The sequence below is a fragment of the Mus caroli genome, unplaced genomic scaffold, assembly GCF_978045245.1.
Source record: "Mus caroli unplaced genomic scaffold, Mus_caroli_1 scaffold_22, whole genome shotgun sequence".
Classification (NCBI taxonomy): Eukaryota; Metazoa; Chordata; class Mammalia; order Rodentia; family Muridae; genus Mus; species Mus caroli.
In genome coordinates, this window is record NW_028227277.1 from 6838583 (window position 1) to 6910671 (window position 72089).

At 36.5% G+C, this 72089-nt stretch overlaps 2 protein-coding genes across 8 annotated transcripts; both read right to left on the minus strand.

Moving 5' to 3' along the window:
* Positions 1 to 8252: 8252 nt before the first annotated feature.
* Positions 8253 to 16806, minus strand: LOC147000020 (vomeronasal type-2 receptor 116-like). 7 transcript variants are annotated; one of them, XM_085834343.1, is made up of 6 exons: positions 16601 to 16806; positions 15037 to 15319; positions 13822 to 14625; positions 12741 to 12964; positions 11507 to 11637; positions 8253 to 10369 (listed from the first exon to the last, which is right to left on the minus strand). In XM_085834343.1, the coding sequence occupies exons 1-6, from the start codon at positions 16804 to 16806 to the stop codon at positions 9465 to 9467; spliced, it is 2553 nt and encodes an 850-aa protein (XP_085690469.1). In that variant the 3' UTR covers positions 8253 to 9464. The 7 variants fall into 7 exon arrangements, with proteins under 7 accessions (XP_085690469.1, XP_085690471.1, XP_085690470.1 ...); XM_085834345.1 differs by having other exon boundaries at positions 11507 to 11630; positions 12740 to 12964; XM_085834344.1 differs by having other exon boundaries at positions 8253 to 10372; positions 11507 to 11630; positions 12740 to 12964.
* A 22687-nt stretch (positions 16807 to 39493) lies between these two features.
* LOC147000021 (vomeronasal type-2 receptor 116-like) lies at positions 39494 to 48978 on the minus strand. The gene is made up of 6 exons (XM_085834354.1): positions 48699 to 48978; positions 45775 to 46057; positions 44594 to 45397; positions 43515 to 43738; positions 42286 to 42416; positions 39494 to 41149 (listed from the first exon to the last, which is right to left on the minus strand). Exons 1-6 carry the CDS (start codon positions 48902 to 48904, stop codon positions 40245 to 40247), a joined length of 2553 nt encoding a protein of 850 aa, XP_085690480.1. The 5' UTR covers positions 48905 to 48978; the 3' UTR covers positions 39494 to 40244.
* Between the last annotated feature and the right edge of the window lie 23111 nt (positions 48979 to 72089).

Consider the following 72089-nt stretch of genomic DNA (forward strand, 5'->3'; position numbering starts at 1 on the left):
TGATCTATTTGCTTTCCTCTACCTGTAGACATCCAGTTTGTCCAGCATCATTTATTGAGGATGCTTTCTCTTTTGCACAGTTTAGTTTTGGCTTCTTCTTCAAAAGTCAAATGTCATTAGGTTAGATGGTTTGCTTTTCAGTTTTCAGTTTGACTCCAAAATTCCAACTGTCCATTATCATGTAAAATCATGTAGTACTTAGTACTACTGGCCTGTATGACAGCTTGAAATCAGTGTTCATTATACCTTCAGAATTTCCTTTTTTATTTACTACTTTATTTCTTTGATACATAAGAGTTTTAATATCCTGGGATTTTTTTTCATATGAAATTGAGTATTACTCTTTCAGGAATAGAAAGGATAATGCTAGAATTTTTTTTTGGATTTGCATTGAATCTGTAAATTACCTTCGGGAAGATGGCCATTTTTTTACTATGTTAATGTACCAGGAACATTGGGGATTTTCCAACTTCTGATACCTTCCTCAATATCTTTCTCCCGAGAATTATCAGTTCTTTATACATACCTTTCACTTCCTTGTTTAGAGTAATACCAATAAATCTGATATTATTGAGTAAGCAATTTGTATTGTAAAAACATTTTATCTAACTTCTACAAACATTTTATATTTGGGAAAAGGAAGGCCAGTGGTTTTTTGAAGATGATTTTATACACAGCATCTTTAATGAAGATGTTTTTCAGCTAAAGGAGTTCTCTGTTAGACATTTGGAATCACTCATGTATACAATCATACAATTTATTTTCAGGTACAATGAAATTGGTAATGGTAGCATATATGTTTCTCTCCATGTGTGTTTGTGTGTGTGCTTCCCTTTTTTTTGATTCTACAAAACAAAAACTAAAATGGAAATTTGAAGAATCATACTAAAATTCAAACATAAAAATGTTACGTTTATTGACCAAGCAACATTGCAAAAGAAGGAAAATGTGTGGACATTATAATAGTTATGATTCATTATACCAGTTAATGAAAGCTCTAGGACCATAGTTGTAGAGAACCACATTGTTGCCACTACAGTATGCAAAAATTTCAGTGAAGTAGTAAATGTAAAATTTGATTTTGCAGCCATATCCAACCAAGTGTCCATGTAAGTCTCATAAACAGCCAAAAACTATATGCAGCTGCTTACCAAATGTTTTTGTTTACCGTACCTAAAAAACTATAATCTCAATTATATAAAGAATAAACAAAACTGAATATAAAGAAACAATTTAGCTTGATTTTCAAAGGATACAAGACTTGCTAGTCTCACAAGTTGAAATTTAAACGACTGAACAACAAAACATGAGGAAGGTAAACATTAGCCACAAAGGAACAGAAAATTAAAACCAGTTTGAGGATGAACTGGAAAGAGGGGCAGAGACAAGGGGAAAAGGAGGAAATGTCTGTAGAAAGAGCTAAAATTAAAGTTCACTTATTGGATATTGTTTTTTCCTTTTTCCCCTTTTTTATTGGATATTTTCTTTATTTACATTTCAAATGTTTTCCCCTCTGAAAGCCCCCCCATCCCCTTCCACCTCTCACTACCCACCAGCCCACCTACTCCTGCTTCCTCACCCCAATATTGCCTATACTGGGGCATAGAGCCTTCACAGGACCAAGGGCATTTCCTCCCAATGATGACTGACTAAGCCATCCTCTGCTACCTATACAGCTGGAGCCATGGGTCCCACCCTGTGTACACTTTGGTTGGTGATTTAGTCCTTCGGAGCTCTGGGGGTACTGGTTAGTTCGTATTATTGTTCCTCCTATCGGACTGCAAACTCCTTCAGCTCCTTGGTTCCTTTCTCTAGCATTAGGGATCCTATGATCACATCAATGGATGGCTGTGAGCATCTGCTGCTGTATTTGTCAGGCACTGGTAGAGTCTCTCAGAGGACTGCAATATCAGTCTCTTGTCAGCAAGCACTTGTTGTCATCCACAGTATTATCTGGCTTTGGTGACAGTATGCGTGATGGATCCTCAGTTGTGGCCATCTCTGGATGATCAGTCTTTCAGTGTCTTCCCCACACTTTGTCTCTGTAGCTCCTTCTATGGTTATATTGTTCTCCTTTCTTTGAAGGATCAACCAATGTATCCATACTTTGGTCTTCCCTCTTGAACTTCATTTGGCCTGTGAATTGTATCTTGGGTATTCTGAGCTTCTGGGCAAGTATCCACTTATCAACGAGTGTATACCATGTGTGTACTTTTGTGATTGGGTTACCTCACTCATGATGATATTTTCTAGTTCCATCCATTTGCCTAAGCATTACATGGATTCATCACTTTTAATAGCTGAGTAGTACTCCATTGTTTAACTGTAACACATTTTCTGTATCCATTCCTCTGTTGAAGGACATGTGGGTTCTTTCCAGTTTCTAACTATTACAAATAAGGCTGCCGTGAACATAGTGGAGCATGTGTCCTTATTGCATGTTGGAACATCTTCGGGGTTTATGCCCAGGAGTGGTATTTCCGGGTCCTCAGTTAGTACTATGTCCAATTTTCTGAGGAACCGCCAAATTGATTTCCAGAGTAGTTGTACCAGCTTGCAATCCCACCAGCAATGGAGGAGTGTTCCTATTTATCTACATTATCACTAGTATGTGCTGTACCCTGAATGTTTGATCTTAGCCATTCTGACTGGTGTGAGTGGAATCACAGGGTTGTAATGATTTGCATTTCCCTGATGACTAAGGATGTTGAACTATGCCTTAGGTGCTTCTCTGCCATTCTCTATTCCTCAGTTGAGAATTTTTGTTTAGCGTTGTACCCAAATCTAAGCTCATCTTTCATTCAGATTTCAAGAAGAAAACCAGTGATAGAAAAGAAGGAACACATATTAATGTGAGAACATTTCCTTTCACAAACTTATTGACAATACTATATATAATACCTGCAGAGAAAGTTATTATCCATGAAAACTAGAAGTGGTGTCAGGTGGTTTTGTTGGTTCATGTTTTATCCAAGCACTTTAGAGGCAGAGGCCTGAACATTTCTGTCTGTTTTTTTCCCAGGCAGCCCTATATTGTGAGTACAAACCAGCCATGGGTGATATAGATAGCCTACCTTAAAATAAATTAACATAAATTAGAAAAGTATGCCAATTTCCCTTCATCGAACTCAAAATAGTCTTTAAATTATTACAAAGTGTTAACATATTTAAAAAAAATGATGGGGGAAATAAGGAGAAAATGAATTCTGACCTTCACTGGAAACATTAATCTACTGATACTTCCTAGTAAGACCTTGTTTCAAAAAAAAAAATGTAGGAATAATACTCCAAATCTTCAATTAACGTTAAACAATTTAATTTTATCCAGCTTTTCCCCTGTATTTGCAGCCATTGCAGAACATTTGACCTCAGGAACCACTCTATATTCAAGGTCACTATATATCTATTTATCCTTTCCAACAATATTACACCAGTGCCTGCATATTCTGTTGTTTCTTTTATAAACGGTTTCTCATTCTATGCAATGCTAATTTATACAAGATTATATTTGTTATCTGATACTTAAGGACATATTTTTTTTCCTATTTCAAATTTCTTCAAATATTAACTTGCTTCTCTGTTGCTTTGATTGAACTTTTATCATAAACAAAGTGAGGAGGAAGGGGTGAATCGATGTATGGCTTATAGTCATAGAAAGACAACTATGGATATCTGGAGCCTTGAACTAACATATAGATCTGAAAAGAACACTTATTCCTGGTTCTAGTGTCCACAGTGAGACAGGGGCTCCTCTATTACTGGTTTATTAATGGTTCATCTCCTGAATGCAGGTATTAAAAATGTAGACCAATATACCTGGACTTAAATTTTTCTCAGCTTGGAACTTGCTCAATATGAGGCTAACCTCAAACTCATAGATCAGCTTGTCTTTGTCTCCTGGGATAAAGTTGTGTACCACCATGTTTGAACATAAGATTAGCTGGGTGGGATCTTGGCAAGGCACCACTCCCTTATTCTGTTTATCTCCTTGAACACAGGATTTAGCTCCATTTTATTTCCTACTGCCCCTTTTTTATTTAAACCAACATTTTACATTTTTCCTTTCTCAGCTTTATTCTTTTCATTAATGTGCTCTTCCTGTAATAGTGAACTTTAGTAACCACAAGAGAATTTATATCAGCCTGTGTTGTGACTTGGGGCAACTTTCAAAGAATAACTGTATGGCTTCTATGACTGTACTCCAACCCACATCCTATGTTGAACACATATCAGGCACCTGTACATAATGAGGCAGGTCATCTTTCCTCCTCTGAATTCATCCTGGTGTTTGCACTCAGAACTATTTAATTACTTTTGTTGATGAATGGGGGCATTTTGAGGAAGGGATGAGCCATTCCTTGGCAGGCTTTGGAAAGTGAAGACTCAGTTCCCCATCTTGTAAGAGATCAAGTGTTTAAATTCAAGCCAAGAGAATTATATGGCTTTGGTAGGAGGGGATTCTCAAGGGCTATGTCCCTGGAGAGTATCTCGGAAAGTACCCTTCAAATTCTCATAAACACAGCAAGAACAATAACAGAGAGTTAAAGGCCATTCCCAATGAGATCAGACGTACCTCCTCAGTAGATACTCTTATGTCCTGGAGAGCCATTAGCATCTTCTGTTATGTCAACAGTGTTATAGCTATAACAACAGCTCTTAGGATTTTCAAACAGTGCCTACTGGATACATTTATATACATACTGGAAAAACTGATGAGTCAAATTACTAGAAAGGATTTTAAGTGTAGAGAGGTAATAGTGAGTCAGAAGTGAGCTTGCATCCATTGAGAATCTATAAATGGGCTCTTCCGGCCGGACCAGCACTAGGGTAGCTAGAGCGCAGGGTCGGCTGACACCCGCCAGCTACCCACGACCCCCGCCACAGGATTTTGAGACTCTGGTGAGTGGAACACAGCTTCTGCTCCAGTCCAGTCACGCGGGACCTGAGACTGCTCTGGTTGGGGAGGCAGAAATCCGCCCTCAGTAGGGCCACAAGCCTCTTCAGGTCAGAAAAGCACCAGGGTAGCTAGGGCGCAGGGTCGGCTGACACTCGCCAGCTACCCACAACACCCACCACAGGATCTTAAGACTTCTGGTGAGTGGAACACAGCTCCTGCTCCAATCCAATTGCGCGCGGGACCTGAGACTGCATTAGTTAGGGAAGCAGAAACCGGCCTGAGTAGGGCCATAGGCCTCATCCGGCCGGAACAGCACAGGTGTAGCTAGAGCGCAGGCCTCGAACTCAGAAATCCGCCTGCCTCTGCCTCCTGAGTGCTGGGATTAAAGGCGTGCGCCACCACGCCCGGCTCTGTTCTCTTCTTCTTGTTGTAGTTGTTGCTGTTTTATTTTCAGTTTAGAAGAGGACATCTTGTTATTTTGTTGTTATGTTAGTCATCTACTGGCATTATAAACCAACAACCCACTGCTTAAATGTTTCACATTTCCTACTCTTTTTGAAATCAGAACGTATGCATATCTTTTTTTCCTATTGTTTCAAAGACAAACCACTATGTAATTTTATATTACAAATGTGTTCATTTTAACCAATATTCACATTAATGTATATATTAGGTGCAAAACTGCTTCCCGTGGTATGTTGTTTTCCACCTGATGACAGTTTCATTCGAAATCATTTGGAAGATCATTTCTTACTAATGTGTCTTAAAAAGATATACCTTGTAGCTGAGGGTATATGACTGAATATCTCCAATAAAATAAATACCTTCTATAGCATTTCTGTCTACTGAACTAAGTACCAGTTATTATAAAATAATATCTGAAGCAATGAACAAGTATGCGAAATTGTTTTTAGGTTGCAATCCCTAAAAATAGCCAGAAACAAAGGAAAGCCTAGTCATTAATCAAATCTATACACATCAAATGAACATTTTGTGTTTTGTGGGTATATTTATAGAAGACTTGGCAGTTTGAATGTCCAATCATTATGTCTTAATTGGGGATAGTAAACTATGCTTAGTGTGTGTGCGTGTGTGTGTGTGTGAACTAAATGACATCATGCTTTAGTGTTTAGATTATCATCACATCTACCTGTCTGTCTATACATCATCTATGTATATGAGTATGTATGAATGAATGAATGAATGTATTTATGTAGTTATGTATGCAGCTATTTCTCTATTATCTATCTATCCCCCCTCTCTCCCATTGTTTCTCTGTTTATCTTTCATCTATGAATATATGATTGCATGTAGATAGGCAGTATTAGGAGGTGTAGCCCTGTTGGAATAAGCCTTTCCTTGTTGGAAGAAGGGTGTCACTGGAGGAGGTGGGTTTTGAGGCCTCATACATGCACAAACCATACCCAATAGACATCTGTCTGTCTGCTGTCTGTCTGTCCAAGACTAGCTGCGACAGTGGGTTCAGTGATCCAAGAAGGGGATGTGGGTTTGGTGGCATATAAAGCAGGCAGGACACATTTACACACATGGTGGAAGAAGCAAACTTTAAGAAGCTCAAACAATTATATATATATATATATATATATATATATATATATATATATATATATATATATATATATATATATATATATATATATATACACATACACACATTTGGTGGATGGAGCACAGCCCCAACTTTATTTTTTTCTTGCACTGTTTACTTATCCCTGCAAAATCTTTTAAGCAGTATAAAAATTACACTGTGGTTAGTTTGTATTTTCTTCTAGTGAATAATTTTGAGAATATGCAAGGAAAAACATCTCCCCCAATATCCTCCCATCATCAACCATTTAGAAATTACAGATAAAAATAAAAACAAATTATCCCCAAGAATCCACACACATTTCTTTTCTTTTAATTAGGAATTTTCTTCATTTACATTTCCAATGCTATCCCAAAAGTCCCCCATGCCCTCCCCCCAATCCCCACCCACCTCCCACTTCTTGGCCCTGGCATTCCCCTGTACTGGGGCATATAAAGTTTACAAGACCAATGGGCCTCTCTTCCAATGATGGCCGACTAGGCCATCTTCTGATACATATGCAGCTAGAGACATTGCTGGCAGCCCCAGGTGAAAGGGAGGAGGAGAGAGAGAGACTTAGAGACAGAGACAGAGAGGCAGAGAGCACCTCTGTCCCTGCACTTCTACAGGTATAACAGGAGCTGGGGGAGCAGATCTGATCAGCTGCCCTCCTGGGGACACAGCCTGCTAGATTTCCCCTCTGAACACTCCCATTCCACCCGCTCACCTGCCTTCATGAAGGTGCCCCGCCACACATCCACCCACTCCACATTTTTTATTAGAAAACACTACATCCTGATTGTATTGGCTTTAGGATCGGTCATCTAATTTTTCTTTAAAATTGCCATCTCTGTGAGAACTGCACTTTAGTGACGATGATATTGGTAAATTACCATGTCAAGAAGAACGAACAACAAGCAAGCAAGAATGGTCAAACAGAATGTATGTGTTCAGCCATCTTACCCTATCCATTAGGTATAATCCCCACTGTAACAAGTGTAAGAAATGTTCCAAAAGACCCAGGAAGCAGCTGAAAGAGTCAGATGCAGATATTTGCACCCAACCAATAGAATGAAGCAGATGACCCATGTTGTTGAATTAGGGAAGTCTGAAAGAAGCTGAAGAGGAGGGTAGCCCAGTAGGAGGTCTCAATTAATCTGGACCCCTTAGATGTCTGAAACATTGAACCACCAAACAGTCAGCAAACCCCAGCTGATATGAGGCCCCCAACAAACATACAGTAGAGGACTGCTGCATCTGTATTCAACCTGAGAGGATTCTAACTCTCAAGAGAATGGAGGCCCAGGGAGTTTAAATGTCAGGTGGGTTGGAGGTGAGGGGTGGGGACATCTTTGTGGAGACAGCGAGGTGAGAGGAGGTATGGGATGTGGAGCGATTGGACGTTGTGTGTGGTGTGGAATAAAATCTGGAATGTAAAACACTAAAAGATGTTGCAATTGCACCGAATCATGGAATATTTGCAGAGAGTGATGTTGTGCTTCCAGGGTTTTATTTCCTTTTCTCTATAAAGATGCAGTGTTGGAAAGTAAGTATTGCTTAAGATATTTAAGTGGCTGGGAATTATGTGTCAACTGTGCAGAAAATTTCTTCTCCATGCTGAATATCTGAGTTCTGCTCCTCTACCCATGTCAGCTTTTCCACAGCTGTCTGTGTGTCTAACTCCAGGGTCACTGGATGCCTCTTTCTTGCAGATCCATTGTATACACATACAAGCACTTGTGTACCTGCTGCACATACACACACAAAGGCAACTACTAAAAATATTTTTTGTTAATGTTTTCTGTATTCTGTCTCCTCAGTTGCTATGGCCCTGCTACTATGGTCACTCTCACCCCGCCCCTCAGTTGCTGCTGCCCAGCTTTCCCTGTCACTCTCTTCCTACCCCGCCCTGCAGCAGCAAAGAGTACTTTGAGAGAACAATGACACTGACCATCAACACCTGATATAAAGAAGTAATAATGTGTATGTGTTTATATGTGCATGTTTGTGTGTGCAACATTAAACTTAAATAACTTATTACTCCTATTATGATAAAATTGATGCTGAAACACTTGATATAGAGTTACTTATATGTTTATCGAATTCACTGATCAAAATGTGGTGAAGGTCTACTGTGGGACATTTCCATTAGTGATTTACACACTTAATGAACTACAGTCAATTCATAGTAAAATTGTGTCATTTCACATAAAATCAGAGGCTTATATCGCAGGCATAATCAGAACCTCATCATCCTTTTAACAAAATGTACATTTCTTTATTTGTTATCTGATGTTCTTAACATCTACCCAGTACATTTTAAACATATTCCAAAGTTCAGTGCTTCTGCACTGTCATCTGCACAATGTCACAGTGATTCACACTCGGCTAACATTCACTCTTGTGTCTCTTTTCAAATCAGTGTCTTTTATCACATCAGGAATCTATGATCTTCCAAATCCCAACAGAGGCAGTTCATCATTTAGGCAATTTCTTAGATTTTGTTGCTGGAAAAAAAAATGCCATGACCAAAATAAACATGTGAGAAAAGTATTTACTTATTTATCTACCTTTTCATAGTACATTGAATGAAGTCAAAGCATGAAATTGGATGCAAGAACTCCATGAAAACAGGTGGAAAAATGTTAATTACTGGCTTCATGTTCATGTTTTATGCAGTACCCTTTCTTATAACTCAAGGACAGTGTGCCTAGACCTGGTGCTGTTCACAGACAGCAGGGTAACCTTATATTAATCATTAATTAAGTACATGGCTTAACGACACAACCATAGGTCAAAATGATGGTACCCATTCCTCAATTGAGATTCCCAGTTCTCAGCATATTCATGTTTGCTGTCCTGTTGGTAAGTACACATCCGTATATAACTAAATTTTTTTATATGATGAAGTACTAGTTTTGTTAAGATGAAGAGTAAGATAAATTGAATATCATCTAACATTTTCATACCATGAAAGTTTCAATAAAGCAATTTACCTTTGCGGTTCAGTATAAAATTTGAATCTGGTCTAATTAAAATAACATAACACTTTGGGACAAAGATACACATTAGCAACCCTGCACTAGAAGCCAAGATTGAGAAAACCTCCACAACCACCATGACCCTCCCCCTGGTGCTGTGGTAGACAGGGAGGAAGGTGATCCAGACACTGCAGAACACCAGCATGCTGAAAGTTAGGAACTTGGCTTCATTGAATGTGTCAGGAAGATTCCTAGCCAAGAAAGCCAAAGTGAAGCTCCCCAGAGCCAAGGAGCCCAAGTATCCCAGGACAATGTGGAAGGCAAGGGCAGAGCCTTTATTGCAAAGAATGACAATCTTCCCATGTTCAGATTTTATATCTCTGTCAATAAAGGGAGGAGATGTTACCAACCAGATTCCACAGAGAACAAGTTGGATTAGGGTACAAATGGGAATGACCAACTTAGGCGCCCCTGTTACCAACATCCCTCTCATTCTTCTTCCTGGAGTAGTGAGCTTGAAAGCCATGAGCACAGTTATTGTTTTGGCCAACACTGCAGAAACAGCCACAGTGAAAAATATTCCAAATGTGGTTTGCTGCAGGATGCAGGTGACCTGGTCGGGATGTCCAATGAAGAGCAGGGAGCAGAGAAAGCAAAAGACTAGAGAGATGAGCAGGATGTAGCTGAGAATGCGGTTATTGGCCTTCTCAATGGGAGTATCATTATACTTCACAAATGTGACGAGGACTAGAATTGTGATGGCCGAGAAGGACAGTGCCATGCAGCCTAGAGCCATCCCCAACGGATCTTCATAAGCCAGAAATGATACAGATCTTGAGAGGCAGTAGGTTTGCTCTATGTTGGCATACTTATCATCTGGACACCTCACACACTGTTCCATATCTGCTGGTAAATGGACATAAACCCTTATAAGATATCATAATTACATAGGTAATAATTTTATATTTGTATTATTCATAGGAAATATTAATAAACATTTTGGTGTTGAGCATCTATTCCATTCCTATTTGCTATAGAACCACTAACTTAAGATTGCTCTGTACTAACCTATGTTTGTCATCAAACAAAACAGCAACAGAGGAAGCACAACAGAAAAAAATACTTATTAAATAAAAATAAAAAAAATGGTGAATAATAGTAATGATCTCAGAGTATTTAATTCCTCCAAACATAAATACATTATTCACAGACAAAGGTAGTGTGCAGACATCAGTACTGGTGTCAGTTGATGAAATGCATCATGTGCTTTGTTTGCTCTGTGGTTTGTGCCTTTGTCTTTGTCTTCACATAGGAACCAGAACATACAATTCCTCATTTAAACACTATTTGCAAAAAGGAATATTTTCATTCTTGAAGCTGTAGACCTCATAGACCTATGCAAGTCCCTCTCATTGTTTTACAATCTCTTACTCCCCAAATATGCATTTCAAGCGACATGGCATGAAGTTCATGGATGTTAACATTCCTCCCTCTATTCTTAGCTAAGAACTAGCCCATCTCTTGTTCCATTATTGAAACCTGCACTCTTGTTCTAATCCTTTGACAGGAAATACTTAATCATTTGTCCATTAAACCTATTAAAATATATTTCATTAAACAACAACTGTTACCCTGCGCATCTGATCTTTTTCACAGAGTAAGCTTGGTGATGGAGGGAAAGATTGTGGACACATCAGGTGATCAAATATCTACGTACAATGAATCAAAGAAGAATAAACATATGCATAGATTACATCTAAAATGTTTCTTTAAAAAATTGTTGTACCGGTAGGTCCCCCTAAACACTTTCTATATAATATAAAATCAGTAACCATCATATTGTGAGAGAAATGCCTTGACTGAGGAAGATATTGGAAGTTATTTGCTGAGTCCAGAAGAAGTTGACATTATATAACTGATTACGTTCTGAATCATGGAGAGTTTAGGCCTTCAGTTTGCATCTAGGCCATTTCATGTTTCTAGTTTGGAAACAGAAGGTATTCAAATTCAGCATTTTTTCTTCTGCATGCAAGCATGTACCTGTTTCATTGGAAATCTCATTTTCTGTGCAATGAACACAATCAAAGCAGCAGTCTGATGTTTCTTTCTGTTGAATTTTCCTGAATCCAGCAGAACACATCACACTACACACAGAGGAGGGAACCTGAGGCAGTGCATAAATGTTATATAATATGCATGTGAGTGTGTATTTCATGTATTTGTCATATGAATAATGACCTATAAATTGATATATGGGACACTAACAGAAGTGCTATACATATTCCTCTGATACCCAGTATCACTTAACAGTATCAGGCATATTTTTATTTATATTACCCTGCAACACACTGAATGTCACACAAAAATTACTGTATCATGTAATATTTTATATGTAACATTCAGGTTGTAGCAATTATAAAATTTTCCTTCCTAAACTGATCAATCCAAAAAGAATGTTTAGGTGGCACAAGTATTTCTTTCATGATTTATAAATTACAAAATAGAATACTGTGGTGTATGGAGGAAGAAGGAAGTGTAAATCAAGAAAGAGTAGTTTTATGACTACGAACAAAATATGTTATAGAAGACTCCCATAAAATTAATGAAGTATTCCTAAGTGTAAAAGAAAACCTTGAACACACTATCCCTTTCTCTCTTTTCTCTGCATCTATGAGGGAGCTCCCCACCCACCGACTCCTGCCTCACCACTCTAGCATTCCCCTGTGCTGGGGCATCAAACCTTCACAGGCCAAAGCGATTCCTCTCCCACTGATGCCAGATAAGGCTATACTCCATGGAGGAGGGGAAATCACGAAGGGGGATAACACTTGAAATGTAAATAAATAAATAAATAAAAAACATACAAAATATATAAATTAAAAAGCTAAAACCTTGAATCTGGAGAAACATTTATGTTCACGACTGCGTGATATACTTAATTAGGCTATAGATATGTTTGCACAGAACCAAAAAAAAAATCCCATGGATGATATACAGTTACAAACTTTTCATTAATCATATCTACATATACATTATACTTTAAAATCATTAAATATATCCCTTCATTGTAGGTGAACAGGTATTTGGGTACTATTGAACATGGATTCCAGAGGCCAGTGATCCATCTACTACCAGATTTACATGAAATTGAGCATTATCAAATTTTGTATATTGCAATTTAGGATGGTCTTTTGCAAGAGTAGCAATTGGTCTTAACCACAGAGTGTTATATTTTAAAATACACATAACCTGAAAAAATTATGGTATACCCACTGCTGTTCCTCCCATGGCCCATTCCAAATCATCAGATATATGAAGTTGTTGACTCTTTGGAAAACAAGGTAAATAGCTTCCTATTTTCACTTTTAATCCAAGGCCTTGTGGAAAATTCCAAATGATGAAAATGTCATACTCTGGACACTGATTTTCCCTATGCTTCATGTTCACCAGTTCTCCAACAGGGTTCGTAAATACCCTGGTTTTCATCAAGGAGGACACCTAGAAGAGATGCATGCTTACAATATCAATAAAGCATATCAATAAAGGTAATTCAAAATTAAGAATTCCCCAATTTCTTAATGACTTTCAGAAGAGACAGCTGTATTGAAATAAATGTGTGTAGAAAAATATAGTATACCTCATTGATAACTGAAAACTTATATACTTAATATTAATGATAAAGATAAAATGTGCTAGAAAAAATGATTACTAGATAACAAGTAACTGTGTGTGTGTGTGTCTGTGTATGTCTGTGTGTTTGCGTGTGTGTGTGTCTGTGTGAACATTCTTGTCAAAATAAAATTCATTTAAGTGAATCCATGTATGAGAGAATGAAGGGGAAGTCTGAATATCTGGAAATTGTGAAAATAAACAAATTATTTTCATGTACATACAGTATACTCATATAAAATTAACATAAATTTAATAAAATGTGCAGTCTTAGTAATTTATGTTTTTGTATATTGTTAATTTAAATGGCTAAATAATAACCACAGCACATACATGTATCAATTACTGAAAAACTTTTCTTCAGCAAAAAATTCTAGTCTAGTCATCACTTAAGGCTTTTATGATAAAACTCTTGGCTCCTATTCTAAATTTTGAACTCATTTGGTTGAAATGTGAGACACCTTTTCACAAAACTCACTGGTATTCGTAAAAATGCATGGTCTCTTATTAAATATTATCTTTGTGGGTGAAATTCATCCATGTAAATGAATCATTAGGGGCTTTTGCAGTATACAAATCATTGCACTGAGAGAATAATCTCTAACAAATGTACAGTTGTTCCTCTGGTTCCATTTAAAAGATCACATTGATATATCTAAGCATAACGAAATGTAAGAAACTTACACCTGCTGACAAGCAGTGAAATATCTTTTGTGTTTTGTCTTTTTCTGAGACTCTACTTGTTGAAGAATGTGTTCATGGTAGGTGTGGGCCGCAGCATAAACAGCATTGTACAGATTGTAACCTTCATCACTCATGGCCATATCATAGCTGTGCAGTGCTGTCCATTCCAATGTGTTGTTGAACATAATATGATGCATTTTAATGCTGTTTTTGGAGATTGAACAATTAAAATAATTCCATTCCAGTATAGTATGAGAAATATCTTTTAGGTATTTGACTGTGTTCATTGTTTGCATAAAGTTCCTAAATTTAGGAATCTCAACTTTGTGGTGTGCAAAAGTGATAGTTCCATGGAAGAGATTAAATGTGAATTCTTTTTGATTTGTGATGACATCCCATTGTGAGGTTGTGATCCAGATTCTCTGAGCACCTAACTCTTCCCATCTTCTAAAGCTGACTTCTAGAGTAGAGTTCATTTCACCATAAATGATAACAACCTTTGCTGAAGATGTCATAATTTGTTTATCATATATTGTAGACCTTGTCATGTATTTCTGCCTGTTTTCTGGGATCATATTAACAAAAGCTAAACAGATCCCATGCCTATGGCTCTCTTCTCTTAAATCTGAGAGAAACTGAATACCCTGATCATCATCTGAGATGAGCAGTCCTATCCAAGTCCATCTAAAATGAAACATCAAGGAGACCATGCCATGTGATAAATGTGTGTCCTTGGTGGCTACCTGATGGACATGGGGCAGCCGGTCATGGTCACGTAGGTTAGGACTAAATGGTCCAAAGAAAACCTAAAGGATGTAGAAGAGGGGATGAAACTTCCAGTGAGGAATATGATTATTAGGATGCTTGGACTCACAAGTAATGCTACTCACCTTCCAGAACTCCTGTTAAGAACAGTAAGATTATACTATACATGTCATGTATGATTCCTATTAGATTCTAGACTATTCCTGACAAGTCTGAAATTCCTAGAACTCAGTTTTACCTGTTTGCACAGTACATCTATTAACTGATTATTTAATTCATATATATATATATATATATATATATATATATATATATATATATATATATATATATATTGTGTGTGTGTGTGTTTATAGCAGCACATTCACAAATGCATTCTGTCCAACTTTTCTTGTAGGCACCTGTTAATGTAACTTACTATTCTTAACACATTCAGTGTCACAAATACTTACCAGTGGCATTGAAGAATGCATTGCCAGTTTTAAGGATGTTTTCCATGATGGTTCTGTAAGACCTATGGCACATGAATCATCTACATAACAGAAATAATTAACAAAATTCATATGTCCTTTGATTTGTGTATATTCTTGATCCAGACTTCTCAATAAATCATGACAGTTTCCTCCAATGATGGAGAACATCCAAGTCATGTTGGTTAAAAGATAAGGATTCTTGTTGATCTCATCAGTAGCAAAAAACATTACCAGAAGAAGCTCATATTCACTTGCTGCAATTCTAAAAGAAGTCATAGTGATGATAAGGGAGATGTTTGAAATATTAAATTTCAAATACTGTAAGATTTGTAATATGAGATATGCTAAATCTGCCTCCCAAGAGCGGAGATTAAAGGCGTGAGCCACCAACGCCCCGCTAGACTAATTATTTTAAGGTAATTTAATTTAATTTTTTATCCATTTCAAGATATATATATAAACAATGACACAATATGCCATATGACCAGAATATTATTCTTTAGGGTGTTGTACACATCAAGTTAATGTTACCTTTTAGTGTGTTCTTACTATTTCTAATTTGTAAAAAAAAGTTTCAACACTCAATCTGCAGCCATAAATGATAACATCTCACTCTTTTGACCTCAGACCTAATACCCACATTAACAACACGTTCTTTTCCACAAGAAGTACTATGATTCTCCTAGATTTATCTTGTCAGACCCCAGATGTAGAGATTAAGGCCGGAATTTTAACCTATATATCCAGGGCACATGACATAGGATGAGTGGAAAGGAAATGTGAATAAATATTAACTATAAATAATGTTAAAATTTATGTGTAATTAATAGAGATATTAACCTTGTATCTGATAGTGATAATAAGCCCAGTCTGTGCTTGTGCATTTGTGTAATTGGATAAAAAGATTATTCTGGTAACAGAATATGAGACTAGCATTCTTTTTCCACATTCAGTATCAAATTCAGAATTGCAGAAAGAGGCTCATTTAAAGACCTTTTCATAAAGCAAAGTATATGTATATTCACAAGTATATAAGTAATGTTATACATTTAACCAAGTATAGTAGTAGACCAACACTTACACACATATTTCTATGAAACAATGCATGTTTATCTCTTGGAAACCAGAATTAGGTAACACTTTTATGAAAGCATTTAGATGCATGATCATAATGAGGCATTGGAAGACAATTGAATATAGGCAGTGATGCAGTCTCTTCATATTGAGTACTAGACAAAGGAGGGAATTGTGAATTCAAGGCAAGTGAAAAGATATCTTCCAACTTATTATCAAAAAAGACTCAAAAGAGAGAATCCACACCTTCACATTGTCCATCATTGTAAAATGGAGTGTAAAATTGCACTAAAACTCTACTAAACAGTGACACATTTTGAAGTATTAAAATAGTGATTGATATAATAATTCGTTTTCAGGGGTCCTTAAAGTTACATGGTGAGGAAGAGAACAGAACCCACAGTTTGTGTATACAGATAAATATGTCAAACTAATGACATTGACAAAGGAAATAAAGTTAATGACTTACCGAAAATTTAAATCTGAATTGTAAAAAATATCTTCAATAGGTTCATCAAGTAACCAAAGGTAAAAATGACATTCCCTTTGCAAATCTCCATCATTATCTTCACTATTCTTTATCCTCCAAAAGCAACTTGGTTCAGTCAAACAGCACAAGATGAGAGAAAACTTCATAAACAAAAATGAAATAGTGAAAGTACAGAGCTTCTTCATGTCTGCTAGGAACTAAGATGGAGCTGTTGTGAAATCCGTTTCTGATGTAGAAAAACATCACACACACAGTTACACCTATGTGTCTGTATTAAGGCTACTTCTGTCTGGAGATCCACTTATTATATTCACAGTTCCTTTCCATTCCTCCTATGTCAGGCTCCCTAGAGACATAGGGAAAATTCTGGCCTCAGGTTCTACATCTGAGGTCTGAAATGTTTTTATCAACATATTTTTGAAAACATGTTTTGAGATCATGTTTTTTACCCTCAGGGGCCATGACTGCATTCATGTGCATAGAGTAAATCCCAAGGACAATCTACTCCTGCATGGCTCAGATGAGACTATGTGTCAAGAGCCATTATGTACGAACACAATGGATTTCATCAGAAGTTCCATACTGTGACAGAAGGTGAGAAGGTCATAAAAGTTCCATATCATTCAGATGTTGCGTTTAATCATGGAACATTATGTAACACATTGTCTAGTTTAGGGAAGGGCAGTCTCACATGCAACATTGAGTCTGGAGTTGACCATGCTCTCTGTTGTTCATATATTGTTGTTCATATATTGTATGCCACTCATGTTTACAAAATCTCTTCAAACTTCCCGTGATTACTGCCATCTGTAGAACATGTCAATATGCTAAATCCAAAAGTACCTGAATTTTAAAGATTCAACACCCATCTGGTCAAATATCAGTACCTGTGCAGACATTCACTGATATGCTGAACTTTTTCCTGATAATCAGTCCCTGGCAGTCAATGACATTTGATTAAACATTTCTTTGATTGATGTATGTTCACACCTCATTAAAAAGTTAGAAGCTAATTTCATATATTTTGCTCATGGGAGAGAATTTAGGTGTCATTTAAGAGGTAGAATTTTATTGCTAATGCTGGTATATACCTCATACTTTGCATTTATTTCTACTTGGCATTTGTTTTAAAATATTTCTATCTTAGATTACATTTCAATAACGTAGATGTTATCTGCTAAGCTAATTTATATAATTTGGTTAAATTGCAATGAGTGAGAAAGATGAAGGATTGATTTGATTTGTTATTTTTTAAACTACCTTATATTTTTGTTCAAAATGTCCATACTGAATTAAGTGAGTCTTACATTTCATTTTTGGAATGGTTGGTATGTCACGGTCTTATAATAAAGTCCTGCTATGGAATTTATTTTATTATCGTTGTTACTATGAATAAACATTTGTTTATTCTTAGGTTGAATTACGACTATTTCAGTGCCAATTTGTTTCATTTAAAACCAATAGACTGAGTAAATTAAGTGTTCTGTTGTAATATTCTATAATTGTTATATACCTGGTGCTAATACCATGTCAAATTAACTGGGAAAGTGCATGGAGGCAGACTCTTCACTACACTGTGACTGCTATTGAAATGCCATTATGGACTGTAGCAGTCTTTTGGAAGTCATTTGGAGCACATGAGCAATGGACTGGGATCCATTCCATATTCATTAAAACAAGACTACAGGTCAAATTTTCAGGTCTTTAATAATCTTGAATTTGTGTTTGCTCAGATTTAGAGGTGAGGCTCCATGTGCTTTTCTGCAGAGACATCCTCCATGTTGCTTGAAACAAAAATAGTATTTCTTAAAATCTCTTTTCTTTTTTCCTAAAGCTCATATTATGTACTTGATTTGGAGGCAAGAAGGCAGAGCACACATCATTGTGACCTTCTTGATTATCAAGGCAATACTTGGTTTCTATTTTCCTTTAAGTTTTTCTGTTGGGTTGCAATCTTAAGCTATCCACTACAGTACATTTTGAGTTTATAAAACAAAGTTTTTTTCTGTTTCACAGATAATATTCATAGATTCTTTCCAGTTGCTTTTCCCTTTATTTCTTGTTGAAATCAGATATATGATTCCATGATATTTTATGTGTAACAGGTGATGGCCTCTATCCTATTTTCATGTCAGAGAATTGTCTTAAAAGTGTTGCTGCTCTATATTCATTAAATTCTGATGTCATTTATTATTAAACCATTCTTATCCTGTTTTTCCCCATTAATCAGATACTGATTTGTGATTCTTCAATCACTTGAAAGAAGGTTTGATATGGCACAGAAGTACTATTTATACAAAGCATTGAAGCACTTTTGAGTATCTGCACTCATCAATCTACATGGATTGAAGGTCATCCTCTTTCATTAAAATATATGTGATAGCAAAGATGTTATTCATGAACCACAGATATCTGAAAGGCAATGGGATGCCCATTATACAACTATGCACCAACAAATATAATTTCAGTTTCTTCATTACAAATATCATCTTAGTCTAATATAATTTAAATGATTTTTGTACAAAATTCAACTTATTCTAATGAAACTAAATCTGACATGTTATAGCTTGTTTAGACACAGGATTTTTAACCCAATGCATCATAATTCGCAAGACATATTACTTCACTCACACTCAATGTCCATGCAGGATGGCTGATGGTGATTCTTCCAAGGTGTCCCCTAAAATCCCTTAATACGTAGAACTTAGCTTACAATAAAGGGTCCAATTTCCCTTCAAATCTTCATTGTCGAATATACATAACTATACTAATATTGAATACCAGAATTAGAATTTCAATATTATATAAAAATTTTACACTTGAAGGATCTCTGCAGTCTGAACTTATGAAAGCAGGGTGTACCTCAATGACCTACCAACCTACCTGCCTAACAGGAGCTCTTCCATAATTAGAAACATAGGGGAAACCTTTGGCTGAATTCCCACATCATTTAGGACCTCCACAGAGATAAGCACCTGAGGTACTTATGATAAGTAAGTACCATTGAGGCATAGGATGAAAGTAGGCATCTCAAGTGTTCTGCTACCAACTTTATGGGCTTGCTCTTCTCTTGATCCTGTCAAACTTCTTTCTAGTTAACCCCTTTAGAAATAAAGCACGCCTTTTTCCCACTGTTCTTACATGGAAAAAAAAGCTCATTGTCTGAGATCTCTGGCTTTTGAAAAGGAGGTGATCAGTATTTATGTCCCAGGAGAGTTTCCAGGATAGGCAATTCAGCTTCTGTTCAGTAGAGGGAGAACTTTAACAGAAAGGCAAAGCCTGTTTCCCATGACATAAACAATTCCTTGTCTGAACATTCTATTGTATCCTGGAGAGGTCTTGGTATCCCTTGTGATGTCACCAGTGTTGTAACAACACCAACTACACTTAGGGATTTGAAACAGTCCCTAGAGAGTTCAACCACATTTATGTTTGCAAGATGGTGGAGGAGTCTATTTGAGAGTGAGAATTGAGAGTTTAGAGAAATAAGAGAGAGTCCTAAGGAAGCTGACTTTACATCTCACTGTAAAGCATCAAGGAAGATGTGGTCCTGGGACAGGCACAGTGAGTCACGGAACAGTGTTGTGAAAATTCCTGGAGTAGGCATACTTGAGTCTGGCTTCCCAGTAATGAATAACAGAAAATGCTGCCACTGTGAATTTAAGGAACTTTCCTGCTTATCATAATTCCTGAATGATGAGGATTCTAGTACATTATTTTGTCCATCCAGGGAGACAAGAGCAGGCAAGTCCAAAGCTAGTATAGTGTGAATTTTTATATTTTATTTTATTGGATTTTGGCTTGCCAAAAGGAGACCATAAAGAGTCAGGGAGGAAATGATATTTCCCAGTTTATATCTGTTCAATATTTTACTATATTCCCAGTTTGTTCTTCTAGTTACAGTGGCTATCAGACTGTACTAACTCAGAGCAAATTATTCTTATGAGACATTACATTCTCTGAACTCCACTGAAAACCAACCCCTGAGAGTGACATCCTACGCATCCTGAATCAGCAGTTTGTGTGTCTGACGTGTCTTTAATAGAGGAAAACAACTGTCAGAATCAGAGACAGGTACTTTTTCCAATTCAAGAACATTTAAGTCTTTCAATTGGATGAATTGTTCAGTCTTTTGATGATGGTTTGCCATACGTAACTACTTATTCCATAGTCATGAATCCAGATTTTTTTCTTTTAATTAGGTGTGTGCATTAGGGATCAAAGTCCCATTCCAGATGTCTACCTTTTGTGAGGTCTAGTAGATACCTTAAGTAGTGTATGCATTTACATATGTTTATTCTTCCTGAATACACTAGACCAGATAGGGAAATCCCATTTATGTCAATGGGATTGAATCATTCAAACATATTTACATAACATGATTTTGAGGAACAAACCTGAACTTTATGGTAAATATAAATGTTTAATCATCATGGTGTATTTTATGCAAGTAATACTGTGTCCTACATACTTTTCAATGATTGCTGAAGAGAAAAGGACCTGAGCTCTCATCCTTTCATGTGGTTCAATTGTGAGAAAATCTGTTCAATCTATTCTCTAAATGACTTTTTCTAATTTGATTCATGTAATATATATCTGCTTGAAATATTGGTAAAACAATCCATATTTTTTTAAAGTAACCTTTACAAAACCAAGAGTTATGTATTGATTTTAGAGTGTGACTTTAGAGAGATCCTCTGAATCAGAGAGCTTATCATAGGAATTTAGATCAAAGTCAATTTGTTAATAATCATTCATTACAGAAGAGCTGTTCTTGAAATATACTGCTATGATAGTGCCTGCTCATGTGTAGAGTACCAAATATTCATTCACATTATGCTCCAATGAATATGAATCTTGTTATGAAAATCCTGGTATGGAAAACACCCAACTATGACTACAAAGCATTTTATAATGAAACTTGGATGTGGAGACATTAGATAAATAAATAAATAAATTCTTTATTGCCAAGGAGAAACCCATTAATTTTTCCATTTTTTTCCTTTTTTTATTAGATTTTTTTAATTTTAAATTTTACATTTCAAATGTTATCCTCCTTTCTGGTTTCCCCTTCTGAAAACATCCTTATAATGAAACTTGGATGTGGAGACATTAGACAGCCTTGGGTGTCAGGCTAGGCTCAGGCATAGCTCATGTCCTTGGATGTCATGGGAACTCAGGAAGAGATAAGGAAGAGGGGACTATTATTCAACTTTACAGCCTTAGGTGTTAGGAAGGGAATAAGGAGGAAGGGGGGTGGCAACCAGCTCTTAGCACAAGGCCATTTGATTTGTTAAAGAGATTTGAGAAAGGATCACTTTCTCACGGGATGGTCTCTGACAGTCCAGCACATCTGGAAGTTTCTGAGGTCCCTCGGGTAGATGGAGAATATTCATTTATTTCTGAAACTGCTGGGGAAGGAGCTGAATGCAGTAGAGCCCCTTCTGCAGATCCCCAGATATGGGTCATTGCCTGGGCTGAGATGGAAAGTGTCAGAGGCCCCTGGGCTGATTGCAAATGTGCTAGGTTCCCGGGACCAGATGGGAAAGTTTCTGCACCTCCTTGAGTAAAAGATGAATGTCTACCAGGTTCTCGAGGTGATGGTGGCCAAGTACCTAGAGTAGGCAAAGCAGATGTAGAAGATTCTGAATACCCTCTCACTTGAGGCAAAGGACCCAAGATAGTCTCTGTGTGTTTACATTGTCCCAAGTCAAAAACCCCTGTGGAATCTCCCGAGGGTTCTAGATTTCTTCGGGTGGATGACAAAGAACTTTGCACAGGCAAAGTCCCCTTTGCAGCTGTGGAAAGGTCCTTAGACTTTTGAGAGGTTAGCACATATCCTTGAGAGTCTTTACTAGATAGAGGATGCTCCTGAGAACCTAGTACAGATGGTGAGTGTGTTACATCTGCTGGTGAATATGAAATGGAATTTTGAGATTTCTGGCTAGGTAGTAACGGCCCAATGTCCCTTGAGGAAGCTGGGGATCTTTGTCCCGAATTGTCAGAAAGGGGAGAAAACCTCCTAGCCTTCTGGCAATAAGTTGGATGTTGCACAGTCTTTGGAAAAGATGGCACAGTTTGTACAGTCCCTTGCTTATTTGTGGACAGGTTTAGAGACCCTTGGTCAGAAAGGGAATGTCCAAAACCTCTATGGAAGATGAAGAGCCTTGAGTTCCTGGTGAAGATAAAGAAATTCCCAGAGGCTTCTGATCAGATGACAAAGACTCTGAGACCACCGGAGTGATTTGGGTAGACCCCAAAGGTCCTGGAGTGGAAGGCAAAGTTCCCACAGTCTGATTTGCAGACATGGCCTTTCCTACTGTGGCTTCTGCGGATAAGGAATGCCCCTTAGGGCCGTGAGTAGATGCAGAAAACACTACAGTTGTTTCCCTAGATTTGGTCCCTTTAGATAAGCAAAGTCCCACAGTTCCTTGCCATTAATCCTACTCTTGGGCGGCAGAGGTAGGTAGATTTAAGAATTCAAGGGCAGCACAGTCTACAGAGGGAGCTCCAGGACAGCCAGGGCTACACAGAGAATCCCAGTCTCCAAACTCAAAAAAAAAAAAAAAGAACAAAAAGTTTTTTAGGGTTTTGGATTCTTATATATATATTAGAACTTAAGGGTTTGATAAAAATGGGTTTGTAGGGTTTTTAGAAGAATCTTTTGGAGGTATTTTTGATTTTCATGGTTTTAGTGTATGTTTACAGTTCTTTCCTATAACTTTTAAGGATTTTAAGGTGTTTTAGTGATTTTCAGTTCTTATTAGGCTTTAGTTTATTTTTTCAGGATTTTAATGTTTTATTTAGGTGTTTTTAGTGTGTTCTTGAGTATTTTTTGAAATTTTTATGATTATATTTTTTGGGATTATGAGTTTTAGTGTTGCCAGGTAGTGGTGGTCCATGCCTTTAATCCCAGCAATTGGGAGAGAAAGGTAGTTGATTTTTGAGGTCGAGGCCAGCCTGGTCTACAGAGGGATTTCCAGGACAGCCAGGGCTACAAAGAGAAACCCTGTCTCCAAAAACTCATATAAATAAATAAATAAATAAATAAATAAATAAATAAATAAATAAATAAATAAATAAATAAATAAATAAATAAGAAAGACAGACAGACAGTCAGACAGACAGAAAAGTTTTAAAAGGATTTTGGCTTCTTGTGTATTTTTTTAGATTTCAAGGGTTTTTTTTTTTAAAGGGTTTGTAGAGTTTTTAGAAGAGTATTTTATAGTAGTTTTTTGGTCTTTTGGGTTTTTTTTTTGGATTTCAGTCTTATAGTGTATTTTTAGTGTATTGTCTTGATTTTTAAAGGATTTTAGAGTACTTTAGTATTTTGGGGTTTAATCTAGGCTTTATTTTATTTTAAATTTTTAGCATTTTACAGTACTTATTAGGGTTTTTTGTTGTTCTTGACTTGTTTTTTAAAAATTTTAGGGTTTTATATTTGTGGTTTAATTGTTTTAGGGCTGCCAGGCAGTGGGGGTCCATGCCTTTAATCCTAGTAATTGGGAGGCAGAGGTAGATGGATTTTTGAGTTTGAGGCCAGTTTGGTCTACAGAGGGAGTTCGAGGACAGCCAGGGCTACACAGAGAAACCCTGTCTCCAAAAACTCCAACCCCCCCCCAAAAAAAAAAGAGTTTAGGGTCATTTTTGGGTTCTTGTTTATTTATTTATTTTTTTAGAATTTTAGTGTTATTAGTTAAGGTTTTTGTAGGGTATTTAGAAGAGTGCTTTAGCTATTTTTGTTTTTAAGTGTTTTAATATATGTTTAAATTTTTTGGTTTATTAAAGATTTTAGGGTTTTTAATTTTTTTATTGATTTTCAGTTCGTATTAGGCTTTAGTTTATTTTTTAAGTGTTTTACTGTTATATTTAGTTTTTTTTAACGTGTTCTTGAGTATTTTTTTTTTAACATTTTAGGGTTATATTTTTTGAGTAAAAAAGTTTTGGTGTTGACAGGCAGTGGTGATCCATGCTTTAATCCCACCCAAGGTAGGCAGAGGCTGTTAGATTTCTGAGTTCAAGGGCACAGCGGTCTACAGACTGAGTTCCAGGACAGCCACAGATACACAGAAAAAAACAGTCAAAAAAGAAAAAAAAAAAAGAAAAGAAAAAAGAGTTTTAGGGTCACATTTTTATTCTTCTGTATTTTATTTTATTTTTTAGAATTTTAGTGTTTTTTAAGAGTTCTGTAGGGTTTTTAGAAGATCGTTTTAGATTTTTATATTTTGTTTTTCAGGCTTCTAGTGTATTTTTAGGTTTTTTAATTATTTTTTTTTTCTTTTAAGGATTTTAACGCATCTTAGGGCTTAGTGGTTTTATTTAGACTTTATTTAAATTTAACTTTTTTAGCATTACTCTGTATTTCTTAGAATTGTGTTTCTTGTTGTTGTTCTTGATTTGTTTATTAAAAATTAGGGTTTTATATTTGGGGTTCAATTGTTTTAGGGTTCCCTGGCAATGGTGGCCCTTGCCTTTAGTCCTAGAAATTGCAAGGCAGAGGTAAGTGGATATTTGAGTTCGAGGCCAGCATGGTCTACAGAGGGAGCTCCAGGACAGCTAGAGATACACAGAGAAACCCAGTCGCCAAAAATTCAAAAAAAAAAAAAAAAAAGAAAAAAGAAAAAAGAAAAAAGAAAGAAAACAAAAGAAAAGAAAAAAGAAAGGACCCAGAGGTCGTGGATTTCTGAATTTGAGGCCAGCCTGGTCTACAGAGTGAGTTCCAGGACAGCCAGGGATAAGCAGAGAAACCCAGTCTCGAAAAAACAAACAAACAAAGAAAGGTTTTTTAGGGTTTTGGGTTCTTCTGTTTATTTATTTATTTATTTATAGAACTTAAGGGTTTGTTAAAAATGGCTTTGTAGGGTTCTTAGAAGAACGTTTTGAGGTATTTTTGGTTTTCAGGGTTTTAGTCTATGTTTATAGTATTCGTATATTTTTAAAGTATTTTAGGGTGTTTTAGTGATTTTCAGTACTTATCAGGTTTTCGTTTATTGTTTTAGGATTTTACTCTTTTATTTAGAGTTTTTTTTTCAAATTCTTGCGTATTTTTTAAATTTTTACGGTTATATTTTTTGGAGTTATGGTTTATGGTTATATTTTATAAGAGTTTTAGTGTTGCCATGCAGTGGTGATCCATGCTTTAATCCCACACAAGGGATACAGAAGCAGGTGGATTTCTGAGTTCCAGGCCAGCCTGGTCTACAGACTGAGTTCCAGGACAGCCAGAGATACACAGAGATAACCAGTCTCCAAAATTAAACAAACAAACAAACAAACAAAAACAAAACAAAACAAAAAACAAAAGGAGAAAAAAGAATTTTAGGGTCATTTTTGGGTTCTTGTGTATTTTTTGTTTGTTTGTTTGTTTAAAGGGTTGAAAGTGTTTTTTTTTGTTTTTTTTTTGGGGGGGGGCTTGAGGAATATTCTTTAGGATTTTTCTATTTTGTAGTTTGCTATTTTGTGTTTGTGTGTGTGTTCTTGAGTATTTTTAATTTTTTTTAAAGTTATATTTTAAGGGTTTAAGAGTTTTAGGGTTGCCATGACTGAAATCCCAGCACTTGGGATGTAGTGGTAAGTGGATTTTTGAGTTTGAGGTCAGCCTGGTCTAGAGAGGGAGTTCGAGGACAGCCAGAGATACACAAAGAAAACCAGTTAAAAAAAAAAAAAAGAAAAAGAAAAAACCCCTGAGTTTTAGGGTCATTTTTGGGTTCTTGTTTATTTTATTTTATTTTTTAGAATTTTAGTATTTATTAAGGGTTTTTAGAAGATTGTTTTAGATTTTTATTTTTTGGTTTTAAGGATTCTAGTGTATTTTTAGGTTTTTTTTTTTTCTTGTTTTTTTTTTTGTTTGTTTGTTTTTTTAAGGATTTTAATGTGTTTTAGAGTTTTAGGTTTTTTTTAGGTTTTATTTTAACTTTTTTTTAGCACTATTCTGTATTTCTTAGAATTTTGTTTGTTGTTGTTTTTATTTGTTTTTTAAAAATTAGGGTTATATATTTGGGGTTCAATTGTTTTAGGGATGCGTGACAATGGTGGCCCATGCCTTTAGTCCCAACAATTGGGAAGCAGAGGTAGGTGGATTTTTGAGTTCCAGGCCAGCATGGTATACAGAGGGAGCTCCAGGACAGCTAGAGATACACAGAGAAACCCTGTCTCCAAAAACTCAAAAACTCAAAAAAAAAAAAAAAAAAAAAAAGAAAAGAAAAGAAAAAAGAAAGAAAAGAAAAGAAAAAAGAAAGAAGAAGAAAAAAATGTTAAGGACATTTTTGGATTGTTGTGTACTTTTTTTTTTTTTTTTAGAAATTTAGTGATATTTAAAGGGTTTTTAGGGTTTTCAGACGAGTGTTTGAGAATTTTTTTGGTTTTCATGGTTATAGGGCAAGTGCAGTGTTTTTTCAAAGATTTTAGGCTTTTTTAGGGTTTTGGGGTTCTTTTTTAGGCGTCACGGGTTTTTTTATGGTTTTACAAATTTTGGGCGGAGTCATTTGGTGTTTCTAAGAATTAAAAAAAAAAACTGTTAGGTTTTATTTTTGGAGTTTATGAGTTTTAGTCTTGCCAGAAAGTGGTGGCCCTTGCCTTTAAACCCAGAGGTCGTGGATTTCTGAATTTGAGGCCAGCCTGGTCTTCAGAGTGAGAAAGATGGATGAAAGAAAATTATTTTATTGACATTTTGGACTTCCTGTGTATATATATTTTTTTAATTTTAGGGTTACATTTTAAGTGTATTTACGGTTTTTTGAAGATTATTTTGGTTTTCAGGGTTTTAGTATATGCTTAGCTTTTGTTCTTTCAGTTTGTTTTTTTTTAGTTAGAGTGGGTTTTTTTTTTTTTTTTGACTTTAGGGATATTCTTTAGGCTTTTTCTATTTTTTTAGTTTATTATTTTGTGTGTGTGTTCTTGAGTATTTTTTAAAATTTTTTAAAGTTTTATTTTTGGGGTTTATGAGTTTTACTGTTGCAGGAAGTGGTGTCCCATGCCTTTAATCCCAGCAATTGGGAGAATGAGGTAGGTGGATTTTTGAGTTCTAGGCCATCATGGTCTACAGAGTGAGCTCCAGGACAGCCAGGGCTACAAAGAGAAACCCAAGCTCCAAAAACTCTAAAAAAAATAAAATAAAATAAAATAAATAATAATTAAATAAATAAATAAGAAAAAGAAAAAGAAAGAATGAAAGAAAGGAAGGAAGGAAGGGAGAAAGAACGAAAACTTTTAGGGTCATTTTGGCTTCCTGTGTATTTTTTTTTTTTTTTTTTTTTTTTTTTTTTAGCTTTCTAGGGATTTTGTTTAAAGGGTTTGTAGAGTTTTTAGAAGAGTGTTTTATAGTGTTTTGGTTTTCAGGCATCAAGTGTACTTTTAGTGTTTTTTTCTGTTTGCTTGGTTTTTTTAAAGGATTATAGTGTATTTTAGGGTTTGGAGGTTTAATTTAGGCTTTATTTTAGTTTTTATCATTTTACTCTATTTCTTAGCTTTTTTTCGTCTTTGTTCTTGATTTTTTTTTTAAATTAGGGTTTTTTATTTAGGGTTTAATTGTTTTAGGGTTGCCATGCAATGGTAGCCCATGCCTTTAATCCAAGCACTTGGTGGGCAGAGGTAGTGAATTTCATAGTTCAAGGCCAGCCTGGTCTACAGAGGGAGATCCAGGACAGGTAGGGATAAACAGAGAAACCCAGTCAGGAAAAACAAACAAACAAACAAACAAACAAACAACCGAAAGAAAGAAAGAAAGAAAGAAAGAAAGAAAGAAAGAAAGAAAGAAAGAAAGAAAGAAAGAAAGAAAAAGAAAGAAGGAAAGTACTTTATGGAAATTTTTTTCTTCTTGTGTAATTTTTTTTAGATTGTTATGGGTTTTTTAAAGCAGTTTTATGGTTTTTAGAAGAGTTTTTAGAGGCTTTTTTTGGTTTGTTTTCATTATTTTAGTGTAATTTTAGGGATTTTTCCTGGTATTTTAAAGATTTTAGGGTGTTTTAGGTTTTGGTGGGTTTTGGGGGGCTTACAGTTTTTTTTTTTCTTTTAGGGCATTATCAGATTTTTTTTTTAATTTTAAGGATTTGTTTTTGGAGTTTTAGAGTAAGAATATAAGGTCTCCTGATAATATTTTTCTCTGAGTTACTAGAGCCACCGTACCTAGAAGAATAAACTGGGATTACCGTAAATACTTGAACTGATAAAACCTGGGAAGTATCATGTCCTCCCTGACTCGTTATGGTCTTAATTTCTCCCCAGGTTACACCTCCATGCCCAATAAAAGGAAAATATAAAAATTCACAGTATACTCGCTATGGACTTTCTTCTATCTTTGGGGATGGACAAAGTAACGTTTTAGAATCTTCACCATTCAGGAGTTATGATAAGCAGGAAACTTCAGTAAATTCCCAATGGCACCTGTTATCCATTACTGGGAAGCCAGACTCAAGTATGTCTACTCCAGGAATTTTCACAACACTGCTCCATGACTCACTGTGCCAGTCCCAGGACCACATCTTCCTTGCTCTGTTACAGTGAGATGGAAAGCCCGCTTCCTTTGGCCTCGCTCTTAATTCTCTAAGCTCTCCATTCTCACTCTCAAGGAGACTCCTCCACCATCTTGCAAACATAAATATGGGTGAACTCTCTAGGGACTGTTTGAAAGCCCTAAGAGCAGTTGGTGTTGTTACAACACTGGTGACATCACAAGGGATACCAAGAGATCTCCAGGATACAATAGAATGTTCAGACAAGGAATTGTTTATGTCACGGGAAACAGGCTTTGCCTTTCTGTTAAAGTTCTCCCTCTACTGAACAGAAGCTGAATTGCCTATCCTGGAAACTCTCCTGGGACATAAATACTGATCACCTCCTTTTCAAAAGCCAGAGATCTCAGACCATGAGTGTTTTCAGTGTAAGTACAGTGTGAAAATGGTGTGATTTATTCCCAAATGGGTTAACTAGGAAGAACAGTGACAGGATGAAGAGAAGAGCCAGACCATTCAATTGGTAGCAGAAGACTTGAGATGTCTACTTTCTTCCTATGCTCTACCAACAAAAACATTAAAAAAAAAAAAAACCAAGCAAACAAACAAAGAAACAAACAAACAAAAAACTTGTTATAAAGACATTCCAGAATCACTTACAGCAAGTGTTAATTCAGGATGGGAGGGACCTTCTCAGGAAGACCTTGCCTGGAGATGATGCCTACAGACAGAGATCAGGAAAACAAGATACCTCAGATCTGACACTCTGACCCTGAGACAAGAACAAAAGATGCACTATATTCTTTGTGTTCCATGCTCGGTTAGCCAGGTTGTAAAATACTCATCTCAGCAGAAACTGGCCACCAGATGTTTATCCCAATTTGTCAATAAATGTTCAAATTCTATATGTCTAAAAGAGTTCTTGTCTGTCCCTTAGAGACTTCCTATTTTTTGACTGAATTAACCACAGTATATAGCAACTGACTGCCTCCATATGTGGTTTATATGTCTAGAAACTAAAAACACCCCTTCATTTTATGCAGATTGCAGGACCTATTATCCAGTGAAGTGTTTTCTGGAGAGAGATAATGACCACAAAGCCTGAAAATGGACACTGATCTCTAGTGTTCTTCCTTTCTTGGGAAAGATATACCCGCTAAGACCTATGGGGCCATAAACTCATAAATTTCATATTAACATGGAAAACCAACTTTTTGCCCTTGGTGATTAAAATCCAAATTACAATCTCAAAATTAAGCATTTTATTATAAAGACTTTTACCTTGCTTCTTCAGCCCATGCACTCTCCTGAGCAGACTAGTCTCTGAGGGACCTGGGATGCAGATGGTGTTCTCACCTGGTCCTGGACTCAGGACTCTCCCTGGAGGCCAACACTCCTCTGGTGAGGAAAGTAGAGGGAGGTGAGGGTCTCAGCTCTTCCTCTTGGCTGAAGATGAAGTCACAAAGGGACACTGTCCAAGAAGCTATGTTGCTTCTGCAGCTGACCTGCACTTCTGCACAGGTTGCTCTCTGAGGGACCCAGGATAGAAGATGGAGATCTCACCTGGTCCTGGAGTCAGAGCCCTCTCTGGAAACCAGCTAGAGCAATTAGACAACAAAAGAAGATCAAGGGGATAACAATTGAAAAGGAAGAAGTAAAAAAAAATCGATATTTTTTTTTTAAAATCGATATTTGCAGATGATATGGTAGTATATATAAGTGTCCCTAAAACCTGATAAACAGCTTCAGAGAAGTAGCTGGATATAAAATTAACTCAAACAAATCAAAAGTCTTTCTCTACACAAAGGATAAACAGACTGAGAAAGAAATAGGGAAATAACACCCTTCACAATAGTCACAAATAATATAAAATATCTTGCTGTGACTCTAAGTGAAAGTTCTGTATGATAAGAACCTCAAGTCTCTGATGAAAGAAATCTATGAAGATCTCAGAAGATTCAAAGGTCTCCCATGCTCATGGATTGGCAGGTTTAATATAGTAAAAATGGCTCTCTTGCCAAATGTAATCTAGATTCAATGCAATCCCTACCACATTCCAACTGAAGGCTTCACTGAGTTAGAAAGGCCAATTTGCAAATTCATCTGTAATAACAAAAATCCTAGGATAGCAAAAATTCTTCTCAACAATAAAAAAAAAATCTCTGGTGGAATCACCATGCCCAGAAGATGTTCTAACTTTTAATAAGCTGACCTCAAGCTGTACTACAGAGCAATTGTGATAAAAATTGCATGGTATTGGTATAGAGAAGACAGGTAGATCAATGGAAAAAATTGAAGACCCAGAAATGAACACACACACCTATGATCACTTGATCATTGACAAAAGAGCCAAAACCATCCAGTGGAAAAAAGACAGCATTTTCAAAAAATGGTGCTGGCTCAACTGGAATTTATGTTGTAGAAGAATATGCATTGATCCATTCTTATCCACTTGTATAAAGCTCAAGTCTAAGTGGCTCAAGAAACTCCACCTAAAACCACAGACACTGAAACTTATAGAGGAGAAAGTGGGGAAAAGCCTGGAAGATATGGGAACAGGGGAAAAATTCCTTAACAGGAAAGCAATGGCTTCTGCTGTAAGATTGAGAATCCACAAATGGGACCTCATAAAATTTCAAAGCTTCTGTAAAGCAAAAGACACTGTCAATAAGACAATAAGGGCCGGGCAGTGGTGGCACATGCCTTGAATCCCAAAACTTGGGAGGCAGATATGGCGGGGTTCTGAGTTTGAGGCCAGCCTGCTCTACAGAGTGAGTTCCAGGACAGCCAGGGCTACACAGAGAAACCCAGTCTCGAAAAATCAAAACCAAACTCAACCAAACCAAACCAAACCAAACAAACAAACAAACAAAAAAAGACAAAAAGGCCACCAACAGATTGGGAAATAATCTTTATCCATCGTAAATCTTATAGGGGACTAGTATCCACTATATACAATGAACTCAAGAAGGTAGTCTACATAGAATCAAACAACCCCATTAAAAGATGTGTTATAGACTTAAACATAGAATTCCCAATTGAGGAATACCGATTGGCTTAGAAATACCTGAAAAAAATCTTCAACATCCTTAATCATCAGGGAAATGCAAATCAAAACAGCCCTGAGATTCCACCTCACACCATTCAGAATGGCTAAGAACAAAAAATCAGGTGGCATTAGATGCTTGGGCCGATATGGAGACAGAGTAAAACTCCTCCATTTCTGGTGGGATTGCAAGCTTGTATAACGACTTTGGAAATCAGTCTGGCGGTTCCTCTGAATATTGGACATAGTACTATTAGATGTCCAGCAATACCTCTTCTGGGTTTATACCCAGAAGATGTTATAACTTTTAATAAGGACACGTGTTCCACGATGTTCATAGCAGCCTTATTTATAATAGCCAGAATCTGGAAATTACCCAGATGTCACTCAATAGAGGAATCAATACAGAAAATGTGGTATATTTATACAATGGAGTACTACTCAGCTATTAAAAAGAATAAATTTATGAAATTCTTAGGCAAAAAGATAAGATCCATCATCCTGTGTGAGGTAACCCAATCACAAAAGAGCACACATAATAGGTACTCACTGATAAGTGGATATTAACCCAGAAACTTAAATTACCCAACATACAATTTGTAAAACACATGAGTCTTAACAAGAAGGAAGACCAAAGTCTGGATACTTCATTCCTTCCAAGAAGGGGGAACAAAATATCGATGGAAGGAGTTACAGAGACAAAGGTCAGAGCTGAGAAAGAAGGAAGGACCATCCAGAGATTGTCCAACATGGGGAACCATCCCATCAACAACCACCAAACCTAGAGATTGTTTCAGATGGTAGCAATGTTCTGCTGACAGGAACCTGATACAACTGAGGGTATGCCAGTGCCTCAAATAAAGAAGTTGATGCTCAGAGTCATCTATTGGATGGAACACAGGGCCCTTAATAAAGGAACTAACCAAAGACTGCAACATAAAACCTGTCACAAAAGGAACTGGATTACTGCTCAAACACTTTGGCACAGGAAACACCTTTGTAAATAGAACACCAATAATTCAGGCATTGAGATTAACAGTTACTAAACATGGCCCTCATTGAATTGAAAAACCTTCTGTGAGGCAAAGTTAAGCTTCAAAACCACAAAATTGAAACCAATAAATGAGAAAAATATCATCACCAATCCTTCACCTGACAGTGTTATAATCAAACATATATAAAGGACAGACAAAATTAGATGACCACAAAAGAAATAACCCAATTTAATAGTAGGGTAAGTAGGGCTCAGTGCTAAGCAGAGCATTGTCAAAACAGGAAGATCAAATGGCCTAGAATCACTTGAAGAAACGTTCAAATTTCTTAGTCATCAAGGAATTTCAAATCAAAAATGTGTCTGAATTCAATTAAACTGTTTGTCACCTGTAATAATAGCTGAGATTAAAAACCACAAATCATAGCAAATGGTGCCATGGATTTGGAGTGAAGAGAACACATATCAGTTTCTCATGGTGTCTTAGTCTGGGTTTCTATTCCTGCACAAACATCATGACCAAGAAGCAAGCTGGGGAGGAAAGGGTTTATTCAGCTTACATTTTCACATTGCTGTTAGTCACTGAAAGAAGTCCGGACTGGAACTCAAGCAGGTCAGAAAGCAGGAGCTGATGCAGAGGCCATGGAGGGATGTTCTTTACTGGCTTGCTTGCCCTGGCTTTCTCAGCCTGCTCTCTTATAGAACACAAGACTACCAGCCCAGGGATGGTCCCACCCACAAGGGGCCTTTCCCCCTTGATCACTAATTGAGAAAAAGCCTTACAGTTGGATCTCATGGAGGCATTTCCTCAACTGAAGCTCCTTTCTCTGTGATAACTCTAGCTGTGTCAAATTGACACAAAACCAGCCAGTACAATTGACCCCTTGTCAACTTGACACACAAACACATCACTAGTAAGCCTCAACCCTTACATTCTTACTCATCCCCAAGATCTAAATAACTTAAAAGTCCCACAGTCTTTGCATATTCTTAAATTTTCAATCTCTTTAAAATATCCATCCTTTTTTAAAATTCAAAGTCTTTTTACAATTAAAAGTCTCTTTACTGTGGGCTCCACTAAAACAGTTTCTTCCTTCAAGAGGGAAAATATCAGGGCACAGTCACAATCAAAAGCAAAAATCAATCTTCAACCGTCCAATGTATGGGATACAACTCACGATCTTCTGGGCTCCTCCAAGGGCTTGAATCACTTCTCCAGCCCTGTCCATTGTAGCACACGTGTCGTCCTCTAGGATCCAGATGCCTGTACTCCACTGCTGCTGCTGCTCTTGGTGGTCATCTCATGGTACTGTCATCTCCAAAACCCAGCGTGACCCCTTCAGTCCTGGGCCTACAATTGCAACTCAGGCTGCACCTTCACCAATGACCTTCCATGGCCTCTCACAGTGCCGAGCCTCAGCTGCTCTGCATGACCCCTTCATGCCTTCAAAACCAGTATCACCTTGGTGACCCTTACATATTACCAAGTCCCGCTGCAGCAGGAGTACAACCTTGGCTATCTCTGGAACACAGCCTCTTTGTGCTTTCAGAAAACACTTCCCAGAAGATGTCACCTCAATGATGCTGGTCTCTTCTTAATCACCACTAATTTCTTAGCTCCAGCTAACCAGCATCAATAGTCCCAGTAATGCAAAGTTTTTGCTTTAGTAGTTCTGGTATCTTGTTAATCACAGCTGATTCTTCAGCCCCAGCTAACCAGAATTACAGAATCTTCACAATCAAAACAGCAATGGCCCTGAAAAGAGTCTTTAATTTTCCCTCTGAAATTTCACAAGCCAGGCCTCCATCTTCTGAACTGTTCTCAACACTATCTTCCAAGCTCCTACAAAACATCTGACAGAGCTCTTAACAATGAATGGATATTCTAGCCCAACGTTCCATAGTCCTTCCACAGTCCTCCCCCAAACATGGTCAGGTTGTCACAGGAATACCCCACTCTGCTGGTACCAATTTGTCTTAGTCAGGGTTTCTATTCCTGCACAAACATCATGACCAAAAAGCAAGTTGGGGAGGAAAGGGTTTATTCGGCTTACACTTCCATAACTGCTGTTCATCACCAAAGGAAGTCAGGACTGGAACTCACGCAGGTCAGAAAGCAGGAGCTGATGCAGAGGCCATGGTGGGATGTTCTTTACTGGCTTGCCTCCTCTGGCTTGCTCAACCTGCTCTCTTATAGAACCCAAGACTACCAGCCCAGGGATGGTCCTACCCACAGGGGGTCTTTCCCCCTTGATCACTGATTGAGAAAATGCCTTACAGTTGTATCTCATGGAGACATTTCCTCAACTGAAGCTCCTTTCTCTGTGATAACTCCAGCTGTGTCAAGTTGACCCAAAACTAGCCAGTACACATGGGAATACAAACTTCTACATTTATTTCAGAATGGCATATTGTGGTTCCTCAGACAACTGTCATTACCTCTATCTTAAGAACCAGTTTTGCCACACCTGAGTATTTAACCAAAATTTGCTCTGCCACCCCACAAGGACACTTGTTCAACGATATTCCTAGCAGCTTTGTTCTTAATAACTGGTGACTTGGCACAACACTCATGTCCTTCGCCTGAAGAATGGGTGAATTAGATGCTTCTCTTTTATACAATGAAATACTATTAAGCTACTAAATACAAGACATGATTAATTTTGCAAGCAAATTGGGAAAACTGATGAAGAGTATACTGTGTGATGTAACCCGGAATGAAAAAGTGAAGCATTGTATGTCTTCACTTATTAGTGCATTTTCCCACAACATACAGGATATATTTAAAGTGGTCCACAAACCAAAGAAGCCAAATAAAAAGGAGGGCCCAAGTGAAGGTGTTTGGATCTCACTCAGAAGGGAAAATAAAATATGTTTTGAGGGTATATGTTGGGAGGGCATGGTATGAGACTGGCTGTCGTAGGGACATAATCTGGAGGGACAGCAGTGTAAAGAGAAAGGAAATAATTGGCGTGTGGTATGGTGGCATCTTTAAGATGTGCCTGGGGCCATGCTTGAAGTTGTCTGCTGTGAATCTCTAAGACTCCTAGTACTGGGAGATATGGAAGCCAATATGGTCACCTCATATAACCTGGCAGGACTCCCAGTGGATGAATGAAGGCACCTAAACATGCACAGAATCCAAAAAGTGTCCTGTCTACAAGACATTCAGTGAAAAAATGAAACAGAAACTGATAGAATGGCCAAACAACGACTGGCACAACTGATGATCCATCTCATGAACAAAATCCAATCCCTGGCACTATTAATGACACCATGTTGTACTTGCAGACAGAAGCCTAGCATATCTGGGCTTGAGAGGCTCCATCCAACAATGGAAACAAGTGCAGAGACACACAGTTTAACATTGGGCCGGATGCAGAACGTCTCTTTTGGGGGAAGGATTCCTGGACCCAAAGAAGATAGAGACTCAAGAAGACCAATAGAAACAACCAACCTGGTCCTTTGAGGACTCACTGTGATTCAACAACAAACCACCAAAATGCTAACATGGGCTTGATATAGGCCTCCAAACACGTTTAAACCATGTACAGCTTTGTCTTTGTGTGTCACACAATAACTGGCTTGGGCATTGTTCCTGTCTCTGATGCCTGTCTCTGGATCCTGCTCACCCTGACAGGACTGTGTTGTCCAGACTCACTTGAAGATGGTGAAGAGAATGATTCTATTACTGCAGTTACTTAATGGGCCAGGGTAAGTTCATACTCAAAACAGGAATCCCTCTTCTCAGAGGAGAACAAGTGGGTAAATGAGGGGTGGGGCTGTTTGAAGGGAGACTAGGTGGATAGAAGGAACTGCCACTACACAAGACATATAAAGTGAATATGTAAATGAATAAATGAAGGAAGAAGCAAATAAATCAATGAAAATGGCTATGTTTTCTTTTGGTTGAGGACTGGAGTTCTATATCTAGTTATCATATCAGGCAATTTATACACATTTTTAATATTTTTATATAATCTTTCTTATACTACAGTCTTTATCACCCTGGTGGTCTACCCTATCACTGTTCATATCCCATATGTCCTCCCCCTATCTGTGAGGTTTTCTCCCCACACTGGACCCAACTAGTCCTCCTCATTCTCTGGGCCTCAAGTCTTTGGAGGGTTTGGTACATGTTCTCTAACTGAACACAAACCCCACACTCCTCTGGTGTATATGTGTTGGTAGTCCCATATCAGGTGATGTATGCTGCATGGTTTGTGGTCCAATGTCTAAAAGATCTCAGGGTCCAGGTTAATTGAGACTACTTGCTGGTACTCATACAGGGTTTCCCTCCTGCTCAACTTCCTCCAGTTTTTTCATAATGCAACCAAGGGGGTCAGTAGCTTCTTTCCATTGGTTGGGTGTAAATATCTGCATCTACCTCTTTCAGCTGCATGTTGGGTCTTTAGGAGGGCAGTGATGGGAGAACACCATGGCTTCTGAAATAGGGTCAGGCCTTTGGGTCTCCCCTTGAGTTGGACACTACTTTGAGCCTGTGGTGGGACCTCCTTTTCCTCAGTCTCCTTTCCATTTTTTTTTCACTGCAGTTCTTTTTGACAGGAACAATTATGGGTTAGAGTTTGGACTGTAGAATGGAAACCCCATCGAACACTTGATGCCCTATCTTTCTCCAGGAAGTGGGCTCTACTAGGTTCCTCTACGTACTGCACAGGATTTCTTTGTCACTCCCTTTGAGTCATGAGAATCTCTCATCTCCCTGCTCTCGGGTACCATTTGCAGGGTCTCCCACCCTCCTACCTCTCAAAGTTGCCTGTTTCCATTCTTTCTGCTGGACCTCAGGGCTTCAGTCCTTTCCCTCCACCCAATACCTTATCATGTTCTCCTCTCTATCTCCCTGTCTCAATTCCCAACCAGTTCCTTCCATCCCTGCCTCCCTCCCATGTGATTTCTTTCTTCCTTTGCCAAGCTGGATGGAGGCATTCTAACTTGGGAACTCCATCTTGTTAAACTTTTTGAGTTTTATGGACTGTTTCATGGGTGCTGTGTACTTTTTTTTCTAACATCAACTTATTACTGAGTTCATGCCATGCATGTCCTTTTGGGTCTGAGTTACCTCACTCCGGATAATATTTTCTAGTTCCATCCATTTTATTGCAAAACTCAGGATGTCTTCTCTCTCTCTCTCTCTCTCTCTCTCTCTCTCTCTCTCTCTCTCTCTCTCTCTATCTCTCTCTCTCTGTCTCTCTCTCTCTGTCTCTCTGTCTCTCTGTCTCTCTCTCTCTCTCTCTCTCTCTCTCTCTCTTTCTCTCTGTCTCCCCTCTGCCTGCCCCTTCCCCTCTCCCTTTCCTTCTCCCTCTCCTTCTCTCTCCTTTCTTCCTTTGTTTATTTATTTATCATTGGGTAAATCTTTTATTTCTTTACATTTCTTTTAAAATTTAATTTTATTTTTCATTTATATTTTACACTACATATTCCATTCACCACAGCCCCATCCACCCTCTGACTGCTCCATATTCCATGCCTTCACCCCGTCTCCATGTGGATACCTCCACACCCACTTCACCTGACCTCTATATGCCCTGGGCCCTCCAGTCCCTTGAGGATTAGGTGCAATATCTCTGAATGAACACAGACCTGGAAGTCTTCTACTGTATGTGTGTTGGGGGCCTCATATCAGTGGGTGTGAACTGCCTGGGGTGGCCCAGTGTTAGAGAGATCTCGGGGTCCAGATTACCTGAGACTGTTGGTCCTCATACAGGATGGCCCTTCTCAGCAGCTTCATTCAGCTTCCCTCATTCAACAACAGGTGTCAGCAGTTTCTGTCCATTGGTTGGGTGCAAATATGTGCACCTGACTTTTCCAGCTGTTGCTGGGTCTTTTGGAGGGCAGTCATGATAGGCCCCTTTTTGTTAACATTCTATAACTTCAGTAATAGTGTCAGGCCTTGGGCCCTCCCACTGAGCTGGACCCCACTTTGGACTGCCACTGGACCTTCCTTTCCTCAGGCTCATCTCCATTTCTATCCCTATACTTCTTTAAGACAGAAACAATATGGGTCAGAATTGTGTCTGTGGGGTGGCAACCCCATCACATACTTGATATTCCTGCTGATGGTGGGTTCAAAAGTCCCTCTCCTTACTGTCAGGTATTTCATATAAGGTCCCTTCCTTTGAGTCCTGGGATTCTCTCACCTCCCAGGTCTCTGGTGCATCCTGGGTTTCCCCAAATCTCCTCTCTACTGAGGTTGCCTGTTTACATTCTTTCTGCTGGCCCTCAGGGTTTCAGTCCTTTTCCCTCAGCCAATACCAGACCCTGATCCCCTCTTCCCCCAATTTTCCCCACCCGGTCCACTTTCCTTCCCAGGTCTCCCCATTGCTCCTCATTGTGTCTTTTCACATAAATGTAAAGAGCCTTATATTGTAGGCACAATTTGATATGCATAGTCCCTTTAATAAAATATTTCTTTTTTGTAATGTTATCTGACATTCTTAACATCTGCCCAGTACATTTTAAAGCTATTCCAAAGTACAGTTCTTCTGTGCTGTCACTGTACTTCATACTGCTAATATTCACGCTTGTTTCTCTTTTCAAATGAGTGCCTTCTATTGCATCAGGAATCGATGATATTCTAAATCTCAACAGAAACAATTTACCATTTTGTTGATATTTTATATTCCATTGCTGAAAAAAAAAAACACATAGCAATCAAAAGAAGCTTGTGAGGAAAGTGTTTATTTACTTATGTACCTTGGTCACAGTATATTGAATGAAGCCAAGGCCTGAAATTGGATGCTGGAACTCCATGAAAGCATGAGGGAAAATGTCGATTACTGGCGTTACAACCATGTTGTCTTCAGACCTTTATCTTATAACTCCAAAAACATCTTGCCTAGAGATGGTAGTGTTCACAGTCAGTATGGTCACCTTATATTAATCATTAATTAAGTTCATGGTTTACATACAAAACTGCAGGTCAGGATGATGGTAGCGTTTCCACAATTGAGATTCCTGGTTCTCAATATCTTCAAAATTGTGTCCTTATGAATGAGACCATGTTTGTAAGTGCAAATTTGTATATTATTTAAATTTTTATAAGATTAAGTACTACTTTTATTAAGACAAAGATAAAATATGTTGAGTATCATCTAACATTTTCATATTATGAATATTTTAATAACGAAATTTATCTTTGTACTTCTGTATAAAATTTGAATCTGGTTTAATTAAAATAACATAACACTTTGGGACAAAGATACAAATTAGCAACACTGCACTAGAAGCCAAGATTGAGAAAACCTCCACAACCACCATGACCCTCCCGCTGGTGCTGTGGTAGACAGGGAGGAAGGTGATCCAGACACTGCAGAACACCAGCATGCTGAAAGTTAGGAACTTGGCTTCATTGAATGTGTCAGGAAGGTTCCTAGCCAAGAAAGCCAAAGTGAAGCTCCCCAGAGCCAAGGAGCCCAAGTATCCCAGGACAACGTGGAAGGCAATGACAGAACCTTTATTGCAAAGAATGACAATCTTCCCATGTTCCGATTGTATATCTCTGTCAATAAAGGGAGGAGATGTTACCAACCAGATTCCACAGAGAACAAGTTGGATTAGGGTACAAATGGGAATGATCAACTTAGGAGCCCCTGTTATCAACATCCCTCTCATTCTTCTTCCTGGAGTAGTGAGCTTGAAAGCCATGACCACAGTTATTGTTTTGGCCAACACTGTAGAAACAGCCACAGTGAAAAATACTCCAAATGTGGTCTGCTGCAAGATACAGGTGACCTGGTCGGGATGTCCAATGAAGAGCAGGGAGCAGAGAAAGCAGAAGACTAGAGAGATGAGCAGGATATAGCTGAGAATGCGGTTATTGGCCTTCACAATGGGAGTATCATTATACTTCACAAATGTGACAAGGAATAGAATTGTGATGGCCGAGAAGGACAATGCCATGCAGCCTAGAGCCATCCCCAGTGGCTCGTCATAAGCCAGAAATGATACAGCTCTTGAGAGACAGTAGGTTTGCTCTATGTTGGCATACTTATCATCTGGACACTTCACACATTGTTCCATATCTGCTGGTAAATGGACATAAACCCTTATACGATATCATAATTACATAGGAAATAATTTTACATTTGTATTATTCATAGGAAATATTAATAAACATTTTGGTGTTGAGCATCTCTTCCATTCCTATTTGCTATAGAACCACTAACTTAAGATTGCACTGTACTAACCTATGTTTGTCATCAAACAAAACAGCAACAGAAGAAGTACAACAGAAAAAAATACTTATTAAATAAAAATAAAAAAATGGTGACTAATAGTAATAATCTCAGAGTATTTAATTCCTCCAAACATAAATACATTATTCACAGACAAAGGTAGTGTGCAGACATCAGTACTGGTGTCAGTTGATGAAATGCATCATGTGCTTTGTTTGCTCTGTGGTTTGTGCCTTTGTCTGTGTCTTCACATAGGAACCAGAACATACAATTCCTCATTTAAACACTATTTGCAAAAAGGAATATTTTCATTCTTGAAGCTGTAGACCTCATAGACCTATGCAAGTCCCTCTCATTGTTTTACAATCTCTTACTCCCCAAATACGCATTTCAAGCTACATGGCATGAAGTTCATGGATGTTAACTTTCCTCCCTCTATTCTTATCTAAGCACTAGCCCATCTCTTGTTCCATTATTGAAACCTGCACTCTTGTTCTAATTCTTTGACAGGAAATACTTAATCATTTGTCCATTAAACCTATTAAAATATATTTCATTAAACAACAACTGTTACCCTGCGCATCTGATCTTTTTCACAGAGTAAGCTTGGTGATAGAGGGAAAGATTGTGGACACATCAGGTGATCAAATATCTATGTACAATGAATCAAAGAAGAATAAACATATGCACAGATTACATCTAAAATGTTTCTTTAAAAAATTGTTGTCCCGGTAGGTCCGCCTAAGCACTTTCTATATAATATAAAATCAGTAACCATCATATTGTGAGAGAAATGTCTTGACTGAAGAAGATATTGGAAGTTATTTGCTGAGTCCAGAAGAAGTTGACATTATATAACTGATTACGTTCTGAATCATGGAGAGTTTAGGTCTTCAGTTTGCATGTCGGCCATTTCGTGTTTCTAGTTTGGAAACAGAAGGTATTCAAATTCAGCATTTTTTCTTCTGCATGCAAGCATGTACCTGTTTCATTGGAAATCTCATTTTCTGTGCAATGAACACAATCAAAGCAGCAGTTTGCTGTTTCTTTCTGTTGAATTTTCCTGAATCCAGCAGAACACATCACACTACACACAGAGGAGGGAACCTGAGGCAGTGCATAAATGTTATATAATATGCATGTGAGTGTGTATTTCATGTATTTGTTATATGAATAATGACCTATAGATTGATATATGGGACACAAACAGAAATGCTATACATATTCCTCTGATACCCAGTATCACTTAACAGTATCAGGCATATTTTTATTTATATTACCCTGCAACACACTGAATGTCACACAAAAATTACTGTATCGTGTAATATTTTATATGTAACATTCAGGTTGTAGCAATTATAAAATTTTCCTTCCTAAACTGATCAATCCAAAAAGAATGTTTAGGTGGCACAAGTATTTCTTTCATGATTTATAAATTACAAAATAGAATACTGTGGTGTATGGAGGGAGAAGGAAGGGTAAATCAAGAAAGAGTAGTTTTATGACTACAAACAAAATATGTTATACAAAACTCCCATAAAATTAATGAAGTATTCCTAAGTGTATAAGAAAACCTTGAACACACTATCCCTTTCTCTCTTTTCTCTGCATCTATGAGGGAGCTCCCCACCCACCGACTCCTGCCTCACCACTCTAGCATTCCCCTGTGCTGGGGCATCAAGCCTTCACAGGCCAAAGCGATTCCTCTCCCACTGATGCCAGATAAGGCTATACTCCATGGAGGAGAGGATATCACGAAGGGGGATAACACTTGAAATGTAAATAAATAAATAAAAAACATACAAAATATATAAATTAAAAAGCTAAAACCTTGAATCTGGAGAAACATTTATGTTCACGACTGCGTGATATACTTAATTAGGCTATAGATATGTTTGCACAGAACCAAAAAAATATCCCATGGATGATATATAGTTACAAACTTTTCATTAATCATATGTACATATACATTATACTTTAAAATCATTAAATATATCCCTGCATTGTAGGTGAACAGGCATTTGGGTACTATTGAACATGGATTCCAGAGGCCAGTGATCCATCTACTACCAGATTTACATGAAATTGAGCATTATCAAATTTTGTATATTGCAATTTAGGATGGTCTTTTGCAAGAGTAGCAATTGGTCTTAACCACAGAGTGTTATATTTTAAAATACACATAACCTGAAAAAATTATGGTATACCCACTGCTGTTCCTCCCATGGCCCATTCCAAATCATCAGATATATGAAGTTGATGACTCTTTTGAAAACAAGGTATATAGCTTCCTATTTTCACTTTTAATCCAAGGCCTTGTGGAAAATTCCAAATGATGAAAATATCATACTCTGTACACTGATTTTCCCTATGCTTCATGTTCACCAGTTCTCCAACAGGGTTCGTAAATACCCTGGTTTTCATCAAGGAGGACACCTAGAAGAGATGCATGCTTCCAATATCAATAAAGCATATCAATAAAGGTAATTCAAAATTAAGAATTCCCCAATTTCTTAATGACTTTCAGAAGAGACAGCTGTATTGAAATAAATGTGTGTAGAAAAATATAGTATACCTCATTGATAACTGAAAACTTATATACTTAATATTAATGATAAAGATAAAATGTGCTAGAAAAAATGATTACTAGATAACAAGTAACTGTGTGTGTGTGTGTCTGTGTATGTCTGTGTGTTTGCGTGTGTGTGTGTCTGTGTGAACATTCTTGTCAAAAAAAATTCTTTTAAGTGAAGCCATGTATGAGAGAATGAAGGGGAAGTCTGAATATCTGGAAATTGTGAAAATAAACAAATTATTTTCACGTACATACAGTATACTCATATAAAATTAACATAAATTTAATAAAATGTGCAGTTTTAGTAATTTATGTTTTTGTATATTGTTAATTTAAATGGCTAAATAATAACCACAGCACATACATGTATCAATTTCTGAAAAACTTTTCTTCAGCAAAAAATTCTAGTCTAGTCATCACTTAAGGCTTTTATGATAAAACTCTTGGCTCCTATTCTAAATTTTGAACTCATTTGGTTGAAATGTGAGACACCTTTTCACAAAACTCACTGGTATTCGTAAAAATGTATGGTCTCTTATTAAATATTATCTTTGTGGGTGAAATTCATCCATGTAAATGAATCATTAGGGGTTTTTGCAGTATACAAATCATTGCACTGAGAGAATAATCTCTAACAAATGTACAGTTGTTCCTCTGGGTCCATTTAAAAGATCACATTGATATATCTAAGTATAATGAAATGTAAGAAACTTTACCTGCTGACAAGCAGTGAAATGTCTTTTGTGTTCTGCCTTTTTCTGAGACTCTACTTGTTGAAGAATGTGTTCATGGTAGGTGTGGGCCACAGCATAAACAGCATTATACAAGTTGTAACCTTCATCACTCATGGCCACATCATTGTTGTGCAGTGCTGTCCATTCCAATGTGTTGTTGAACGTAATATGATACATTTTACTGCTGTTCTTGGAGATTGAACAATTAAAATAGTTCCATTCCAGTATAGTATGAGAAATATCTTTTAGGTATTTGACTGTGTTCATTGTTTGCATGAAATTCCTTAATTTAGGAATCTCAACACTGTGGTGTGCAAAAGTAATAGTCCCATGGAAGAGATTAAGTGTGAATTCTTTTTTATTTGTGATGACATCCCATTGTGAGGTTGTGATCCAGATTCTCTGAGCACCTAACTCTTCCCATCTTCTAAAGCTGACTTCTAGAGTAGAGTTCATTTCACCAAAAATGATAACAACCTTTGCTGAAGATGTCATAATTTGTTTATCATATATTGTAGCTCTTGTCATGTATATCTGCATGTTTTCTGGGATCACATTAACAAAAGCTAAACAGATCCCATGACTTTGGCTTTCTTCTCTTACATCTGAGAGAAACTGAATACCCTGATCATCATCTGAGATGACCAGTCCTATCCAAGTCCATCTAAAATGAAACATCAAGGAGACCATGCCATGTGATAAATGTGTGTCCTTGGTGGCTACTTGATGGGCATGGGGCAGCCGGTCATGGTCGCGTAGGTTAGGATTAAATGTTCCATAGAAAACCTAAAGGATGCAGAAGACAGGATGAAACTTCCAGTGAAGAATATTATTATTAGGATATTTAGACTCATATACATTTAATGCTACTCACCTTCCAGAACTCTAGATAAGAAAAGTAAGATTGTACTATACACATCATGTATTATTCCTATTAGATTCTAGACTATTTCTGATAAGTCTAAAATTCCTAGAACACAATTTTACCTGTACGCACAGTACATCTATGAAATGATTATTTAATTCATATATATATAATGTGTATGTATGTGTGTGTATTTGTGTAGCAGCACACCCACAAATGCATTATTTCCAAGTTTTCTTGTAGGCACCTGTAAATGTAATTTAATGTTCTTAACCCATTCAGTGTGAAAATTTCTTACCAGTGGCATCGAAGAATGCATTGCCAGTTTTAAGGATGTTTTCCATGATGGTCCTGTCAGACCTATGGTACATGAATGATCTAAATAACAGAAATAATTAACAAAATTCATATGTCCATATGTTTGTGTATATTCTTGATCCAGATCTCTCAATAAATTATGACAGTTTCCACCAATGATGGAGAACATCAAAGTCATGTTGGGTAAAAGATTAGGATTCTTGTTGATCTCATCAGTAGCAAAAAACATTACCAGAAGAAGCTCGTATTCACTTGCTGCAATTCTACAAGAGGGCATAGTGATGATTAAGGGAGATGTGTGAAATATAAAATTTCAACTGCAGTAAAGTTTGTAATATGAGATATACTAAATTTCTGTATAAATGTCTTGAAATAAGCCTGATATATTAGGGATCTTTAGAGCCGAATACAATTTAAGAATTCATACACATTGGGCACTGTGATATGATACATTTTGTATTCATGAAAATAAATAAACATTGTTTTATCTCTGAATGCCATCCTTGAACTAAATTACAGTCCTATTGTGTGAGACTGCTATAAAATAACCTTGGAGATGTAATTCCACAGATATATAAAAGAGCATGACTTCCACTACATATGAAATACCTAACAGATTGTCCTTATAAATTTATTTAATTGCAATTTATACATCAATCATCTTAATATTATTGAATACTTTGAGTATCAACTAATATATCTGTTTTTTTCAACTTTTTTATTCTTATCCTTTTATACCCTAAAATATCATTTATGAATATTTAATAATATCCATAACTGAGGATACTATGTCTAATGTTCACTACTAAGTTATTACAAAACATACAAAATACTCTTTGGGAATTAAGCATAATAAAGGAGCATAAAATTTTATATAGTGAATCATTAAGAAATATATTCAAAAGCCCTTATTAGATACCACCTGACAGTATGAGAGTATTCAAAACCCACTATATAGTTGTGTTTCTTGACAAACAATCAGCTTACTTTAAGAAGATTATCAGTGTTTCAAGTAGAGAAAATATTTTATCAGTAAGAATATTTTACATATTTCCAAATAACAAAAACTCTATGAACTTAAGCATTATGAAATTGCTAATTTTATTCACAGGAAGAAAATTATGAATAATATGTTAGAACATGTTTTATAATTGTTTTGTATGTTTTTAGATCATGCTTTTAATATATTCAAATGTTAATATCACCAATCAGGCTACTAATTTTAATATCCATTTTATTTAATTTTATTTATCCATTTCAAGATATACACAATGATACAATATACCATATGACCAGAAGGGTCTTGTACACATCAAGTTCATGTTGCCTTTTAGTGTGTTCTTACTATTTCTATCTTGTAAAAGTTTTATCACATGTCTTTTAATACCTCAATCTTCCTAATACTTTGAGATCCTTTAAGTGATGTCTGAGCACAGAGATCTGTTCTGCCCCAGCACAGTTGGCAGTTCATCTGTTATTCTCTATTGCCTCTTATCAGGAGTAAAGACACCAAACATGGTCTTTTGCTAAAATTTGTATTTTTCAATTAAGAGTTCAGCGCTAAGTTTTTCTTTCTAATCCAGAAAAGTTCATATATTTGTAATTTTAAAACTTATTTTGGCTTAAACAATTGTCATCAATGAGAATTTCCAAAATTTTTGCCAATAGGTGTGGAAAAAATGCAGAATACATCAGAAATATAATTCCTACTCACCTAACACTGAAGGATAATAATGTGAAGCAACCATCACAAACAGAGTGTACAGTGCACTGTGGCTACCAATTGAAAAAAGTATTCCTTTATTCCCAAAGACATGAAAATTGAATAGGGGATGGGATGAGAGCCAAAAACATAAAAGCACAAGAAACCTTGGTTTATAAAAGAAAGAAGTAGCAGGCACATTGATTCGCTAAGAGGTAAATGATTTCAACACTCTTTTCCCGCATGATCTGCAGCCACAAATGATAACATCTCACACTTTGTTTCTCAGACCTAATAGCCACATGGAGAACAGATTCTTTTCCACTGGAATACAACAATTCTCCTAGACTTATCTTTTCAGACCTCAGATGTAGAGATTAAGGCCAGAATTTTCCCTATGTATCCAGGGCACATGACATAGGATGAACGGAAAGGAATTGTGAATAAATATTAATTACTAAATAACGTTAAGTTTATTGAGTAGTTAATAGAAATATTGACCTTCTATCTGATAGTGATAATAAGCCTAATCTGTGCCTGTGCATTTGTGTAATTGGATAAAAAGATTTTTCTGGTAACAGAATATGAGATTCGCATTCTTTTTCCTTATTCAGTATCAAATTCAGAACTGCAGGATGAGACTCATTTAAAGACTATTTTTAAAGCAAAGTATATATATATTCACAAGTATATAAGTAATGTTATATAGTTAACCAGGTATAATAGATGAAAATATTCACAAATATTTCAATGAAATGATGCATGTTCATCTGTCAGAAATCAGAATTAGGTAACAATTTTTTGAAGGCATTTAGATGCATGATCATAATGAGTCATTGGCAGACAATTGAATATAGGCAGTGATGCAGTCTCTTCATATTGAGTTCTTGACAAAGGAGGGAATTGTGAATTCAAGGCAGATGAAGAGATATCTTTCAACATATATTATCCAAAAACACTCAAGAGAGAGAATCCAGACTTTCACATTGTCCAACATTGTAAACTGGAGTATAAAATTGCACTAAAACTCTACTAAACTGTGACACATTTCGAAGTATTAAAATAGTGATTGAAATAATAATTCGTTTTCAGGGGTTCTTAAAGTTACATGGTGAGGAAGAGAACAGAACCCACAGTTTCTGTATACAGCTAAATATGTCAAATTAGTGACATTGACAAAGGAAATAAAGTTAATGACTTACCGAAAACTTAAATCTGAATTATAAAAATTATCTTCAATAGGTTCATCATGTAACCAAATGTAAAAATGACATTCCCTTTGCAAATCTCCATCATTATCTTCACTATTCTTTATCCTCCAAAAGCACCTTGGTTCAGTCAAACAGCACAAGATGAGAGAAAACTTCAGAAACAAAAATGAAATAGTGAAAGCACAGAGCTTCTTCATGTCTGCTAGGATCTAAGATGGAGCTGTTGTGAAATCCGTTTCTGATGTAGAAAGACATCACACACACAGTTACACCTATGTGTCTGTATTAAGGCTACTTCTGTCTGGAGATCCACTTATTATATTCACAGTTCCTTTCCATTCCTCCTATGTCAGGCTCCATAGATACATAGGGAAAATTCTGGCCTCAGGCTCTACATCTGAGGTCTGAAAACTTTTCATCAACATATTTTTGAAAACATGTTTTGAGATCATGTTTTCTACCCTCAGGGGCCATGACTGCATTCATGTGCATAGAGTAAATCCCAAGGACAATCTTCTCCTGTATAGTTCATACCTGACCATGTGTCAACAGCCATTATGCACAAACATAATGTATTTCATCAGAAGTTCTACACTGTGACAGAAGTTGAGAAGGTCATAAAAGTTCCATATCATTCAGATGTTACGTTTAATCATGGAACATTATGTAACACATTGTCTAGTTTAGGGAAGGGCAGTCTCACATGCAACATTGAGCCTGGAGTTGACCATGCTCTCTGTTGTTCATATATTGTTGTTCATATATTGTATGCCACTCATGTTTCCAAAAACTCCTCAAACTTCCCATGATTCCTGCCATCTGGAGAACATGTCAATATGCTAAATCCAAAAGTACCTGTATTTTAAAGATTCAACACCCATCTGGTCAAATATCAGTACCTGTGCAGACATTCACTGATATGCTGAACATTTTCCTGATAATCAGTCCCTGGCAGTCAATGACATTTGATGAAATATTTCTTTGATTGATGTATGTTCACACCTCATTAAGAAGTTAGAGGCTAATTTCATATTTTTTGCTCAAGGGAAGAATTTAGGTATCATTTAAGAGGTAAAATTTTATTGCTAATGCTGGCATATACCTCACACTTTTCATTTATTTCTACTTGGCATTTGTTTTGAAATATATCTATTTAGATTACATATCAATAACATAGATGTTAGCTGCTAAGCTAATTTATATAATTTGGTTAGATTTCAATGAGTGACAAAGATGAAGGATTGATTTGATTTGTTATTTTTTTAACTACCTTATGTTTTTGTTCAAAATATCCATACTGAATTAAGTGTCTTAAACTTCATTTTTGGAACGGTTGGTATGTCACTGGATTATAATAAAATCCTGCAATGGAATTTATTTTACTATCTTTGTTACTATGAATAAACATTTGTTTCATACTTTGGATGAATTACAACTATTTCAGTGCAAATTTGTTTCAGTACAAACCTATAGACTGGGTAAATTAAGTGTTCTGTTGTCATATTCTATAATTGTTATATACCTGGTGCTAATACCATGTCAAATTAACTGGGAATGTGCATGGAGGCAGACTCTTCACTACACTGTGACTGCTATTGAAATGCCTTTATGGACTGTAGCAGTTTTTTGGAAGTCATTTGGTGCACATGAGCAATGGACTGGGATCCATTCCATACTCATTAAACCAATACTACAGGTCAAATTTTCAGGTCTTTAATAATCTTGAATCTGTGTTTGCTCAGATTCAGAGGTGAGGCTCCATGTGCTTTTCTGCAGAGACATCCTCCATGTTGCTTGAAACAAAAATAGTATTTCTTAAAATTTCTTTTCTTTTTGCCTAAAACTCATGTTATGTACTTGATTTGGAGGCAAGAAGGCAGAGCACACATCATCATGTCCTTCTTGATTATCAAGGCAATATTTGGTTTCTATTTTCCTTTAAGTTTTTCTGTTGGATTGCAATCTTAAGCTATCCACTACAGTACAATTTGAGTTTATAAAACAAAGTTTTCTTCTATTTCACAGATAATATTCATAGATTCTTTCCAGTTGCTTATCCCTTTATTTCTTGTTGAAATCAGATATCTGATTCCATGATATTTTATGTGTAACAGGTGATGGCCTCTATCCTATTTTCATGTCAGAGAATTGTCTTAGAAGTGTTGCTGCTGTATATTCATTAAATTCTGATGTCATTTATTATTAAACCATTCTCATCCTTTTTTCCCCATTAATCAGATACTGATTTGTGATTCTTCAATCACTTGAAACAAGTTTTGATATGGCACAGAAGTACAATTTATACAAAGTATTGAAGCACTTGTGAGTATCTGCACTCATCAATCTACATGGATGGAAGGACTTCCACATTGATGAAAATATATGTGATAGCAAAGATGTTATTCATGAACCACAGATATTTGAAAGGCAATGGGATGGCCATTATACAACTATGCACCAACAAATATAATTTCAGTTTCTTCATTACAAATATTATCTTAGTCTATTATAATTTAAATGATTTTTGTACAAAATTCAACTTATTCTAATGAAACTAAATCTGACATGTTATAACTTGTTTACACTCAGGATTTTTAACCCAATGCATCATAATTGGAATGCCATATTAGTTCACTAACACTCAACGTACATGCAGGATTCCTGATGGAGTAGTGAGCTTGAAAGCCATGACCACAGTTATTGTTTTGGCCAACACTGTAGAAACAGACACAGTGAAAAATACTCCAAATGTGGTCTGCTGCAAGATGCAGGTGACCTGGTCGGGATGTCCAATGAAGAGCAGGGAGCAGAGAAAGCAGAAGACTAGAGAGATGAGCAGGATGTAGCTGAGAATGCGGTTATTGGCCTTCACAGTGGGAGTATCCTTGTACTTCACAAATGTGACGAGGACTAGAATTGTGATGGCCGAGAAGGACAGTGCCATGCAGCCTAGAGCCATCCCCAACGGATCTTCATAAGCCAGAAATGATACATCTCTTGTGAGGCAGTAGGTTTGCTCTATGTTGGCATACTTATCTTCTGGACACCTCACACACTGTTCCATATCTGCTGGCAAATGAAAATAACCCCTTATAAGTTATCATAATTACATAGGTAATAATTTTATATTTGTGTTATTTATAGGATATATCAATAAATCATTTGGTGTTGATCATCTATTCCATTCCTTTTTGCTGTAGAACCTCGAACTTAAAATTGCTCTGTATTAACCTATGTTTGTGATTGAACAAAACACCATCGTATGAAGTAGAACAGAAAAAAATAATTATTAAATAAAAACAAAAACAAAATATGATGACTAATAATAATAATAATTTCAGATTATTTAATTCCTCCAAACATAAATACACTATTCACAGACACGGGTAGTATGCAGACATCTTTGTTGATACCAGTTGATGAAGTGCATCATGTATTTTGTTTTCTTTGTGGGTATGCCCTTTGTGTGTATACATGCATAGGAACCAGAACATACAATTACTATGTATTACCCTTCACAATAGTCACAAATAATATAAAATATCTTGCTGTGACTCTAAGTGAAAGTTCTGTATCATAAGAACCTCAAGTCTCTGATGAAAGAAATCTATGAAGATCTCAGAAGATTCAAAGGTCTCCCATGCTCATGACTTGGCAGGATTATTATAGTAAAAATGGCTCTCTTGCCAAAAGTAATCTAGATTCAATGCAATCCCTACCACATTCCAACTGAAGTCTTCAATGAGTTAGAAAGGCCAATTTGCAAATTCATCTGTAATAACAAAAATCCTAGGATTGCAAAAATTCTTCTCAACAATAAAAAAAAAATCTCTGGTGGAATCACCATGCCCAGAAGATGTTCTAACTTTTAATAAGCTGACCTCAAGCTGTACTACAGAGCAATTGTGATAAAAATTGCATGGTATTGGTACAGTGAAAGACAGGTAGATCAATGGAAAAAATTGAAGACCCAGAAATGAACCATGGTGATTCTTCCAAGGTTTCCCCTAAAATCCCTTAATCCATAGAATTTAGCTTACAATAAGGGGTCCAATTTCCCTTCCAATCTTCATTGTCCAATATACATAACTATACTAATATTGAATACCAAAATTAGAATTTCAAATATTTACGGTACTCCCAGTTTTTCTTCTAGGTACGTTGGCTCTAGTAACTCAGAGAAAAATATTATCATGAGACCTTACATTCTTACTCAAAAACTCCAAATATAAATCCTTAAAATTATAAAAAAAAGCTGATAATGCCCTAAAAAAAAAAAACCTGTAAATCCCCTAAACCCCCCCAAAACCTAAAACATCCTAAATCTTTAAAATACCAAGAAAAATCCCTAAAAATACACTAAAACACTGAAAACAAACAAAAAAAGCCTCTAAAAACTCTTCTAAAAACCCTAAAAATGCTTTTAAAAAAATCCCATTAAATTCTAAAAAAAATTACACAAGAAGAAAAAATTTCCATAAAGTACTTTCCTTCCTTTTTTTCTTTTTTTCTTTCAGGTTTTTTTTTTTTTTTTGAGTTTTTCCTGACTGGGTTTCTCTGTGTATCTCTACTGTCCTGGATCTCTCTCTGTAGACCAGGCTGGCCTCGAACTACCAAATTCACCACCTCTGCCTACCAAGTGCTTGGATTAAAGGCATGTCCTACAACTGCCTGGCAACCTTAAATCAATCAAACCACAAATAAAAAACCCTAATTAAAAAAAATCAAGAAAAACAAGAACAAAGACAAAAAAAAGCTAAGAAATAGAGTAAAATGATAAAAACTAAAATAAAGCCTAAATTGAACCCCAAAACCCTAAAATACACTATAATCCTTTAAAAAAAAACAAGCAAACAGAAAAAAACTCTAAAAGTACACTTGATGCCTGAAAACCAAAACACTATAAAACACTCTTCTAAAAATTCTACAAACCCTTTAAACAAAACCCCTAGCAACCTAAAAAAAAAAAAAAAAAAAAAAAAAAAAACCAAAAAAACCAAAAACAAACAAACAAACAAAAAAACCCCACAGGAATCAAAATGACCCTAAAACTTTTCGTTCTTTCTCCCTTCCTTCCTTCCTTCCTTCCTTCCTTCCTTCCTTCCTTCCTTCCTTCCTTCCTTTCATTCTTTCTTTTTGTTTTATTTATTTATTTATATTTTATATTATTTATTTTATTTTATTTTTTAGAGTTTTTGGAGCCTAGGATTATTCTCTTTGTAGCCCAGGCTGTCCTGGAGCTCATTCTGTAGACCATCATGGCCTCGACAAACTCAAAAATCCACCTACCTCTCTCTCCCAATTGCTGGTATTAAAGGCATGGGACAACACTGCCTGCAACACTAAAAATCATAGACCCCAAAAATAAAACTTTAAAAATTTTTAAAAATTACTCAAGAACACACACACAAAATAATAAACTAAAAACTTAGAAAAACACTAAAGAATATCCCTAAAGCCAAAAAAAACCACTCTAAATCATTAAAAAAAACAAAATCAAAAAACAAAAACTAAGCATACATTAAAACCCTGAAAACCAAAATAAGCTTCAAAAAACCGTAAAAACGCTTAAAACATAACCCTAAAATTAAAAAAAAAAAATACACAGGAAGTCCAATATGTCAATAAAGTAATTTTCTTTCATCCTTCCTTCCTTTCTTCCTTCCTTTCTTTCTGTTTTTGGATTTTTTTTGTTTTGTTTTGTTTTGTTTTTTGTTTTTTTTTCACTTTTTCATCATTGGGGTTCTTTGTGTATCCCTACCTGTCCTATAGCATACTAAGTAGACCATGCTGGCCTCGAACTCAAAAGTCCACCTGCCAATGTCTCCCAACTCTTGGGATTAAAGGCAAGGACCACAACTTCCTGGCAACCCTAAATCCCTTAAACTACAAAAATAGAACCTTAAAATTAAAAAAAAAGAAACCGCAAAAACACTAAAAACATAAATAAATGAATAAAGGCTAAAAAAAAAAAAAAGATAAAACCCTAATAAAAAACTTAAAAAAAAACCTAAAACATCCAAAATTACTTTAAAAAAAAAACCAAAAAACCAAAAAAATAAACCACCACTAAAAATACACTAGAATATTGAAAACCAAAGAAACCTCTAAAACACTCTTCTAAAAACCCTCCAAACCCTTAAGAAAAACAGTAAAATTCTAAAAAACAAAACAAACAAACAAAAAAAAAACCAAAAAAACCAAACAAACAAAATTACACAATAACCCAAAAATGACCCTAAAACTCTTTTTTCTTTACTTTTCATTTTTTTTTTGTTTTTTGTTTTTTGTTTTTTTGTTTTTTTTTTTTTTTGGTTTTGGAAAATATTTTTTTCTCTGTGTATCAATGGCTGTCCTGAAACTCAGTCTGTAGACCAGGCTGGCCTTGAACTCAGAATTCTACCTGCCTCTGACTCCCTTGTGTGCTTTTAAAGCATGGATCACCAATGCCTGGCAACACTAAAAATCTTATACCCAAAAAATATAACCCTAAAAATTTAAAAAATACGCAAGAACACGCAAAATAAATAAATAAATAAATAAAATTAAAATAAAAAATAAAAAATAACCTAAATAAAACGGTAAAATCTTATACCAATAAACTAAATCTTGATAAGAACTGAAAATCACTAAAACACCATAAAATCCTTTAAAAATATAGGAAAACTCTAAGCATACACTAAAATCCGGAAAACTAAAAATACCTCAAAAATGTTCTTCTAAAAACCCTACCAAGCCATTTTTAACAAACCCTTAAGTTCTATAAATAAATAAATAAATAAATAAATAAATAAATAAATAAATAAATAAACACAAGAACCCAAAACCCTAAAACACTTTGTTTGTTTGTTTGTTTGTTTGTTTGTTTGTTTGTGTTTTTGAGACTGGGTTTCTCTGTGAATCCCTGACTGTCCTGGAACTCACTCTGTAGACCAGGCTGGCCTCAAATTCAGAAATCCAAGACCTCTGGGTTTAAAGGCAAGGGCCACCACTTGCTGGCAATACCAAAACTCATAAACTCCAAAAATAAAACCCAAACAGTTTTTTTTTAATTCTTAAAAACACCAAATGCCTCCCCCCAAAAATGTATAAACCATAAAAAACCCGTAAAGCCTAAAAAACCCCAAAACCCTAAAACCCCCTAAAATCTTTGAAAAAAACACTACACATGCCCTAAAACCATGAAAACAGAAAAAATTCTAAAACACTCGTCTGAAAACCCTAAAAACCCTTTAAATATCACTAAATTTCTAAAAAAAAAAAAGTACACAACAATCCAAAAATGTCCTTAACATTTTTTTCTTTTTTTTTCTTTTCTTTTCTTTCTTTTTTCTTTTCTTTTCTTTTTTTTTTTTTTTTTTAGTTTTTTAGTTTTTGGAGACAGGGTTTCTCTGTGTATCTCTAGCTGTCCTGGAGCTCCCTCTGTAGACCATGCTGGCCTGGAACTCAAAAATCCACCTACCTCTGCTTCCCAATTGTTGGGACTAAAGGCATGGGCCACCATTGCCACGCATCCCTAAAACAATTGAACCCCAAATATATAACCCTAATTTTTAAAAAACAAATAAAAACAACAACAAACAAAATTCTAAGAAATACAGAATAGTGCTAAAAAAAGTTAAAATAAAACCTAAAAAAACCCCAAAACTCTAAAACACATTAAAATCCTTAAAAAAATAAAAATAAAAAAACAAGAAAAAAAACCTAAAAATACACTAGAATCCTTAAAACCAAAAAATAAAAATCTAAAACAATCTTCTAAAAACCCTTAAAAAATACTAAAATTCTAAAAAATAAAATAAAATACACAAGAACCCAAAAATGACCCTAAAACTCAGGGTTTTTTTCTTTTTCTTTTTTTTTTTTAAACTGGTTTTCTTTGTGTATCTCTGGCTGTCCTCGAACTCCCTCTCTAGACCAGGCTGACCTCAAACTCAAAAATCCACCTACCACTACATCCCAAGTGCTGGGATTTCAGTCATGGCAACCCTAAAACTCTTAAACCCCAAAAATATAACTTTAAAAAATTTTAAAAATACTCAAGGACACACACACAAAAACAAAATAACAAACTAAAAAAATAGAAAAATCCTAAAGAATATTCCTCAAGCCCCCCCCCAAAAAAAAACCAAAAAAAAAACCACTTTCAACCCTTTAAACAAACAAACAAACAAACAAACAAACAAAAAATACACAAGAACCCAAAAAATGACCCTAAAATTCTTTTTTTCTCCTTTTGTTTTTTGTTTTGTTTTGTTTTGTTTTGTTTTTGTTTGTTTGTTTGTTTAATTTTGGAGACTGGTTTTCTCTGTGTATCTCTGGCTGTCCTGGAACTCAGTCTGTAGACCAGGCTGTCCTGGAACTCAGAAATCCACCTGCTTCTGAATCCCTTGTGTGGGATTAAAGCATGGATCACCACTGCATGGTGAAAAATATAACCCTAAAAATTTTAAAAATACGCAAGAATTTGAAAAAAAAAAAACCCTAAATAAAAGAGTAAAATCCTAAAACAATAAACGAAAACCTGATAAGTACTGAAAATCACTAAAACACCCTAAAATACTTTAAAAATATACAAATACTATAAACATACACTAAAACCCTGAAAACCAAAAATACCTCAAAACGTTCTTCTAAAAACCCTACAAAGCCATTTTTAACAAACCCTTAAGTTCTATAAATAAATAAATGAATAAATAAATAAATAAATAAACAGAAGAACCCAAAACCCTAAAAAACCTTTCTTTGTTTGTTTGTTTTTTCGAGACTGGGTTTCTCTGCTTATCCCTGGCTGTCCTGGAACTCACTCTGTAGACCAGGCTGGCCTCAAATTCAGAAATCCACGACCTCTGGGTCCTTTCTTTTTTCTTTTCTTTTCTTTTCTTTTCTTTTCTTTTCTTTTCTTTTCTTTTCTTTTCTTTTCTTTTCTTTCTTTTTTTTCTTTTCTTTCTTTCTTTCTTTCTTTCTTTCTTTCTTTCTTTCTTTCTTTCTTTCTTTCTTTCTTTCTTTCTTTTTTTTTTTTTTTGAGTTTTTGGCGACTGGGTTTCTCTGTGTATCTCTAGCTGTCCTGGAGCTCCCTCTGTAGACCATGCTGGCCTTGTACTCAAATATCCACTTACCTCTGCCTTGCAATTTCTAGGACTAAAGGCAAGAGCCACCATTGCCAGGGAACCCTAAAACAATTGAACCCCAAATATAAAACCCTAATTTTTAATAAACAAATCAAGAACAACAACAACAAACACAATTCTAAGAAATACAGAGTAATGCTAAAAAAGTTAAATTTAAATAAAGCCTAAATAAAACCACTAAGCCCTAAAATGCGTTAAAATCCTTAAAAGAAAAAAAAATAAAATAATTAAAAAACCTAAAAATACACTAGAAGCCTGAAAAACAAAATATAAAAATCTAAAACGATCTTCTAAAAAGCCTACAGAACTCTTAAAAAACACTAAAATTCTAAAAAAATAAAATAAAATACAGAAGAATAAAAAAGTGACCCTAAAACTCTTTTTTCTTTTCTTTTTTTTTTTTCTTTTTTCTTTTTTGACTGGTTTTTTCTGGGTATCTGTGGCTGTCCTGGAACTCAGTCTGTAGACCGCTGTGCCCTTGAACTCAGAAATCTACCAGCCTCTGCCTACCTTGGGTGGGATTAAAGCATGGATCACCACTGCCTGGCAACACCAAAACTTTTATACCGAAAAAATATAACCCTAAAATGTTAAAAAAAAGAAAAAATACTCAAGAACACGTTAAAAAAAAACTAAAGATAACAGTAAAACACTTAAAAAATAAACTAAAGCCTAATACGAACTGAAAATCAATAAAAAAATTAAAAACCCTAAAATCTTTAATAAACCAAAAAATTTAAACATATATTAAAACACTTAAAAACAAAAATAGCTAAAGCACTCTTCTAAATACCCTACAAAACCCTTAACTAATAACACTAAAATTCTAAAACCATAAATAAATAAATAAGAACCCAAAAATGACCCTAAACTCTTTTTTTTGGGGGGGGGGGTTGGAGTTTTTGGAGACAGGGTTTCTCTGTGTAGCCCTGGCTGTCCTCGAACTCCCTCTGTAGACCAAACTGGCCTCAAACTCAAAAATCCATCTACCTCTGCCTCCCAATTGCTAGGATTAAAGGCATGGACCCCCACTGCCTGGCAGCCCTAAAACAATTAAACCACAAATATAAAACCCTAAAATTTTTAAAAAACAAGTCAAGAACAACAAAAAACCCTAATAAGTACTGTAAAATGCTAAAAATTTAAAATAAAATAAAGCCTAGATTAAACCCCAAAATACTAAAGTACTCTAAAATCCTTTAAAAATCAAGATAATACACTAAAAATACACTATAAGACTGAAATCCAAAAAAAAAAAACCAAAAAACCAAAAACCAAAAAACTACTATAAAATACTCTTCTAAAAACTCTACAAACCCTTTAAAAAAAAAAAAAACCCTTGAAATCTAAAAAAATACACAAGAAGCCAAAATCCTTTTAAAACTTTTCTGTCTGTCTGACTGTCTGTCTGTCTTTCTTATTTATTTATTTATTTATTTATTTATTTATTTATTTATTTATTTATTTATTTATATGAGTTTTTGGAGACAGGGTTTCTCTTTGTAGCCCTGGCTGTCCTGGAAATCCCTCTGTAGACCAGGCTGGCCTCGACCTCAAAAATCAACTACCTTTCTCTCCCAATTGCTGGGATTAAAGGCATGGACCACCACTACCTGGCAACACTAAAACTCATAATCCCAAAAAATATAATCATAAAAATTTCAAAAAATACTCAAGGACACACTAAAAACACCTAAATAAAACATTAAAATCCTGAAAAAATAAACTAAAGCCTAATAAGAACTGAAAATCACTAAAACACCTTAAAATCTTTAAAAGTTATAGGAAAGAACTGTAAACATACACTAAAACCTTGAAAATCAAAAATACCTCCAAAACATTCTTCTAAAAACCCTACAAACCCATTTTTATCAAACCCTTAAGTTCTAATATATATATATAAGAATCCAAAACCCTAAAACACTTTTTGTTCTTTTTTTTTTTTTTTGAGTTTGGAGACTGGGATTCTCTGTGTAGCCCTGGCTGTCCTGGAGCTCCCTCTGTAGACCATGCTGACCTTGAATTCTTAAATCTACCTACCTCTGCCGCCCAAGAGTAGGATTAAAGGCAAGGAACTGTGGGACCTTGCTTATCTGAAGGGACCAAATCTAGGGAAACAACTGTAGTGTTTTCTGCATCTACTCACGGCCCTAAGGGGCATTCCTTATCCGCAGAAGCCACAGTAGGAAAGGCCATGTCTGCAAAGCAGCCTGTGGGCACTTTGCCTCCCACTCCAGGACCTTTGGGGTCTACCCAAATCACTGCGGTGGTCTCAGAGTCTTTGTCATCTGATCAGAAGCCTCTGGGAATTTCTTTATCTTCACCAGGAACTCAAGGCTCTTCATCTTCCATAGAGGTCTTAGACATTCCCTTTCTGACCAAGGGTCTCTAAACCAGTCCACAAATAAGCAAGGGACTGTACAAACTGTGCCATCTTTACCAAAGACTGTGCAACATCCAACTTATTGCCAGAAAGCTAGGAGGTTTTCTCCCCTTTCTGAACATTCGGGACAAAGATCCCCAGCTTCCTCAAGGGACATTGGGCCGTTACTACCTAGCCAGAAATCTCAAAAATCTATTTCATATTCCCCAGCAGATGTAACTCACTCACCATCTGTTCTAGGTTCACAGGAGCATCCTCTATCTAGTAAAGACTCTCAAGGATATGCTCAAAAGTGTAAGGACCTTTCCACAGCTGCAAAGGGGACTTTGCCTGTGCAAAGTTCTTTGTCATCCACCCAAAGGAATCTAGAACCTTTGGCAAATTCCACAGAGATATTGGACATGGGACAATGTAAACACACAGAGACTATCTTGGGTCCTTTGCCTCAAGTGAGGGGGGATTCAGAATCTTCTACATCTGCTTTGCCTACTCTAGGTACTTGGCCACCATCACCTCGAGAACCTGGTAGACATTTATCTTTTACTCAAGGAGGTGCAGAAACTTTCCCATCTGGTCCCGGGAACCTAGCACATTTGCAATCAGCCCAGGGGCCTCTGACACTTTCCATCTCTGCCCAGGCAATGACCCATATCTGGGGATCTGCAGAAGGGGCTCTACTGCATTCAGCTCCTTCCACAGCAGTTTCAAAAATAAATGAATATTCTCCATCTACCCGAGGGACCTCAGAAACTTCCAGATGTTCTGGACTGTCAGAGACCATCCCGTGAGAAAGTGATCCTTTCTCAAATCTCTTTAACAAATCAAATGGCCTTGTGTTAAGAGCTGGTTGCCACCCCCCTTCCTCCTTATTCCCTTCCTAACACCTAAGGCTGTAAAGTTGAATAATGGTCCCCTCTTCCTTATCTCTTCCTGTGTTCCCATGACATCCAAGGACATGAGTTACGCCTGAGCCCAGCCTGACACCCAAGGCTGTCAAGGAGGATCTATGTTCCAGAGATAAGATGCAGAGTGCCCGCAAGTTTGGCGCCTGACCTCATCCCCCATGTCAGCAGATGTCCACTTCTTTGTTCTTTGTATAATTCCCCCTCGACCCCTCCCATTTTCTCCGCGATGTATGCTTTAAAAAGAAGGCACCTCAGCATAATAAACGAGACCTTGATAGGTACAATCTACTTGGTCTCCACCTCTCTTTCTTTTCCTCCCATTTCCTTCCAGGTTCGCGGTCCCCCTCGCACCCACGAATAACTGAATCCCGCTGGACGGGATAAGTGGCGCCCAACGTGAGGGCGAGGTCCAGATCGTAATTCCTAATCGGTGGAGGTTCCAGAGAAGTTCGTTGCGACCCCAACAATTCAGAAGCAGTGAAGGACCCCTTCCGCTGCTCACGGAAGAGCGAGAAGTCCTTGGTGAGTGAGTCATCTCCACTTCAGGTTATGGGAAATACGCTATCTAAAGAGGCAGCCTTCATCAAAGGCTTAAAGGTAGCTCTCAGAGAAAGAGGAGTACGAGTAAAAAAGAAAAATTAGATTAGACTTTTTATTTTCATAGACCAGGTATGTCCATGGTTTATTATAGATGAAGCAGAGATACATTGTAAAAAATGGTGAAAGATAGGTAGAGACTTAAATGATAAACTAGCTAATGAGGGTCCCGATGCAGTCCCTACAACTGTCTTTTCTTATTGAAGAGTAACTATCAAAGCAACCACTGTGCCTCCTCTCCCTTCTCTGGATGTATTCCCAGAAGAAGGAGATAAGGAAGTAGACTCTAAACATGAGAGAGAGAAAATAAGTTTTAGAAAAGCAGTTATCCCCTGTTTGAGACCTTTTAGCAAAAAAGAGAAAAAATGAAAATAAGCTATTTCACAGCTCTCCTGGAAACAGAAGGAAAACGGGAGACGTCCTGCTTCCTCTCTATCTCCTATGGAGATATTCTTAGCTCTGGTTAAGATATCTGTGTCCCTTTGAGACACCAAGTTCTATTCCCTGTCTGTCTATTGTCTGTTTTTGGTGCACCAAATTGTCCATATATTTGTCAATTCACGTTTGTTTTTGTTTGTTGTTTGAATGATTGTTGTTCTGTGTTTCATGTTAAAAAATATAAATGGTTAAACTTTATCTGCTGGCTGCACATCCTTTAATTTAGTTTAACTTGTTTAAAAAGCAATCTCAATTTACATAGCACAATCTGATAAGTTAGCTGCACTGTGGCTAAGAGCCAAGTACAGCTAAAAAAGCCCCGCTAAGGGCCAATTACAAGCTCTTAAAGGGGCAGGCAGCCTTTTGCTTGTAACAGAAAGTTAGCTTAAAATTGAGAACTCAGGGTTAGAGTCATTCTAAACAGTACTAACCCAGAAAAACAGGTCTTTAAAGATACTTCAAAATAGGGATAATCTTTGGGCCAGGACTCTGACAGAGTGTTCAGATTGAGAAAATGTTTGCGTTTAGGTTGATGCTGAGCTCAGAGGAGAGCAGCCTCAGCGCAGCTTGTGTGGCACTTTTTAGAGCCTTGTTACAGACCTAGCCAGATGTTGTTCTAAATAAAGTTTAAATTCAACGTTTATAAAAGGTCAATCAAGCTGTGGAATTTATCAAGACATTGTGATTTGACTTGCCTACTTTATATAAAGTTATAGTGTACAGAGTTTGCTTATATATATATAAGTGTCTTTTCCTTGTTCCAAACAGCCATTAATTTAGTTATTGCAAAATATTGATGTTTGATCTATTACATAACATCATATTAAGTAAATTGATAGTCATTGTCTTAAAATAAGTTAAACAATGTTTTTATGCATGCTCCTATATCTTCTATAAATTCATGCATGCATGCATCCCATTTACTGTGTTTAAAAAATAGCCTTTATATGAGAGAAAAGTATATGTGAACTAAATCACATACTTATCCTATTTCAGCACAGACAATTAAATTGTGTGCTAAAGATGGTGTTTAAAAATGTTGAACAATTAAACTTTAAGTTGTATATTAATACTCAATATTATATCTCAGAGCTTGCAATTGCTTATGCGACTTATAAGAAAAAATACTGTTCCTTTAAAAAGACTGTTTTTAGACAGTTAAGAAATTGTCTTGGGTTGCCTAGAAAAGGCCCCCAAGATTTGCTTTTATGTTGTAGAGGTTTACATAAAGCTTTAACTGTTAAAGATTACAGATAGCTCCTAAAAAAATTACAAACTCAAGATCCTTATAATTATTTGGGTTTTAGACTTACTGATCAAGCTGCTTTTCTCTAGAAGATAGTTATTCTCAAAGCAAACTTAAGGACTTTCTCTTATTTCTGATTATTAAATAAATAAATTATACACATGTGACTATAATAACTTTTCAAAAATTCTAGTTACAATCTCTCTTCAAGAGAAACAATTGAAAGTTTAACTAGTCACTGTCCATGTTATATTAAAACCAACTATAACAGTCCAGTATTTAAGTGGTTTTGTCAACAATTTTATAATTCTCAAAGACAAGGTATTATATAACTTTAAAAACTCTATCTTCTTTAAACAAAAAGGGGAGAAATTATACCCCCATACACATTATTTATACCCCCATACACATTATTTAAATCATACTTTTATTTTTAAGAATTTTAAAATCCAGTTACTTAAGAACACCCCATCCTTAGGGTCGGCTGCTATAGGCCCCAATCTCTTTTTACATTCCTCTTATCCTAAAAAAAACAAATATTCCACAAACTATTACCTTAGGTCCACCTGGGACTTCTATATTCCAGCCCACTTTACCTGCTGGATCTCCCTCCTCCACAGAATTAATTTTATCCTTAGTTAATGCATCAATTACTACTATACATGCAGCCAATGCTACTCAGTATGAAGAATGTTGGGTGTGCTTTTCTCCTCAACCTCCCTTTTACGAAGGGGTGGCAACATTTAGATTGGTTGTTGCAATTAATGATTCCAGCAAACTTGGATGGCACCCTGAGAGCCATGATGGACTCACTTTAAGTCAGGTATCTGGCATAGGCTTATGCCTTTTGGGGCCTTCCATGCTTCCTCCTCAGGCCTTATTAGAGGTTTGCAATCAGACTATTATAGTAGAGGCCACCTCTAGATATCTAGGAGCACCTAATGGTACTTATTTAGCATGTTCTACTGGACTTACTACCTATATAGTCACTCAGACATTTTTAGATGACAGAGATTATTGTGTTGTAGTTCAGCTTCTCCAGAAGCTGACAGTACACCATGCAGAAGACCTCCTCCAGCTCTGGAAGAGTGACACAGATCTACCCCGTGATAAGAGAGAGCCTATTTCTGCAGTAACCTTAGCAGTAATCCTAGGCTTAGGAGCTGCGGGCACAGGAACAGGTATTGCATCTTTGGTCACTTCCCAACAACAATATACTCAGCTCCACCTTGCTGTGAACAGAGATATTCAAGAGTTACAGAGAGGCTTAAAAAATCTAAAAGACTCCTTGGTCTCTCTGTCTGATGTAGTATTACAAAACAGGCGAGGTCTTGATTTAGTGTTCCTTAAAGAAGGAGGGTTATGTGCAGCCCTCAAAGAAGAATGTTGTTTTTACTCTGACAAGACCGGCTTAGTTCAAGATAGTATAGATAAAGTTAGAGCTAGTTTGGAAGAGCGAAAACGCAGCAGAGAGAAACAACAATATTGGTATAAAAATTGGTTAACTACTTCTCCCTGGGTCACTACCTTGCTTCCCACACTTTTGGGACCTTTCTTGGGTATTCTGCTGCTTTTGTCTTTTGCCCCCTGGGCCTTTAAAAAATTAACCAGTTTTGTTAAGTCACAGATTGAAGCTGCTCTAAGTAAGCCGGTTGCAGTCCACTACCATCAGCTGGATATCCAGGACTCAGACGAAGAAGATCCTCCTCCCACCGAGACAGAAACAGCGACTCGTCTCCAATTTTCCACCCTTGCTGCTAATGCAGAGTCCCCTTGTTTCCTTAGGTTTTGGAGACAATAGGGACAAAGAAGGGTGACCTCCAGCTCCTATTATAGCTTAAGAGCCACAAATTGTGGCGTTACAATTGACATAATTCTTGTAGAGACCTTACTGAGTCTGAGGTTGATAATTCTCCTACGAGAACTGCACAAAACTCAGAATTGTGCATGCTGGTTCGTTAAAAATACGAATCTGGTATGGGCCCAGCATGGGTGCAAACTAAGTATTGCAGGGGAAGGTCCATATAGACCGTTTCTGAGTTCCCTGAGAGACAAACCCAGTTTGGAAAGAGGTTGGTATCTAATTTCAGTTACAATTAATAATTTTTCTAAGGCTCTGCCTCGCCTCCCCAAAAGATACCAAGAGCCACAAGTGTGGGTCTGTGACAGCACCCACGGGAGGAATCTGGTCAATGTCCCCCCAGCCATGGTAATGCCCGCTCATCTAAAGATGAAGAGATTATTTGATCACCTCAGTTAAGTGTGGCCTTATTAAATTTAATTCAGAAGGGGGAGATGTCAGAGACCATCCCGTGAGAAAGTGATCCTTTCTCAAATCTCTTTAACAAATCAAATGGCCTTGTGCTAAGAGCTGGTTGCCACCCCCCTTCCTCCTTATTCCCTTCCTAACACCTAAGGCTGTAAAGTTGAATAATAGTCCCCTCTTCCTTATCTCTTCCTGAGTTCCCATGACATCCAAGGACATGAGCTATGCCTGAGCCCAGCCTGACACCCAAGGCTGTCAAGGAGGATCTATGTTCCAGAGATAAGATGCAGAGTGCCCACAAGTTTGGCGCCTGACCTCAGCCCCCATGTCAGCAGATGTCCACTTCTTTGTTCTTTGTATAATTCTCCCTCGACCCCTCCCATTTTCTCCGCGATGTATGCTTTAAAAAGAAGGCACCTCAGCATAATAAACGAGACCTTGATAGGTACAATCTACTTGGTCTCCGCCTCTCTTTCTTTTCCTCCCATTTCCTTCCAGGTTCGCGGTCCCCCTCGCACCCACGAAAAACTGAATCCCACGGGACAGGATACTGGAGTTTATCTGGATCTTACTACATCACTACAGGTGACACCACCATCTTTGAGATCTGAACAAGGAACTGTGGGACCTTGCTTATCTGAAGGGACCAAATCTAGGGAAACAACTGTAGTGTTTTCTTCATCTACTCAGAGTCCTAAGGGGCATTCCTTATCAGCACAAGCCACAGTAGGAAAGCCCATGTCTCCAAAGCAGACTGTGGGAACTTTGACTCCTACTCCAGGACATTTGGGGTCTACCCAAATCACTCTGGTGGTCTCAGAGTCTTTGTCATCTGCTCAGAAGCCTCTAGGAATTTCTTTATCTTCACCAGGAACTCTAGGCTCTTCATTCTCCATAGAGGCTTTTGGACATTCCCTTTCTGACCAAGGGTCTCTAAACCTGTCCACAACTAAACAAGGGACTGTAAAACTGTGCCATCTTTTCCAAAGACTGTGCTACATCCAACTTATTCCCAGGAAGCTATGAGCTTTTCTCCCCTTTCTGAACATTCTGGACAAAATTCCCCGGTTTCCTCAAGGGACATTGGGCCGTTACTACCTAGCCAGAAATCTCAAAATTCCATTTCATATTCACCAGCAGATGTAACACACTCACCATCTGTACTAGGTCCTCAGGAGCATCCTCTATCAAGTAAAGACTCTCAAGGATATGTGCTAACCTCTCAAAAGTCTAAGGACCTTTCCACAGCTGCAAAGGGGACTTTGCCTGTGCAAAGTTCTTTGTCATCCACCCGCAGTAATCTAGAACCTTCGGGAGATTCCACAGGGGTTTTTGACAAAGTTCAGAGCTGAGACAGAAGGAAGGACCATCCAGAGACTGCCCCACTTGGGGATCCATCACATAAACAACCACCAAACCCCGAGAATGTTGAAGATGCCAGCAAATTTTCCTACAGGACCCTGATACAACTGTGTCTTGGGAGAATTTGCCAATGCCTGGCAAATACAGAAGTGAATGCTCAGAGTCATCTATTGGATGGAGCAAAGGGCCCTTTGTGAAGGAACTAGAGAAAGTACCCAAGGAGCTAAAGGGACTTGCAATTGTATAGGAAGAACAATACACATGAAGTAACCATTACCCCCCACCCCAGTGCTTGTGTCTCCAGTTGCATATGTAGCAGTGGACTGCCTGGTAGGCCATCAATTTTAGGAGACGTCCTTGGTCTTGCGAAGATTATATGCCTCAGTACAGGGAGAATGCCAGGGTCTACAGCATGAGTGGGTGGGTTGGGGAGTAGGGCAGGGGGAGGGAACAGGGGACTGTCAGGATAGCATTTCAAATGTAAATAAAGAAAATAACTAATAAAAAAGAAAAATAATATCAACAGCAACAGAATTCTGTTTTCAGACCTCCAGTTTTTTTATATTTCAGGAGCTTTAGATCACATGAATTTGGGTGGAGATTTCATAGGGGAATTAATGTGGTCCTGGGCTCTCATGCTGGTGGGTGAAGCTTGGCTTTGTGCCGGCGTCTCAGAGATTTAGGGAAGATGGTTAGTGTAAGGAAAGCTTTCTTCTATGTGTCTGGAGTCGGATGAATGAGCAGAATAGGTTTTGAACTTCTTTATTCTTTCTTTTCCCATTTTTGGGCGTGGACTGTTTTGTTCCATTCCAAAAGCCTTTGAATTGTATTTTCTTGCATGTCTTAAAGTGAATTATTTGTTTCCTCTCTAAGGAAACCTTTTAGCCCGTGGTTTTCTGTATTTCTATAAAGGTGTTATTTTATCCTCATTAAGGTTATTTGTCATCTTCATGAGATGCAATTTTACCTCAAAATCTTGCTCTTCATGAGTGTTTAAATATTCAGGGTAGAAAAACTGGGTTTTGATAATGCCAAATTACATTGGCCTCTGTTGGTTATGTCCTTTTATTTTTCTTTCACCATCTGGTCATTTCTGCTGTTAACTTGTCTGGGTATCTGGGATTGGATCAGTACTCTTTGGATACAAATAGTGTAGTGTGACCTGGATTCCAGAGGGCCTCCTGGGAGTCAGGAAGTGCTGTATCTGGTTAGGGCATGCCTTCAGTGTCTTTGCTTGGTGCAACCATCATATATCCCACTGTCTCTGTTTTAGGCAGATCTAATAGAAGCCAGGTTGGCTTTGGGGTCTGGGGAAGGCATATTGATCTTCAATAGTTTCAGTTGGAGATGCAAACTGGAAAGACAATAGTATTCAGGAAGAGCTCGATAGATACCTCATGTGCTTATCTCAGTGGAGGTCCCAAATGATGTGGGTCTTCACCCAAAGGACTCACCTATGTTCCTAATTATGGAAGAGCTCCTGTCAGTCAGGTATGTTGGAAGGGTTGGGAGGTGCATCCTGCTTTCATAATATCAGACTAAAGAGGTCCTTCAGGTGTAAAATTTTTATATAATATTGAAATTCTGTTTTGGTATTCAATATTAGTATAGTTATGTATATGGACAATTAAGATTGGAAGGGAAATTGGAGCATTTACTATAAGGTAAGTTCTATGGATTAAGAGGTTTTTAGAGGACAGCTTGCAAGAATCACCATCAGCAATCCTGCATGGAAGTTGAGTATTTGTGAAATAATATGTCATGCCAATATGATGCATTGGGTTAAAAATCCTGAGTGTAAACAAGCTATAACATATCAAATTTAGTCTCATTAGAATACATTGAATTTTCTAAAAAAGTTACTTTAATTATAATAGACTGAGATGTTATTTGTAAGGAAGAAAATGAAATTATATTTGTTTATGCGTAGATGTATAATGGGCATCACATTGCCTTGCAAATATCTGTGGTTAATTAATAACATCTTTGCTATTGCATATATTTTCATGAAAGAGGATGTCTTTCCATCCATGTAGATCGATGAGTGCAGATACTCAAAAGTGCTTCAATGCCTTGTATAAATCGTACTTCTGTGCCATATCAAACCTTATTTCAAATGATTGAAGAATCACACCTCAGTATCTGATTAATGGGGAAAAACAGGATAAGAATGGTTTACTAATAAATGACAACAAAATTTAATGAAAATACACCAGAAACACTTCTAAGATTATTCTCTGACATGAAAATAGGATAGAGGCCATCACATGTTCCACAGAGCATGACATGGAATCAGATATCTGATTTCAACAAGAAATAAAGGGACAAGCAACTGGAATGAAGCTATGGAAAATTATCTGTGAAACATAGAAAACAACTTTGTTTTATAAACCCATAAAGTACTGTAGTGGATAGCTTAAGATTGGCAACCAACAGAACAACTTAAAGAAAAATAGAAACCAAAGAGGCCCTTGATAGTCAGGAAGGACACGATGATGTGTGCTCTGCCTTCTTTCCTCCAAATTAAGTACATAACATGAGCTTTAGGCAAAAAGAAAAGAGATTTTAAGAAATACTATTTTTGTTCCAAGCAACATGGAGGATGTCTCTGCAGAAAAGCACATGGAGCCTCACCTCTAAATCTGGGCAAATACAAGTTCAAGACTATTAAAGACCTAAATATTTGACCTGTAGCCTTGTTTTAATGACTATGGTATGGATCCCAGTCCATTGCTCATGTTCAGGATGGCATTTCAATAGCAGTCACGGTAGAGTGAAGAGTCAGCCTCCATGCACATTCCCAGTTAATTTGACATGGTATTAGCACCAGGTATATATAGAATATGACAATAGGACTCTTAATTTACCCAGTATACAGGTCTACAGTCTACCTTATATTAATAGTAATTTTTTCAATTTAGTTTCAAATTTTAGGTAAGTCATTAACTTTATTTCCTTTGTCAATGTCATTAGTTTGACATATTTAGCTGTATACACAAACAGTGGGTTCTTTCTCTTCCTCACCATGTAACTTTAAGAACCCCTGAAAAGGAATTATTATATCAATCACTATTTTAATACATTGAAATGTGTCGCAGTTTAGTATAGTTTTAATGCAATTATACTACATTTCATAATGCTGGACAATGTGAAAGTCTGGATTCTCTCTTTTGAGTGTTTGTTGATAATATATGTTGGAAGATATCTTTTCATCTGCCTTGAATTCACAATCCCCACTTTTGTCAAGAACTCAATATGAAGAGACTGCATCACTGCCTATATTCAATTATCTGCCAAAGCCTCATTATGATCATGAATCTAAATGCCTCCATAAAGGTGATACCTAATTCTGGTTTCCAATAGATGAGCATGCATTGTTTCATGGAAATATGTGTGTATGTGTTCGTCTACTATACCTGGTTATATGTATAATATTACTTATATACTTGTGAATATACATATACTTTGCTTTATGAAATGGTATTTAAATGAGTCTCATCCTGCAATTCTGAATTTGATACTGAATGTGGAAAAAGAATGCTAGTCTCATATTCTGTTACCAGAATAATCTTTTTATCCAATTACACAAATGCTCAGGCACAGGTTAGGATTATTATCACTATCAGATACAAGGTCAATATTTCTATTAACTACTCAATAAATTTAACATTATTTAGTAGTTAATATTTATTCACAATTCCTTTCCATTCATCCTATGTCATGTTCCATGGATTCATAGGTAAAATTCTGGCCTTAATCTCTACATCTGAGGTCTGAAAAGATAAGTCTACAAGAATCATTGTACTTCTTGTGGAAAAGAACCTGTTCTCCATGTGGCTATTAGGTCTGAGTTCCAAAGTGTGAGATGTTATCATTTGTGGATGCAGAAAATGTGGGAAAAAAGTGTTAAAATCATTTACCTTTTAGCGAATCAATGCGGTTGCAACTTTTTTCTTTCATAAACCAAGGTTTCTTGTGCTTTTATGTTTTTGCCTCTCATCCCATCCCCTATTCAATTTTCATGTCTTTGGGAATAAAGGAATATATTTTTCAATTGGTAGCCACAGTACACTGTGCACTCTGATTGTGATGGTTGCTTCACATTATTATCCTTCTCTGTTAGGTGAGTAGGAATTTTATTTCTGATGTATTCTGAATTTTCCCATACCTATTTGCAAAAATTGTGGAAATTCTCATTGAGGACAATTGTTTAAGCTAAAATAAGTTTTAAAAATACAAATATATGAACTGTGTCAATATACTTTTGGGATTAGAAAGAAAAACTTAGCGCTGAACTCTTTATTGAAAATTACAAATTTTAGCAAAAGACCATCTTTGGTGTCGTTACTTCTGATGAGAGGTAATAGAGAATAATAACTGATGAACTGCCAGCTGTGCTGGGGCAGAGAAGATCTCTGTGCTCGGACATCACATAAAGGATCTCAAATTATTAGGAAGACTGAGGTATTAAAAGAAAACTCATAAAATTTTTACAAGATAGAAATAGTAAGAACACACTAAAAAGTGATGTTAACTTGATGTGTACAAGACAAGATAATATTCTGGCCATATGGTATATTCTATCGTTGTGTATATCTTGAAATGGATAAATATAATGAAATAAAATGGATCTTAAAATGAGTAGCCTGATTGGTGATATAACAGTTGAACGTATTAAAAGCATCATCTATAAACATAGAAAACAAATACAAAGCATGTTCTAAAATATTATTCATAATTTTCTTCCTGTGAATAAAATTAGTATTTTCTTAATGTTTAAGTTCAAAGACTTTTTGTTATTTGGAAATATGTAAAATATTCTTATTGATAAAATATTTTCTCTACTAGAAATAAATACTCATAATCTTCATTAGGTAAGCTGATTTTTAGTCAATATACACAACTATATAATGTGTTTTGAATACTCTCATACTGTCAGGTTGTATCTAATAAGGGCTTTTGAAAATATTTCTTAATGATTCAATATATAAAATTTTATGTTCCTTCATTATACTTAATTCCTAAAGACTATTTTGTATGTTTTGTAATAATTT

Excerpts from the sequence above, each read along its gene's own strand:
- LOC147000020 (XM_085834343.1), bottom strand. The coding sequence starts at position 16,806 with ATGAAGAAGCTCTGTACTTTCACTATTTCATTTTTGTTTATGAAGTTT. Across the intron at positions 15,320-16,600 it reads AATTCAGATTTAAATTTTCG|AATTGCAGCAAGTGAATATG; the intron begins GTAAGTCATTAA and ends GACTTCTTTTAG. Across the intron at positions 10,370-11,506 it reads TGAGATTTCCAATGAAACAG|ATATGGAACAGTGTGTGAGG; the intron begins GTACATGCTTGC and ends ATTTACCAGCAG.
- LOC147000021 (XM_085834354.1), bottom strand. The coding sequence starts at position 48,904 with ATGAAGAAGCTCTGTGCTTTCACTATTTCATTTTTGTTTCTGAAGTTT. Across the intron at positions 45,398-45,774 it reads TGCATTCTTCGATGCCACTG|GTTTTCTATGGAACATTTAA; the intron begins GTAAGAAATTTT and ends TGCATCCTTTAG. Across the intron at positions 43,739-44,593 it reads ATTTCACTGCTTGTCAGCAG|GTGTCCTCCTTGATGAAAAC; the intron begins GTAAAGTTTCTT and ends CATCTCTTCTAG.